Below are 66,513 nucleotides of genomic sequence, written 5' to 3'. Positions count from 1 at the left end.
CAGGGAAGAGGGCAGCTGAGAGCAGAGAGCATTGGTTTGAAATACACCACTCACTTTGTGGCACAAAAGTGGCACAGAGAGCTCTCTGGAATCCCTGGTACCCCTCATTGTGTGGCACAGAGAGCTCTCTGGAATCCCTGGTACCCCTCATTCTGTGGCACAGAGAGCTCTCTGGGATGCCCTGGTACCCCTCATTTTGTGGCACAGAGAGCTCTCTGGAATCCCTGGTACCCAGCCGTGTGCCCCCAGCCTGAGCCAGCTCAGCAGGCTCCACTCACCTGGGTGAATGGGGCTGAGCTTCCAGCCCAGGTGACAGGGCAGGGACCGAGGGAGGGACAGCTTGAGCATCTCCCCCTGTGCTGCAGGACACACTGAGGGTCAAGTCTGAGAGTTCTCCCTCCACTTCTGGCTGCTCCACTCAGAGCAGCTCAAATTCATCTTGTCCCCCACAAAGTGAGTTGTGGCCAGGTACATTTCACTGCTACAGAGCCTCTGTGCTGCGAGTCATGGCTTGACTTCAGTGCATTCTTCAGCCTCACTCCTCCTCACACAACTCTGTTCCCTCCTCTCCAGGCAGCTGCTGCCCTTGTGCAACCGCAGGGCTGAATTTCAGTGCAATGACTGCACACAGGACAGGATGATGAGGAACAGCCAGGAGGGCGCAATCCTAAATCCCTGTCCCCACAGCCAGCCGTGGATGCTTTGGAGAATCAGCCTCGCGTTGGGATGCTGAGTGGGATGTGGGACTCTGCCACCACCCAGTGATCAGAGGAAAGAAGAGAGAGCAGCCTGCTCATGGCAGCACTTGTACAAGCCCAGACTGCAGCCCGGCACCCCTGATTTGTATTCTGCCTCTCGATCTGCAGCAGCTGTGCCCTGCTGCCCCTGCCAGCCCCACCAGGGCCGTTCATCGCTGCCTGAGCCCCAGAGGCTGCGCTGCCCTGCTCTGCTCGCAGATAACCACGGACTGCAATTAACACTCTGTGCTAATGAGGAGCAGCGCCAGAATGCACAATGGCAGAGCTACAGGCCAGCAATTACAGACACAATCTTCCCTCTTCCTTGTCCTTGCTGTTTTCTCCACTGCTCCACACTTGCTGAGAGCCTGACACAGCAAGCAGAGCTCTGAAGATGATGAGCAGAGTAATAAAAAATCTCTTTGAAGCACCATGAGCCCTGATCATCCCTTCATGTTTCTGCAGCCCTGCTGGCCAGGGCAGCGAGCAGGAGGTCCACTTCAGGTGGTCTGAGCTGCTAAAAGTAGTGTCATTAAAAAACCCCAACTTAATCATGATAATTGAATTAAAGGAATATTGTGGAATATTTCCTGCTTGTTCTCAAGAGGGCTTGTGCTCGTTAAAACCTTTTGAAATCCAGCTGCTGCAAATAGCAACTCATGTGCTTTCCCAATTGCTCACCTTTCTTGCTCAATACCCAGTATCTATTTAGGAACTGTTTTTCAAAACACCCTGCACTTTGCACAATTAATTTGGGGAAGTCTGTGGTGTGTCCCAATGCTCAAAAAATGCTGTGACAAGCTGAGGAGACCACATGTATAAAGTCAACCTATAGAAACAAATAAGCACATTTTTGTACATGCAATCTCTGGCAGGATTGTGAAGAGTTGTAAAACAATGCCATAATATTCTTAAATGCCAGATGTCACATGAAATATTATTCAGAATCACTTCTCTCTCCTTCCCAACCTGCCTGCAAACAAGTGGGATCAGCACAGCCTGGCCGTGGGTGCTGGGAGCAGCATCAGCTGTGAGTGGTGCATTATTAACAACTGGAATTATTAATTCTGTTTCAGAAAGCTCTTCTGTGCCTCTACATGCAGTCGTTTGCAGAATTATTTAGAAAATTAATCTTGCACCTGATCCTTCCCTTTTTTAATGAACCGTGTTGTGCTGTCAGACAAGGCTGATGGACAGCATAAAGCAAGGGAAGGGAAAAGGGAAAATAGCAGCTGCAAAGGGAAATAGCACCTGAAATGACAGGCAGAGCCTTTCCCACAAAGCACCTCACTCACAGAGTTAAAGCAGAGCAGAACAAGGGGAGATTGAAAGAGAAATTGCACCGTGGGAGGGGTGGCAGTGTGGTGGGACCTGGGTCCCTGTGGGGAGGGTAAACGTTCCAGTTCCTCACCTACTGCCAAAACCTTTACCTACCAGGAAGATGCTGATGGTACCTGGCTACAGTTTGGTCCCCTGCTCTATTCCCAGCTGTGCTGGCTCTGTTTTTCCAGCCACAGCTCCAGGAGCACCTTTCTGCTCATGGGGCATTGTTGCTTTTTGTCTCCTTCAACATCTGCTTAGAAAGTAGGAAAACTCCTCTTTGCAGTGACCAGAGACACCCCTGGGCTCCAGTGGAGCTGTGTAACCTCTGGAACCCTTGGCATCCTCACTCCATGCTCAGATCTGCATCTCATTCCTATTTTTGCTGCTCTTCTCTTTTCCCAAGCAAATTATTGAGGAATCCTCCACCCACCAAGCACCAACCCAGCCATCATCACATAATACTGCCTGCAAAAGTTTTAATGCAGGGATTTTTGTGTGGTTGACATTTCCAAGCTTCACAGCACCTTGTAGGCCCTGGAAAAGAAAGGAAAGAGGTGGGAATGATTTCATGCTTCCCTGCCCTGCTAGGAGGATGTTTCTCAGCCTCCACAGGGAGGATGTGTGTGAAGCAAAGGGGTAAGAGGAGTTTCTGTGGCCACTGGTTTTGGGATGAGTTTGTTGTGCAGCCTAAAAGGAGATCTGGCTTCTACATCCCCCAAATTCTTTCTTCACCATGCAGGAAATTCCCTGGCTGACCATCACCCTCTGGAGGGGTTGGATCTGAGCCGTGACCCTGCTGTGCTGAGGCATGAACAGCCAGGGGGATGGCAGCAAACACCCTTCAGAAGGATGACCCAGCACCTGCACATCTTGTTTTGCTACAGCTCCTGTGTTATTCAGTCCTTTGAATTCCACTGAAAGTGATTAATGTTCCTTGTCCTCACCTTCTCCCTCCAGCACACTGCACTCTGGCTAAGCACAGGTCAGAGCCAGCAGGACATGATTACTCATTGGAGAGGGAAGAACTTTCAATTCTTCTTTTTCCCTTTTTTTTTTTTTTTTTTTTTTTGTTCCAGGATGGTCTGAACTCAGATCACAGCAGCTGTGACATCCATGGCAGCTCTGCAGTGTTTGGAGTCACCCAGGGCAGCTTTCACAAGCAGAGCCCTCTCATCATCACAGTCAGACAAAAGAGAATCCTGTTACTTACAGCCACAGCAAACTCCCTCTCTTCAGGCCAGAAGCCTCAGCAAAGCCCAGGGTGGCTGATGAGATGGATTTATTTGCTAAAACCCTGTTTGCTGCAAGCCAGACCAATAAAGAGACCTGCTGGAGGTCTCAGCTCTCCAGACCCAGGAGGGCTCTGTTTCCTTTGCCCTGTACTATCTTTACGCAAATCTGACTCCAAATGATTTTTCTAGAGGTCAAACTAGCTTCAGCAACATGGATTTGGAAGACAGTAGATAACAGAAAGCTGTTACAGAAACACCCTGAGCATCACTGCAGCTTTGCCTGCAGTGAGCTGATGCTTCCTAAATGCTTCACCTTCCCCCTGTCACTGTCCCTTTTCACTCCTCTTCCCCGTGCCTTTGTAGTTGGATGCCTGGCACACTCTGTTAGTCTCTGCTGCCTTGCAATGAACATCAAAAGAATGAAAAGATGATGAATTGGAGATCAGGACCCAGAGCAATCACTAATAGAAGGGAATACATTAGGCACACCACAGCTCAATAGGAAATACATTCTCCATCTGCCTTTGCTACAGATCCAAGGGCAGGCTTGGCATTGTCTCAGGCAGACAGAGATGGGGTTGAGACATGGGGTTTTTTATGAGAAAAGCCAGGAGTTAGGGAAAATCCCTGTACAGATGAAGGTCTTTCTGAACTAGAGTGATCTGGAGAATGTGGGGCAGGCTTTGGAAGGCAATGGGCAGGCAGGGGCAGCAGAATCCCTCTGGCAGCAAATTCAAACCAGGGAGCTGAGCAGAATCCAGCCTTCAAAAACGGAGAAGTGGCCACAGCGGCTGACAGGGGTGAGACAGGGAACTTGGCAGAGGTGGCAGGGGCTGGAAGGACAGAGGGATGGGTTACCCTCTCCCCAGGAAGGGCACCTTTCCCTGGAGAAAATGCACTTGATAACTGACACTTCAGTGCTGGACCTTCAACCTTGAGAGAGCTTTTGGAGACACAAACACTTGAAATTCCTGCCTGAAAAGGCAGCATCTCCAGAGAGAAAACAGAGATGGTGAAGGAGTGCTGCCTGGGCAGATGCTGGTGCATCATTTCACAGGAGCCACTGGAGAGGGGGAGAATAACAACAAGCTTCAGACCCTCTTGGCTAAACACTGTCCCTCTAACACTGCCCAGCACCTGGGGACACCATTTTTCATTTTCACAGATGCCAAATGCCCAAATAAACAAGATAAAGTCAGCTAGACTGCTGATTCTCCTAATCTCAGACACAGAGATTTGTCTGTCCTCTACTCTCCAGAGAAATGTGTTTCCTTCTATTCCATGTTGTTTGTACAACCACATATGCTTGGAGAAGAAGAGTCATACAGGGAAGACAAGCTTTTGCTTAAATCCCTCAAATACTGTGCCTGAAGGACCCTCCAGCTTGTAAGACACCTGATGGGAGCCTCTGGGGAAAGCTTCTGCTTTCAACTGCCTGGGCATGACTCAGAAGAAACTCTTTTGGTCCAGTTAAGTTGGGCAGAGACAAGAGGAAAGTTGTCTATGTTTGTGTGTGGAAGGGGTCTGGTGAACCCAGGGCTCCATCATCCTCCCTGATGCACACAAAGAATTAATGGATTTGCATCTTTGTAAGGGGAAAGAGAACTGGGCCCACGTTGAGCAGCGATAATGAATTAAACTGAATTAAATTTTGATACATATTAGAGATATGTTAGTTACTATATAAAGTAATATGCTTAATTAGCCCAGGAAGTGTGTTAAATATTACATGAGGTTACCAATGAGTTCCTGCAGGAAGCGAGCCAGCTGACATTTGTAGTTCTTCTCACATGAGAACCTGGTGATAGCTCTGGAGATATCCATGGACTCCACAAATGGGCTTAAACCCTCCCCATCTCATTTGTAAGTGACCTGAAGTTTTGTGAAGTCTGATGGAGTGCAAAGGAGCCCACTGTGCCACAGCTTGCACCACGGCCCAGAGAAACCCAGCTCATTTCTCTACGGCTGCTCTGCTTCCCATCTGCCTGGGAACAGAAGTGGCTTTGATTAGAAATGTTTTAGTCCTTCCCAAATCTCATTTTCTCACTCCTAACCCACACTGCTTGCAGCCATTAAGAGAATTAGAAACAAAGGCCAGCCTTGCCTCTTAAACCACTGCCTGATGGAGTAGCAAATTTAATGGATACCTTCTCAACAGAGCTCTAACATTCACTCCTCCATGTGGCAAAATGCTTCCAGCATGGTTGGTAGCAGCTGCACACGGATTTCACATCTTCATATTCAGAGCCTGCTGTCTCTCTCTGCAAACATCTATCAGTCTGAGCAGCAGCTGCCAACTCAGTCCAGGCTGACAGATGTAGGATGAGTTCTGGTTCCATTCCCCACCGTGCTCTGAAATTCTCATTTTGAAATACAGCACCGAATTGGCCTTGACAAGAGTCAGGTGTTAACTCTGATCAGACACTTGCTTCATTACTAATGGCATTACTCATCCTGCTCTGCTTTGTCTTCCTCCCCCAAACTCAGCATTTCCCTGCTCACAAAAGTGCTGTTGGATTGAACAAGGAGTGAAATGTGACTTTTTGTGGTGACAAGGTGATTTGTAATCTTAAGGATCTCGTTCCCAAGAAGCCAGAAGCACTCATGGCAGTTTGAGACAGGTCCAACTATGAAAAGTCTCTCTGTAGTAAAGGATGCATTTTTTAACACTTTGGGAGTTTGGATTTGCAGGTTGGAGCTGGGAATGGAGAGAAAGAACACAGGAAGGAGAGGAAAGAAGGAAGGAAATGAAAAAAGCGAAAAGGTTCATGACATGTTTTGAGTGCAGATGAACACACACTGTGCCCAGATGGGGACAATTCCCCTCCAGAATCTGTGATCCTGGGACATGGTGGCTTTGTGCCATTTAGAGCTCTCAGCAGGTGTTGCTTTGGGAGTGGAGATGTTAGCTTCTCTCACCTCTCTGAAAGCTGGCTCACAGGTTATTTCTTAGCATTTTCAAGAATTATTCTGGTCATCATGGTCTTTGTTTGACATCAAACTCACTCAATTTTGTCCCCTGCAGTATGGTAAGGAAGGGACCTCCTGCCAGCAGCACAAGCTGTTCTGACACCTGGCTGAGCTGGATGCAGCACATCCAGTGACTGATTTCATCATTCCCAGCCAGGTCTGCATTGCCATGCTGGTGTTCAGCCCTAATAGCTCCCCAAGCCTTGACAGACAAGTTGTTGTTGGGTTTGTTTTTAAGAGAAATATATATCAAAGAGTAGCATTTCACTGCAAAGGCATCTCCAGCATGAGAAACGCTCCCCTGGTGTTTTCTGTGTCCTACTCATTGGTGCTATGTGTGAAATATTTATACTGAGGGTTTGTGCTGTGTCTTGGGGGTCTGGCAAAGCAGGGGCTGAAGGGCTCCTTGAAGATTTTGCCCTCAGCCAATTTGGAATCTCTTTTCTCTGCCACACTGCCCTTCTCTTCACCCAAGTGTGCTGGTAACTTGTGAGGGGATCTTTAAAACGGGAATTTTCCAAACAGAATAAACATGTCCCATGATGAAAGGCAGAAGAAAAGGAAATAAAACAAAGGTTTCATAGTCACAGATACTTGTGTGAGTGCCAGAGGACTTTCAACCCTCATCAGACGTGAACACAAAGAGATTTTTTAATAATCTGTTTCTTTAAAGTTTGTTTCAGAGACAAACTGGCTCCATGGGACAGAAGTAAACAATGAGAAAACTACAACTTGTGCATATCCTCCTAGGTTTATAGAGAGCTATCTGTGGGCACGATGGTGCAGACAAGAGATGGCTTTTTGGCTGTGAGGGCAGTCTGGAGGGCAGCTGGAACAGCTGGAGGGGTTATGGAGGGTTCATTGCTGGAGATGTTCAAACCCCAACCAGAGAGAGCCCTGGGCAACCTGCTGTACCTGACCCTGCTTAGGCAGAGGAGTTGGCCTGGAAAAGCTCAATAGATCCCTTCCAGCCTGAACCACCCTGTGATCTGCCACCCCCAGCTGCTGCTGCTGCTCAGGCACAGCCTCAGAACAAACAGAAATGAGGCTCAGGAGAGCCTGGGGCTGAGCTATGGCTCTGACCATCCAGAAAGGTTCCACTGCAGATCACAGGGATTGAGTCAGGAGCTCTCCCTGCCCATGGCCTGATGCAGGGTGCTCAGAACACCCTGTGTGAAATTATATAAGCACTTATGAGCACATGGGGTACCTACCCATGGCATGTGTGCTGTGTGAGCCAGCTCCAAACGTGAGCTGTCAGACCTTCTGCTTGCATGTCTGAGTGTGCTCTGCTTGAACTACAGTTGTGTGATTTCCTTTCCTGAAGTGTATTAGAAATACTCTTGTCCTGTCTGCTGAAGCAAGAGAGAAACATCAGGATCAGGAAACCTGTAATCTGAGCCCTATCACCTCTCATTTATCCAGCAATCCTAGAAATTTACTCTGGATAAAAAAATAACTGTGATTTGTCCACATTGTATTGTATCACTTCATAAATTATCTTAGGTACAAAGTAGGGGGTTTGGTGGTGAAAATTCTGAATAAATGGCTGGCAGCTAACAAACAGCAAACTGTTCCTGGGGATGGGAGCTGCACAGCACACACCCCATCGTTTGGAATTTGTAAGCATTTCAATGAACATTTCAATGAACACTAATGCTTGACTGAGTGGCTGGAGATTACAAAAAACACCAGATCACAAACAGCCACATAGTGAAAGCCGTTTGTGTGTTCATTAAACATCACGGGTGTCAAAAAATCAAAAAAAACCAAAACAACTCTTTCTCCATCACATCTGTGCTGATCAGCACAAAATTCACATCCTGTCTTGCTGGGCTGTGGTGCAATCCGGGCCTGGGCAGGGTGGATGGGAGGGTGGTTAGGTCTGATCCCCCTCGGGCAGGGCTGAAGGAGCACCAAGCGCCTCCAGGGTTAGGTGTGATCCCCTTGGGCAGTGCTGGAGCAGCACCAAGCACCCCCAGGGGTAGCTCTGACCCCCTCGGGCAGCACCCAGCACCCCCAGGATTAGCTCTCACCCTCCTCAGGCAGTGCTGGAGCAGCACCAAGCCCATCCAGGGTTGGCTGTGACCCCCTCGGGCAGCACCCAGCATCTCCAGCCGGGAGTTCTGGCCGCCGCATCCCCAGCGCTGCCGCCCGCGGCTCCACGAGCGCACAGTGACATCCTCCGTCGGGATGCGGCAGCAGCCGAGCCTCGGCCGTCCGTGGAACACCGGCCTGGGGACACTCGTGTGTCGCCGAGGAGGGAGGGGGACACAAGTGCCGGCAGCTGCGGGCTCGCTGCGCGCACAGCTGGAAGGGCAAGCCCGGCTCGGAGCGCGGAGCCAGCGCGGTGTCCCGGGGCTGGCACAGGACAGGGTGAGGCTGGCTCCTGCCGAGGCCACCCTTCGTTGGTGCCACAAGGGCCACACCCTGCGGGAAAAGCGCTCTCAGTGCCCTCAGTGCTCGGCTGTGCCGGCTGCAAGCGATTCCCAGCGATTGCAGAGCTCTCCCAGCAGGATCCGCCGCCAGCGGCTGTGGCTGCGTGTTTCGAGAGGAATTCGGTGAGGCTGTAGTAGTTCCTGAGGTGAAAATAGCTTTTGGAGCAATCAGAAGGTGGCAGATCCCCTGGGCCTTAACTACAGGCTCGTTTCTGGGTTTGCACCGTTTTCTTGCTTTGCTTATGTTCTCTGAGTTTCTCGAATTCCCCTGACAGAAGGGTGCCTGCTCAGGGTCTGCAGCCTGAACCCTTCGCTGTGTTTGCAGCTGCTGCTCTGCACATCCCCGTGCTGTTCTCCAGAGGTGGTGACAGCAGAACTGATCCTGCCCCTGTGGCAATACCTCTGGGGATGTTTTCTGTCCGGCCACCTGCAGCAGGCACCAAGGACAGGGCTTGTGCAGTGGTAACCCCATCCTTCAGAATCACCAGTTGAAACAAATCCTCAGACAGAAGTTATTCTCTTTAGCTGTGAAGGGTGAACAAGTGGTGGAAGAAGGAAGAATTACCTTCCTGGAGCTGGGGCCCCAAGGACTCCTTGGTTTGGAGACCAAGAATTCAGTTTTTCTTACACAGCTTTACCTCTTCCTCCTGCTGCCCATGAGGAGCAGGGGCAAGATCATTCCCCTCTGTGTTCCACCTGCCCAGGGAGCCCTCCTGGCTGATTAAAAGGCAAATGAAGTTCTGACCTCACTTCTGTTCATTAAGGCACAGATCCCGCTGGAGCAATAAACTCATGGTGGACGCTTTGGAGAGATGCAGGAATGTTGCTGTGCAGCATGCAAAGATGCTCTGGGAGAATACAAGAATGCTTCCGAGTTGAGAGGGGAAAGAGGAATTTAGAGATGTTCTAGGGGGTGGCAAGGATTCTTTGAGTTAATGCAGTGATGCTCCAGGGTTGAGAAGGGAAGGGAAATGGGAGAAGATGCTCTGGGGGAGATCAGGGATGCTCCGGGGTAATGCAAGGATGCTACCAGGTTGAGAGGGGAATGTGTGGATTCTCAGGAATGCCCTGGAGGAATGAAGGGCTGCTCTGGGCAGTACAAAGATGCTCCCGGGCTGAGAAGCTAGGTGGGATTGTGCAGATGCTCGGGGCTGCTCTCGCGGCACGCAGAGACGCTTGGGCGGATTTAGGGATGCTCTGGGGGTTTCGGGGCTGCTCGGGGGGCACCGGGGGTGCCGGGGGCCGGAGCGAGAGGCGGGAGCGGGCGGGGCGGGGAGGGGCAGCAGCCCCGCGGCGGCGGCGCGGCGGGAGCGGAGCGGGCATGGAGAGCGCCGGGGCTCTGAACGGCTCCGCCGCCGCCGCCGGGCGCTTCGCGGCCGCGGGCACGGCAGCGCTGGGCGCGCTCATGGCCCTGCTCATCGCCGTCACCGTGGCGGGCAACGCGCTCGTCATGCTGGCCTTCGTGGCGGACTCCAGCCTGCGCACCCAGAACAACTTCTTCCTCCTCAACCTGGCCATCTCGGATTTCCTCGTAGGTAAAGTGCCGCCGGCACCGGCACCGGCACGGTCTGGCAGCAACTCGGGCTGCCCGGCTGCTCCTCCGGGCTCCGCTCCTGCCCCCGACACTCTCCCGCAGTCCTGGTCCCCTCCCGCTGTCCCGGTCCCCTCACACAGTTCCGATCCCCTCCCGCTGTCCCGCTCCCGTCCCGCTGTCCCGGTCCCGCACAGGGAAGGAGCCCCCGGCACCCGCGGGTCCCCCCGGGCAGAGCCCGGCTCTCACCGGGACCGACCCCTCCGCTTGCAGGCGCTTTCTGCATCCCCCTGTACGTGCCCTATGTGCTGACGGGGAGATGGATCTTCGGGAGAAGCCTCTGCAAACTCTGGCTGGTGGTTGATTACTTGCTGTGCACCTCTTCGGTCTTCAACATCGTCCTAATTAGCTACGACAGATTCCTCTCGGTGACAAGAGCGGTGAGTCCTGTCATGGCAGCTGAGAGGGGCATAATTCTCCTCCTGCTTTATTCTCCTGATTGTCTGCAATAGTTAAAAGTTCTTTGAATCCTCCAGAAATTATGAATTTTTCAGCCTGGAAGGCAATAACCATCCACAAATGCATAATTCAGCTGTGATTTCAGATTAGTATTCCTGGCATAATTAAATCACTGAAGGCTCAGTCCCCGTTGTGCAGGTGTTCCCTTCCCAGGTGACGGGGTAGTCATGTACAAGCAAGCCAGGTAAGCAGACTGTAAACTAACTTGCAAGGGCTTATTATCCCCAGGACAAACAAGTGGATTGCAGTCAGACTCGCAGTTTGAGGCAGTAAATAGCACTGCCAGCTGTGGCAGGGAATGTGGAGAGGTCTCTGAGAGTGTGGGAGATCAAAATGTTTGGCCTTTTGCAGGAGGTAATGAGCAGTTCCCAGGCAGATCTGACCCACTGCTGTTTGCTCGTTCCCTGATTGCAAATACAACACCGATTTAGCTCAGGAGTTGGTCAAGTCCCCCTCCTTGGGACTGACAGGGAGGAGCTGGGACAGCTCAGTAAGTGGTGGGTGCAGACAGCTGCCAGCTCCAACCAAACCAGTACATTTCCACTTAGCAGACACCATATTTTGGAGCTGTAAAATGAGTGTTCTAAATCTTCCCTGTAAGAGTGTGATTTATCTAGCAATTGCTCCTGTTGCCTATGGCATATCAATTTGTTGCACTGCTGGGGGATTGCCTAGCAACTTTACCAGGAATGCTAATAGTCCATTTGTGAGGAGCCTCAGCCAGCTGGGGTGTGGGACTGTGTGTAAGACAAGGCTTTCCTCTTGCAGGTCGCCTACAGAGCCCAGCAAGGCAACACCAGGCAAGCGGTGCTGAAGATGGTGATGGTGTGGGTGTTGGCGTTCCTGCTGTACGGACCTGCCATTATCAGCTGGGAGTACATATCAGGCCAGAGCATCATCCCCAGTGGGGAATGCTATGCTGAGTTCTTCTACAACTGGTATTTCCTCATGACAGCCTCCACGCTGGAGTTTTTCACCCCTTTCATCAGCGTGATGTTTTTCAACCTGAGCATTTACCTGAACATCCAGAAGCGCACCAAAATGCGCCTGGATGTTCTCCACGAAGTGCACAACCAGTCCTTCGCTGAGGAGATGGAAAGGAGCCCAGAGGCAAAGCTGTCTTTGAAATGCTGTAAGTGGGAGCAGAAGGAGTCAGCTGAAACCCTCGACCTCTCTAAGAGCAAAGCTCAAGCAGCAGCCTCCACTTCCAGCCTGGATGCCAAAGACCTGCTGGAAACGAGCTCGGAGAGCTCCAGGAAACCCAAGTGTTGCGACAAAAAGAGCTGCAAAACTTCAGCCTCCACTCTGTCCTCAGAGAAACGGGTGAAGATCGTGTCCCAGAGCACAACCCAACACTTCAGGCTCTCCAGAGACAAGAAAGTGGCCAAATCACTGGCAATCATTGTGGGCATTTTTGGGGTTTGCTGGGCACCGTACACCCTCCTGATGATCATCCGCGCTGGCTGCCACGGCCAGTGCATCTCCGAGTTCTGGTATGAGACTTCTTTCTGGCTGCTGTGGATCAACTCAGCTGTCAACCCTGTCCTGTACCCTCTCTGCCACTCCAGCTTCAGAAGGGCTTTTATTAAACTCCTTTGCCCCAAGAAGCTGAAGGTTCAGCCTCACTATGCCCTTCAGAACTACTGAGGGTGAAGCCAGCCCAGTGTGAGGATGAGACAAGCCTTGGTTTACTTCTGCTGTACTGGTGTGGGACTGGAGCTTGTTTCCTTGGAAGAACCCAGGAGCAGTGGTGTGGGGCAGGTGAGGAAGGCAGGAGAGAGCCCACTGTAAACTTATTTTAGTTCATCAACAACAAAATCCCACCGCAGAGATGGATAAAGGGGTTTATTGATATTAACCACGGGTAGTGAAATCTGTGTCTGCCACTTGCAGGTGCCACAAAAGAGCTCTGCTGCCACCTAGTCAGCCTGAGCAGCACCAGCATTTTGCTCCAATAAACTGAAAACTGAAAAGAAAAAGCTAATAAAAATAAATATCTGGCTTAAACTACTGTGCTGAACTACAGCTTGGCTGTTGGCTGACCTGATCTTCCTCATAAATGGGAGAGATTTTTCCTCACACCTATTACACATAGATGATGATGATACAGAAAGAAAAGAACAAACCTCAGAAGGAAAACATCTCATTTCTATTTTTGTTACAGCAGCTGCAGCCATAATCTGGATCCCTGTTTCATGGGGTGCAAGAAGGGACAGATCTCTGCCCTAAGGAGTTTACAGCGCCAGCTTCTCCACAGGCTCCATCCTGACAACCCAAAGACATCCTCAAATCTCTCCTGCAGGATCTTAAAGATACTCTTCTGGCACTGTGTTAGGGAATGACAAGCTCAGATAGATGCAAATCTTGTGTTGTTTTTGTTATGTTCCTTTTTAAAATGTTCCTTTCAGACCTCTTAAATTTTTCAAGTTTCAGAAACCTTGCATTCTTTCTTTTAAAATACCTCACTTCATTGGAGACCTGGCTTAAGCTGATTCAGTCAACACAAGCATAATTCTTTTACTGTTTAATTTAAAATTATTTTTTAGAGCTGTCAGCTAATTAAACAGAGCACAACATTCAAGAGACCAGGGCTCTAGCCTTGGTCCTACCAAAAAATCCTGGTCATTTTACCTCTGCTTCTCATCTCATGCTTCATCACAGCTGCCCATTTGTTCTGCAGCCTCTTTGGGCACAGAGGCAGTATGACCAAAAAGCAGATTAATTCCACTGCTGGCACTGCTCAGAGATGTAGTAACACAAATAAGTAATTAGTTGCCATGGCAAATGCTCGTATTTAACAGTATTGCACAGGGGAGCTCAAGATCCTAAGTCTGAAAACTCCATTTACAAATAGAAACCCAAATGTGGTAAAGCAGAACCCCAAAGCTTATGATGTTGTGATCACCAATGACATTTTGCTGCTGCGAGCAAACTGCTTTTGGCTGCTGCTAAAAGTAAAAAGAAAATGCCATCAGACTGTATCTCAGTGATATTTGTCAAGTAGATCAGTATTGTCACCTGAAGTCAGGTTTTAAATGATGTCTTGTCTTGTGTGTGTGATATTTCAGACTTGTGACATGTTCTGTCAGGCTGTTATATATGGGTTAAAACTCACCCCTCAAAGTATGTGTGCTGTGAATTGACAGGATAAATGTTGAGCCTGCTCGTACCTTTCCCTGTGTCTGCTCCCTTCTGAAAACTTCAATAAAGTATTTTTATAAGAAGCTTACTGCATATTTTATGGTGAAAAAGGTGTTGTCAGAAATGATGAAATCCAACTGGAAGCAGAACATCCATGGGTTTACCTGAGGAGGCAGATATACACGTCACAGATAAACCAGCTCCTGGAACAGCTGAGTGTCTCTTACCTCTGTGAGCAGGTTCCTGAGAGCCCCCTGAGGGTCTGGTGAGTGCACATCCCTCAGTTCTCTCCAGCTTCTGGTCTTTTCCAGAGCGTGTTACACGCAGCTGGGATCTGGAGAGGTTCCATCAGCAATAACTCTTCCTATAACTCACAAACCTCACTGGTTTAGTTAAAAATGACAAAGCCATAACGTGCCCAAGGCACCAGTTTCCAGCTGTAGTTCTCTTCAGTTGTTCAACAGGAGAGGTGGAACTACTAGATTGTTCATTCTGATTAAAAAAGGTGCCTGGTGTGACACCTTCCTTTCCCAGAGGGAAGGAAAGAATATATTTCCTTTTGCACAGTATTTTCATGGTCTCTGACCTCCATGTGGGCAGAATTAGCTATACTTGGCTGAAGGTAATTTTATTCATTGTTGGATTTTGCAGGGAAGATACTTATATTCCTTCCTGAAATAAGAGCTCTTGCTTTGCCAGATAAAAAGGAAAAATAACTATTTATGCTTGGACATGAGGTCACACCTGAGCCTGGTTTTCCTACTGAAAATTTTGGGAGATGCTCTGAAGTTTCAGAGTAGCTGATGACTAATTCAAATATGCTTAAAAGAGTATTTGAATTCTGCTGATTGTCAGTGTTCAGAATAGAAATGTCTATATGCATTTGGAAGAGGCAGTGACTGGGGAGCTTCTAGGCATAAGCCAGTATGAATTATGAAAATGCAGAACCACTGGATGAGGCAGGGGTGCTTGTCATCCAGCCCAGCAAAACACCTGTGTATCATTTATTTTTACAGGCTAAAAATTTGCCTCTTTCCTATTGTCTTGGCATAAGCTAAGCAGGCAGGACCTGTTTACAACAGCCATGAAGGAGGACTTGCTGTAATAATTAATATGATTCAAATATTTGGGGAAGCACATAGGCTTCATCTCCACAGAGAAAAGAAACCTGGCTAATTCCAGGGAGAAGCATCCAATTTATGCAGGGAGTGTTGGTAAACAGCATTCAGGCAGCTGCAAGTCATGCCAGGGAGCTTTTTGGATAAGAGACTTCCCACAGGAGCAGAGTGGAGGTGATGCCAGTTCCCTCTCTTGATACAAATCTCCACTCCATTAACTCGAGGACATAAAGGCTGCCCTAAGGAGGTCTGTGGTCTTTTCCTCTGCAGCAGCATCTGCATATCAATAAACTATCAAAAAACATTTTTTATTTTAGCACAGCTACTTTCTTTCTGTCCCTCTAAATGCTTCCTCCCTAATCACCAGTAATGAGAGATCTCTTTGCACAGACAGAGGAACTCTGCTCCACAGCCTCTCCTCCAGCCCCTCCTCAATTACCATCCCTTATTTTTTCTCTCCAACCTGCAGTTACAGAAATTGCTCCATTGTTCCACAGACATCACTGAAGCTTCATTAGCTCAAGTAGGAGGCTGGAGAAGAAGAGAGAATGCAAGGATCTTTTGTTGAAAAACACCTGTCTGTGATAATTAATGAGATTTGCTGGGAGAGAAGGGCTTTGAAAGTAGCAAGATGTGATTATATTTTGATTTGAAAGAATGCTAATGGTTTGTAAATGACCATTCATTTTCACAGCAGAACTAGGATGGAAAGACCAGGGGTTAATATCCTTGCCAGGAAGAACTTGAACAATGTGATTTCTGTGAGAGGGGATTGATTTTTCACAACCCCATCTGTGGAGCAGTGACACCAGCACAACTTTGCAGTACAGATCTGGTCCTAAAAGAGACCTCCTGCACTCTGCAGAGCTTGTTCTGCAAATAGATGAGGCACAGTAAGGAGTGTTATCTTTCCTTCTGAAGTGAGAATTGCAGACAAGAATAAAAACTCTGAGAGCTGCCCTGGATGAGTGCCACAAAAGAGAAAAGCTCTCAATTTCTGACGCCACAAAGCCAGCCTTTCAAGCAAGATTGCACAGATGTTCCTGTGGACAGTAGGGAACTCACAGCACTTTTCTGTTCCCTTAACCTTTAAGCCTCCTCCTTTCCTCCTTAAAACAATTTTCTCCCAATATAGTTGCATTTGCAGGATTAAGGAATTATGGGGGTTTAAAACAGCAATTAGGAGTTCTGCAGGGTGAAAGGTCTTACCTATAATCCAGCACCACCATTTATTGAGATTTAAAACTATTGTTGGTGTTTACTTCAACAAACCCACCACTGCCTGAGGGAGGAACACTTGTGAGCACCTCAAAGGCAAGAAAAGCCAGCTCTGTCCCTGCACCTCCTGTTGCAAGCTCAGAATGTCAATGACTCCTTCAATCAGCACCATTTTTATTGCTAAGGATGCACAAGCATTACTTATTTACAGGCCCCACACTTTTACTCCATCATTTGCAATGTGCTTGCACAGTCTGGGTGCAAAAGGGAGCTAACACTTAATCCAAGTACCAAACATCATAGGTAGAGCTATGTGTGCACTTCTGTGGGGGAAGAACAAGACTATTTTTCCATTTTTAAAATGCTATTACCTGATTTTTATTTTTTTAATGATTCAGAGGCACTAAGCAAGAGCTTTGGTTGGGTTGTAAAGGCTTCATGGCAAAACTGGACTCACAGCTTAAACATCTGTTCTTTTAAACACAAAAATGTGTTCTTTTAAACACCAAAATGTGTCTGTGGTGTGACACCGACTTTGGAATTATTTTTAACACAATATCCTAGGATTTAGCAGCACAATTAACACTGAAGGAAAGCTGATTGCAAAGTAGTTAATAATCTCATTCAAGAACTCTCTGAGCATTCACAAACAACAACCTCTCTACCAGGAGGGCAACAAGAGTTCTGGCAAATTTTTTAGCTGTTAACTCACAGCTCACACACGACTTTAGCCTTTAGAAGCTGTTTATTGAAGAACAAACAATAATGGGGGCTGCATATATACCCTTGAACACAAGGCTGCAAGTACACCCTGCAGTGTCCATGAATTGAAAACAGTTTGACAAACCAATCACCCTCCATTATGAAAATAATTTATACCTTAGATTCTGAGAAGCACAAATTTAATAGACCACTATGGTTAAAACACCATTTAATACCTCTGATACAGCTTGTATTTAAAATATACAGGGATAAAATAATATGTGTAATACTTTTATGAAGCCTATGGTCAGTGCTCTGGGAAAATATAGAGCTTTCATCAAGGGCTGTTCATCAAATGACAGGTTCCTTTTGGAGCTGTATCAAAATTTTTAAATTCAAGAGTAAGGAAAAGACTGCAGTCAAATGTGACTGTCATTGGAAGAATACAGCACCAGGGCAATATGAAACCTCTGCAGAGGACCAAAATGCCCAACACACCCCTCCTGAAGCTCTCACTGGGAAGAGCTCATGCAGAGAGAAGCCTGCAGAAGAATTCGTCTTTATTTAAGAGAGATAAGAGCTGAAACACCTTAGAAATTCCCCCTCACAAGTCCCACGTGTTCCTGTCCTCTACTACAAAGTGACAATCTCAAAAATGAGATAATCCCTGCGAACACAGGGATTATACTGATTTCCCTTGAAAAAACCCAGAAATTCACCTTTCCTTCACTCACCTCCTGAGAGATGCTCCAGCAGTACTGAACAAATGACTGAAAGCTGGGGAAATCAGGAATTTAAGGTCATTACCATTGACTCATGTTAATAACCATGCTTTCACCTCAACAATTACTTCACTGAGAACCAGCACTGTGCACCACTTCAGAAAAGTGCCTTCCAGTCACCACTTGTAAATAGGAAATATTTGTAATCAATATTAATCACTCCCAACTGTGGCATAACAAGTTATCAAATCAGAATTGCCTCCTTCACAACAAAAGAACACAGAACATAAATTTTAGTCAGCCTAAATGCCATTTTTACAACAGACTCTGAAGAGCTATCTGTGTGCTGACAGAATCCACCAAATTCCCTTTGAAAAAGCAGGTCTATTAACTGAAAGACCAGAATAGGCATAGCATTTTCTGAGAAAATCTGAACAAGTTCTTTCTTTATTCAAGCACATTTGTGGCCCTCTGCAATTATTTTCTCGATTAATGTATGAGCACTTAGGCTTTCCTGGCATGAAAGAGGGAATATAGCTATTTTTCAGCCTGAGTATTAACTAAAAGCAAATCTTCTACTGTGCACCCATTCATCAAGTGCCCTGGTTAGCTAAATGTGATATCAGTTTTATTTCAGGCTAAATACATTAGGAAAATAACTTCTGTAGCACTAATTTAATTTAGTCTTAACATACAATTCTAGAACTGTTCTGTTGATCAGCTTCAGAAGCCACTTCAAGCCATTGAATAACAATTACAAAAATCACTATCTTTAGAACATTTAATTAGTGATAATTATATCAATTAGCAGCACCAGTTAGTAAATTCTACATGTTTCACATGGCAATTGTTGTTATCCATCTACAGATTAAGTTTTATCTACTGTGAAAGAATTTCTGAATGCTTTAAAAAACAAATAGGAGTTGTGTGAGTGAGCTCTCCTAAAGCTCCTGAGCACTGCCATGGATTGCAGTTCCATGAAGAGGGTAAAGTGGATACTGGAGGATTATTTCCCAAATTCCATGTCATCTGTTTTGCCACAGAATTTCTGTGTGACTGTGCAAGTTGCTAGGGTCCAAATCCTGACAGATATTTTAATTCAAAATGCTTAAAATTCAGTGGAATACAGGCTTTTCCAAGCCTGGCTAAGATTGGACCTCAGCCTTTCATGATTCAGTTTCTACCACTGAAATCAGTTTAAAAAATCACTCAGAAACATAAGGTACAGTAACTGGGAAAAAAAAAATTAAAACCCATGAAATTTTCATCCATCAAAACCATTTTCCTAATGGCCATAAATTAGTTAATGAAGCTGGAAAATTTTGGTTGATTTAGAAACAGAGCTGTGTTAGCTTGCCAAAATAAAATACATTTTTTCAGCCTATAGATAGAAGGGGCACAAGCACAGCTAATATGGCACCCAACCCATGGCACAGCGGGGCAAGCTTCAAACCCACAACCCCTGGCTCTGGAGTTTTTAATGTCATCAGATTTGGGGTTTTTTAGATAGACCTCAGCATCCCAGTAATTGCCCGTTTGCACCACTGCTTTAAACTTCCTTTACACGTCTGCTGTGGGGGTGGGTAAGTGAAGAGAAGAAACATTTTGTAAAGCCATGCAGTAAGAAAATGTCGATTTGTTAGGAAAATTAATCTACAAACACCAGAGGTTTATGTCCAAAAAGGAGACAGAGGAGCCCTTTCTGGCTTTATTCGAATAAAGGCAGAGGCCATGGGGCATTCCCCTGGGATCTCTCAGATTTTTGGAGGACACAGCCTCCCTTTTTATCCCAATTTCCCGGCTGCATTTCCATTCTCTCTTTCCCCATTGGCTGAGGTACCTCAGAGGTTCAGACTTCCCAATACACCTGATACCAAAGATTTCCCTCTAATGTACAACTCTCCCTTTTAATTGCTAATTCTTACTGAATTTGGGCGGTTTTCTTCCCCATTGTTTCTTTCATCTTTCAACGTCTAATTTCGTCTATCAGCAAACCTAAATCTCCAGCCTGCCTCACCCAGGCCACATGGCTTCCCTCTCCTCCTCAGACCTCCTCACCAACCAGAACCAAAGAGAATTCCCCTGGGAGTGCTCTGCTTTTAACCCCCTGTGTTCTGAGGTGCATCCATGCCTTCTGTGGCCACGCCAGGTGCCAATATTCAAATCTGACCACTCATTGGTTTGACTACAACTTCCCAAAAAACTCACTTCCTTGTCAAACCAGGACATTGTGATAAATGTGAGTCCTGTCTGGACAAAGCACTCTGGCTGCCCAAACTCATCGTCCTGATTTATAAGAGAGGAAAACAACAGGAAATGAAGAGCCACAAACCAGTATGATTTCATGAATAAGATAATCAAAATAGGGATACTTCATCTGTAATATCACAGATGTCTTCTTGACAACCAGTGTTTTAGCAATTACATTGCCTCATGCAAATATTTTTTGTCATAAGCATTTTCCACTTTTAGGGGGAGATTAATTTATCTGGATTTAGAGAGGGAATAGTAACTTCTGACAGCGGCTGATTAGTGTGTGCACAAAGGAAGCACTGGGTGGGGATTCACAAGTCTTTGGGAAATAATGATCTTCCAGTCTCAAAGGTAATTAAGCACCAAGAACCCAAATGCCAAGATTCAAATGAGAAATCTTTAAACCATGACGAAGCTTTTCCATATGCAAAAATTGATCCCAAACCATCAGATGCTTTCTAAAATATTGACTGTTACCAGCACATTAATTGCCTATCGATTTCTCAAGTTACAAAGACAGAAAGGCCCCACGTAGGATTTGGATAACAAAAGATAATTTGTTCAGCAGTTCATTTTCAGCTTTTCAATCAGTCTTAATATGTCTGGATCTAAAGTGTATTTCTAAACCTGCACTTTAAAAGATGATTGTGTCTGTATAAAACATTTTCAGCATACGTGAATAGCACAAGGATGTTTTGTGTCTTGTACTCATCATGACATAAAACAACAGCATCTGAGTTTGCTGCAGTGCCACAGCCAGGTTAAAAGCCCACCAAACTGAGCCCAGGTCACCACTGCATTATGCCACTCACTCCAATTACATTAATTGAATGTTACCAGAATAAAATGGATTGTAAGAAAGTAACCAACCACAGCCTTAATGAAATGGAACGTGCAGACACGAGTGAGTTATTAAAGCATAATCATATGGATTTGTAGTATGATTGGTCTTCTCACTCATCAGTCAGGAAATGTCTATAAAATACACAAATACACGTCCTCACCTTGATGGCAGAATATAGCAACATGCAAAGAAGAGAGCTGAGTAAGGAATGCACAGTTCAAGGAGTCAGGGCTATATTTTATACACACAAGGGCAGAGAAAAAAAACCCCAAACCCTATGGATGACAAATCAGATGCTGTTAAAGCCTCCTTGGACAATTCTATTTCAATCAGAAAAGAGGAGATGAAAAATTACTCTCAGTGGGGAAACGAAGGACAAACATAATCTCAACATTAAAACAAGGTTGATGAAAATCTCCCTGCCTTTGTCCTTCCACCAGCTAGGTTTTATGACTCAGAAAAATGGGCACACACCACATGATTAATTTCAGAACTGCTCAGAGAAAAATCAAGAGTGCAGCCTGAAGGGAGCTTTGTTCTGTTATCAAGAGTTGCAAAATCATCTTTTATCATTATTGGCATACAAATTTAACCTCCCCTCCAAATAATAATACTCCCCTCCAAGCAATAACTGCAGTCTTTCCAGACTTCTGCAGTGCAGAAAGTCTGGAAAATTTAATCCCTACTTAAAAAAAACCAGAAAAATTTGTTGCTGGGGAATGGCACTAGGACCTGCAGCATGGAAGACTAGCAGAAAACAGAATTGTTCTTCAAAGTCCAGGCACACACTGACCTTGGGATGAAGTTTAGCAGTGTCAGGGGGTTGTTTTAAGTCTCACCAAAGTCACAACAGTGCACTGCCAGTGCAGGTGTTGGACAGTGAGCCCCATTAACAGGAGCCCATGGAGGACAGGACAGAAAAGCAGTTGGATGGTGGATCCATGTCCAGCAGCCTGTACAAACTATGACCATGTGCACCCCACGTGCACGAGCATCTCTGGGTCACAGTCACTCCTGTCAGTCTTTAATTTGAATTAATGAACAGGTAACAGGTTGTTCAGCATGTTCAAGTCAAGAGTACTTATTCACTTACCACAAGTCTCCTATGATGACTCTTAATAAGGACACAGACAATAATGGAAGATCCTTCCATAATGTAAAAAAAAAAAAAAAAAATTAGGAAAGTGCTTTAGGAAACAGTAAGTAAAGTAGATTGCAAAACATCTCATGCTTAAACACACAGATTCAAGGCTTTAGTTAATGTACTGCAATAAGACCTCAGTATCCACATGTTTAAAAGTGCAGTCCTTTCTAATGCTTGCTTTTACATTAGCATTTGATTTTCTTTTTCCAGGCAATTGATACCACTTACATTTTCCAAGGACTTACAAAGCGGAAAATAAATAAAGTAAAATAAATATAACCCCCCTACAATTAGCACTGAAATAATGTTGTAATTGTGTACTGAAAAAATACAAAGGAGTACTAGAATTGTAAAGTGCTAAACAAAATTATGGTTCAGGCTTCTCCAGGAAATAGAATTGACTGCACTTCAATTCACATTGAATTCCCATGGCTTATTGTCAGAATGAGAAATAAAATCTACCATATCTCTCTCCTCTGGCCAGCTTAAGGAGCAAAGTCACCATCAAAGGGTTCAGAAGAAAGCAAAAGGAAATAATGCAGAAGAAATCCACCAAAACCTAAATCAAAACAAGCTCACCCACCCCAGCCCCTGCCAAAAAGAAAGTGGAAAGACATCCTATAGTACACAGCAGTTTACTAAAACAATTCACCATTCAACTAATGATTTTTTTTCCCTGTTTTTATAGGCAAAATACATTTTCTTTGCAAATACTTTATTTTCAGCAGAACTAGAAGTTCCTCCTCAGTCCTGTGCTCCACTGGAATGGGACCCAAGAAATCTTCGTGTTAACTGTGAAGGAGCACCCTGCAGAAACGTGATTTAAGTGGTTAAAGACTACAGGAAGTCCAAGCTTCTTCAAAGAGCTGCTCCAACAACAAAGCTGGAGGTTTTTGGCACTTTTCAGGGAGTACCTGAGGCTGCAAAGCCTCTTTGAAGCCTGTTAGGAACACGGCTTGGGAGCTTGGTGCTGTCACCTCGGCAGAACAAAGAGCCCAGAGCGGGATCAATGGCACATTCCGGGAGGGGTCAGGAAACCTCACACAGCAGTAACAGCGCTGCTCTCCCTGCAGGGACTGGGACACCCGAGCGCTGAAGGAAGGCTGGGAGCTCCTCAAGTGTCACAGACATCTTTCCATTAAAATCCTTTCGTTAGGATTTTTCCTGTTGAAGCTGAGAAGTTTCAGCAACAAAGTGTAGACAATGGTTGTCTGCTGCTGTGGAGTGCAACAGGTGGATCCGTGCTTGGTCTCGGGTGGATGTTTGGATTTACTGACCACTGGGTCTCACTCTCTGCTGAGACACAGACCTTTGTTATTCTTTCTTTTCTAATCTTAGCTCAGCTAGCCTTCTGAGAACTTTTCCTTCTATTCTTTTTAGTATAGTCATAATGTAATATATATGATAAAATAATAAATCAAGCCTTCTGAACATGAGGTCAACATTCTTGCATCTCTCTTCATCCTGCAACCCTTGTGACCACTGTCACACTCAAGCACTGAGGCTTTTGGAGCAGCCCTGGGCATTCTCAAACACAGCCAGAAAGAGTGAAAAGCCTCTGTGGGTATTAAATAATCTGCTAAGAAGCTGCACCAGCTTTGATGTTCAGGCAACCTTCCCCTGGTTTTATTAAAAGTGGTTGAAAAGCATGTAGCAATAGCAGGAAGAGCAGCAGTGAAGCCTAAAAATGCTGCACAAATTCAAACAGAAGAACAGAACTGAATATTAACTTCTATTTAATTCAACTCAGTAAATCCCAGGGATGAAGCAAAACACAGGAGAGACTTTAGGATTTAATATTAGTTTTGAATTTTTCCTGATCCTATTTACACCAACATCACTGCTTATAATGCAGAGATTACTCCCCACACCTGACCACAAGTAGAAATACTCAGAATGTGAATTTAGGAGAGGTAACTACTGGGTTGGCCATAATTCATTAATCAATTCAGCCTTCCAAGCTGACCTGTACTTTTTCAGAATTAAAACCCTGCTTTTAAGGATGTTCCATGCAGAAGCATCAGACTGCCAGGGATGAAATCAAAAATGTGCAGAGAAATAAGCAGAGAGAATTATCACCTTCACTGTGGTGTATTACAAAAAGTGGTTAGAGGCTACAGCTTAGTGTTTTTCATACCCACTCAGTAATTTCCTCTATTTCTGACAGTGTTGTGTTTCAGCACCCCACAAGCCTCTTCAGGTCCCTTATGAAAAAGTTTAATTATATGTTTTGATGAATTTTGACTTTCCATTATTAAGATAATAATCTTTTACAGAAAATATGACCAGAGTATACAGAAGCAGCTCTTCTTTCAGTATGAGGAGAGGGCAAAGATCACTGTTCTAATTAAGATTCCTGAATTCCTAAAGTTTAAGAACACAGTCCATAAAATGATATAGTTGAAAAAAAAAGGGGACACACACACACAAAGAACTAAACATTTATTTTATTTGATGTATCTAATCCTAGGATTTCTCAGAACATTGCCTGAGATTCCTAAATGGAAGAACTCAGATGTGAGTCTCAAATGGTTGGTTCCTGGCCAGTTTATTCAGCTACTTAGCTGCTGCCAGAATTTAAATACAGTAAATTATTTATATTAATGAGAAAATAATTTCAGTCATTAATTGCAGTTCTTCCATGCTCCTCCTCCCTAAAATTATTGAGCTGTGCCTCCCTCTGAGGAGAAAAATCCACACCCAACCACAACAGGAGAAAAGCTTTAAGAAATTTGTCATAATATAAAAAGAGACAAACATGAGGCCACCAGATTTTATTTTAGAACTTTGATTTGTGAAAATTGAGACTTCAGTACACTTTGTAAAATAAGCCAACATCTCCTGCAGATCCTGAATTTCAGTAATTTTTACTAGACAGCAATCTCTTCATTCCATGGTATGCCAAACAAGAGCCAGGCTTCCAGTTCAACACCCACCATGATTACAATTTTCAAGCTTTGTTGTAAAACTCCAGAGACACCTCAAAGGTGAACAAACAAACAAAACAATCTTTCCAAAGCAGCAGTCCAGAACAAATCCCCATGCTGTGCCCTTCCATATTAACAACAAAAACAACCCACAGGAAGCCCCAGTCACAGAGAGGCACTCAAATAAAATTGCTATTTTAACTTTGTTCTCCTTCCAGCACAGTTCACAGCACTTGTGGCTTCTACCACTTGACTGGGCTTTGTCCTTGTGAGTGTTCTGTCTTCACATAAGTGTCATAGAGTTCTCTCAGATGCAACAGCAGCTCCTCCAAGTTCTCTCCTGTCAGAGCAGACACTGCAATGACCCTCTCAGCTACCTGCTCCCTGAGGAGCGCCAGATTGATCCTGGACTGAGCAAGGTCAACCTTATTCCCAACCACAACACAAGGCCTCTCAGACAAGCCTTTTTCATATGCTTCCAGTTCATATTTCAAGTCCTGCAGCTGGCTCCAGGGCTGGGGCACAGAGAGGTCCAGCACGAACAGGAGGAAGCGGCAGCGCTCGATGTGCTTCAGGAAGGCCATGCCCAGCCCACGGTTCTGGTGAGCACCTCTGATTAGGCCAGGAATGTCAGCAACTGCAAGGGAAATTTCACAGTGAATCCAGCAGATCCAATAAAAAACCCTCAAAATCCCCCCCCAGTCTTTCACTGGCCAGTGACAGTACTTTTAGAATTATATCTCAGTGCCTCAATATTAAAGCACAACTCACGCTAAGTTGTATTTTAAAACACCTCAATTTAGATTATTCCATTGCACACAAAATACAGACTGACAGTTTGGCACTAAAGGTACCTACAAGTGAAAGTGAAATGGGCTTTCAGCAGAGTTTTCTTTGAAGTTCTTTAGAACTAGCAAGAACACCACAGAACTCCTGAATCTATTTCTGCAGCATTTTAAACCATTTACAAAGGTGACACAAATTGCCATCAAGGTACACACAACACACTTCAAACTCTTACCTGCCACTTGTTCATAGTCTTGATAGTGGACAATGCCAACGTGGGGGTTTAGGGTTGTGAATGGGTAGGCAGCCACAGCTGGCTTTGCCCGGGAGATGGCTCTCAAAAGTGAGGATTTGCCAGCATTGGGAAAGCCCACCTGGAATACAAACACACAAATTTCTCAGTCTTTAACAAATCTGCAAAATTCTACTAGACCAGACAGTTATTCTGCAGTTGTTGGACTACATCAAGAACATTTTGCAGCAAAGCATAACTTTCACAGGTTTGCCAGCTGGTGTTAGAATATTTCCATACTCAAATACAAAAATAGCTTCAGCTCAAAGTTGAGCATTTTTCATTTCAGAGGATGATAAACCTGTCACTAACAAAGTCAAATGTTTAAGATCTGCAAAAAGAGAAATACAAGGAAGAAACAGATTATTTGAATTTTATAATTTAGGAGAAAAAAATTCCAAACCAAGAAAATATACCAATTTAAAAGAATTCTCTATACTGTAGTGTTCATCTGCAGAACCAGCAGACAAAGCTGCTGTACATCATCAGCAACCACTGATGAATCTTGTTTCTCTATGTGTGGTATGGATTTTAGCAGAAGTAGGACAACACCAAGTAGCATGAGAGTGACAGCTCTGTGAATGACTTTGGACACCCTTCTACCAAGTAACAGCAAGAAAGCATCGAGCTGTGTCTCCAAACAAGCAAGCCAGGGGCCAAGAAAATGTTCTCTCACATTATTTCTTCAGTCACTCAAGTGGAAGCTGAACCAAGAGAAACTCACCAGCCCTGCATGAGCTGTTGTCTTGAGCTCCAGATGAAGGACCCTCTCCTGACCTGGCTCTCCTGGAGTGAATAATTTCGGAGCGCGGTTTTCGTTGGACAGAAAGAAGCGATTCCCTCTCCCTCCAGCTCCTCCGTGAGCTGCAATGTACTCCTCTCCATGCTGGGTGAGGTCAGCCACAACTTCACCATCCTCCTTCACCAAAGTACCAACAGGGACCTCAAAGGGAAGAGGTGCAAGCATTACACTGAAGCTCAAAGCCTGCAGCAGATCCTCCAGCAGCTGATTTCAGATTTGCTGAAAATCACTCCTGCATATTCTCATGGTGAGGAGCCCAGAAAGAGAATTGTCTTTCATGAAACTCACTTTCTGAACTCAAACAGCACCGTCAGACATTCACCCTCCATCACACAGGAGATTTGCACACAGTAAGGTTCTCCAGACTGAAAACCAGCCATGTACCAAGCTACCACACAGCACTTACTTTAACATACAGGTGTGCACCATTAGCTCCATAGCAGTTTTTGCTTCCTCCTCTCTCTCCGTGAAAGCCCTGATAGAAGCGGAACACTGAAGCAAGTGATTTCATCTGCTGGTCAGCTGAAAAGCAAAATACACACATTTTGAACACATTGCTTTAGTAAAACAGGCACAGAAAAGACAATTCATGACTGTTCTTTCCCTTTTTGAATATTGCATGAGTGCACACCCTATTTACTATTTCTTGTCCCTATTTTTTGTTTACTGTCTCAACAATAACATGTCAGGGAAGACTAACATCAATCTAAGGCGTGATGAAGTTTAACTGTCTGTACTTAGCTGATTAGGTTTATTAATGTGGTCATCCCAAACCAAAATTAATTTGCTAGATTAGATTTTACAGCAGAGTGGTGGCAGAAGCAGCTTTATTCATCTTAAGAGGAAAATTTAATCAGATCTTAACATAACACAGTCAGGCAACACTCACTAAAGTATCTGCAAAATACCTCAATTTTCAAAATTCTTTCTAAGGCTCTCAGTGTCATTTATGTCCTCCTTATCACAGCTCAGGACAAAACTTCAAAAGCGAAGATATCTCATAGAGAAATAACCATTTTAACCTTTTTGCCATTTACCATCCGTGCAGCGCTGTTTTTGCTGGGGTGGGGTGTTCAACAAGAAGACAACAACACAAAACAGAACAGATTCAGTGAGGTTTACCTTTAAAAATGACATGGCCCCCATCACCTCCATTCCCACCATCAGGACCTCCAAACACTTTTCTGGGCTCACTGTGGAAGGACTGGCCCCCGTCTCCTCCTTGTCCTCCAACCACGCGCACCTTCCGCTGATCCACGAAATAACGTGTCTGCAACAAGGGTGGGGGTTGCTACCGTTAAATACAATTTATCAGACTCAGCTTCCAAGAAGTTTTAGTTATTAGCCAGACCTGCTATTTTTAGCCATGATGAATTTCATTCAACAGTAAAAAAAACCAGAACTCTGAACCAGAACTCTGCTGGCATTCACAGATCAACTAACTGCAGGGTATTGAGTGCAATAATAAAGAAAATCAGATCTCATCTTTCAAGTGTTTTTAAGAACTATTTAAAAAGCAAATGCCTAAGGCTATGCTATGCTGATATAACTTCATCTATCTCCAGAAAAGAGGCTGAAATTCCCAAGGGAAAATATTAGGGAAGTACATTCATCGACAGGTGGAATTGTTTACAGAGAGGGATGAAAAGAGAAAGCATGACTGTGATCATGGTAACTTTCTAATTTTCTCAGTTACTAAGGGACTCCATAATGAGAATGGCCTTTAAGGGTCACTTTAAATAAACGGACAAAGAGTATGTGAGGGAGAAAAAGTCTTATTAATGTTATGATACCAAAGATAAGCAACTGAAAAAAAACCTCCTCTCACCTGAACTTTTGATAAGCAAATTTATACTACTACTAAAAAGCCTCTTTTAGAAAGTATTTGGCACCACCACACGGCGAAAGATTAAACTATGGCTTTTAATGGGGAGTGATTTATGGTTCATTAGAAAATAAGATTTTTCAGAGATGTGTAAATATAAAAATAAGATGAAGAATAAGTTCTAGGACCCTGAAGTTTCTCTGACATAAAGTGATGCTTGTTTGGCAGCTGACTACACCGCAAGACTAAAAAACCAGTGAGAAACAAAACAATATTTTAGATTTAAAGCTAAAACACCCTTTTAGACCTTTAGCTTTAAAAACCTTTTTACTTTCTAGACTTATGGATACTTCCCGCCCAAGGAGGCCAAAGGGGAAGAGAACCGCTACTACGATCACTGTGAGCACCGCGAATATCGCGGGGCAGACTCATTTCCTCACTATTCTGGAAGTCAATTGTATTTTAGCCAGCATTTCCTCACTCCAGCAGGGCCAGCGGCGGGAGGCACCCCGAACCCGCGGAGAGCCCAGCACTCACCAGCTGCCGCTCGGAAATGGCTCTCTTCTGCCGCAGCCGCCTGTCCTTGGCGCACCGGGGACAGCCCGTGGAGAAAGCGGGCGGGCTGAGCAGCACCAGGAGCGGCTTCCAGGGGCTGCGGCCGCTCCCCCCGGCCCCGCAGCGCCTGAGGGAGGTGCCCAGCCCGGCCCCACACAGCACCGCCATGGAGGGACAGGCACGGCCCCGGCTCCGCCTCGGCCTCCCGGGCGCAGCCGCTGCGGCGAAGCCACGCCCCGGCAGCCCCGACCCGCCTCAGCCCGGCCCAGCCCGGCCTCAGGCCCGCCCCAGCCCGGCCTCAGGCCCGCCTCAGCCCGTGTGTCCCGAGAACGGCGCCCGTGAGTGCTGAGGGAGACAGGGAGGCACAGAATCCAGAATGGATTGGTTTAGAAGGGACTTTAAAGATCATGTCGTTCCCCCTTCCACTATCCCAGCTTGCACCAAACCCCGTCCAGCCTGGCCCTGAGCGCTTCCAGGGCTGGAGCAGCCACAGCTTCTCTGGGCACGCTCCCGCCCCTCGCAGTACCGAGCATCCTCCTCATACCGCATCTAACCCTGCCCTCATACCCCATCTAACCCTGCCCTCATACCCCATCTAACCCTGCCCTCATACCCCATCTAACCCTGCCCTCAAACCCCATCTAACCTTGCCCTCTGCCAGCTTGAAGCCATTTCCCCTTGTCTTGTCACTCCAGCCCGTTATAAATAGTCTCTTTCCGTCTTTCTCACAGCTCCCTTCAGGCATGGGAAGGCTGCAATGAAGGCACCCCGAAGTTCCCCTAAGCAGGCTGAACAATCGCGATTCTCTCAGCCTTTCCTCATGGCAGAGCTGCTCCATCCCTCTGATCAGTCTGGGCCCTCTCCAGCAGGTCCGTGCCCTTATGGAGGAGCAGAATTCTCCCTCCTTGCTGCCCACGCGGGGATCAGCCCAGCACCCGGGGATTCCTGTGCTGGGGCATGGCCAGCTCTCCCCATCAGCATGCCAAGGAAAGGGTAACCTGTGCTACCCATTCCGTCTGCCACAAGGAAAGTACCACCAAATCCACTTTCAGATAATATTTAAACTAAACCATTTTCAAGCATTCTGTATTACAAAACAGAAAATGATACAATTCATGGAAGAAGTCAAAATGCTGGCATCACTTTGTTTCCACATTGATACATAAAAATGGATGACACATTAAATAAACGTTTTGTTATTAACAATTAGAAATATTAACACCAAAAATCATGTATAAATTAGGAAATAAATGTACAAACTATTTTCAAAGTGCTCTTTCAAATACATTATATACACAACATTCACGAAGTTCTTAATGTAAGACATTTCAGATTGATGTAATGTTGCTGTTTCAGTTTAAGTGTTGTTCATATTCTCTCAAAACCATTTCAGCACTTTCAAAAACCACATAAAAGGCGTATTCCCAAATTGGCAAAGAGCAATATTGCATTCTTCTGGCTACCTGTAATAGTAATTATTATAAAGAAAACAATCTTACTTCCTTTCTGTTCCTTGCTATTTGAGAGTATTTATTTGTATGAAAACACCAGCAGGAAAGATGAGAGAAATGAGGACTGACTGAAAAAAAAAAGTCTTCTATTTTACCAGTAGTTGAAATTATTAACATAGGAAGGACAGTGCTTGGACAACATTTAACAGTAAACTTCCCAGTTGTCCAGTTAAAGATTTTCTTCAAAGGAAAAAAAAAGTATTGAATTGAGAGATGTGTTTTCCTTGTGGTCTTTGTTTTTCAAAATATAAAGTACTTGAAATCTCATAAATAACACCAGTCAGACAAAGAAAAGGAGAAAATCCTACACAGTGCATTTACTTTTGTAAATTTGCAGTTAATCTCATATCAAAAAATGTTTGTGGGCTACACAGCCACCCCAGCTTTTTGCTTCAGAGAAATCTGGACACAGTATTTTGTTTAACACTTATATAAGCACTTTAAAAGTGCCCTTTTTTCACCCCCCCAAGACTTTATAAGAACATATAAAACTGAATAGAAGAGACTTACATTGTTCATACTGATTTTTACATACCACTAATTTTTCTCTCTAAATTCTCCCTCTATAGGTATTCTTTCAGTGGTTGACCCCATTAATAGCTCCTCTCTCTATATGCATAATAGTGTCTCACAATTAAAGCTGAATTTAATTGCTTGTCTGCAATAAAAATGCTTTTTTTTTCTTTTACCTCTGAACTATTTTTCTGTCAAGCTACAATAAGAAAATAAAAGTGATGATGAGCTGTGAGAACAACAGACCACCAAATTTGACAATATTTATGGTTATAATGCTTGCTGGGGAATCTGAGCAAGGGCAGCACAAGAATCAGAATAAAGAAGGATGCCAGCCACCTGCTTGCAAAATTTGGCACAAAAATGTATATGCAAGTTATAAAATTTGGAGTAGGATATTCAAGGTGGGACTTCTGCCAGGTGTTTTTCTCAGCTAAGCACGATATGAAGCAATATTGATGTCGAGCAGGCTGACAGTGCAGGTCTCAGAGCTCCCTTCTGGTTTTCTTCCCATGACAGAAATACCTTTGTTTACATGGACGTATAAAAGGTGCCTCTATTTATTAACATTTCTATGATCATAGGTTTGGATCCTCTTTCTGTACCAACACAACAGAAATGTGGACTTATGCAGATTATTGAATTATAGGATTTGGGTGGGTAGGCAGGTATTATAGAAGTTGCAGCTATTTTTTGTCATACAGCATAGAACTGACATTTTATAAGGAATGTATCCATCCCCTTGTTCTGTAGAAGTAAACTGAAGAGCCATGGATTTTGGAGGCTGGCAGGTAATCTTCAATGCATCCAGTTAAAAAAAGATCAATAACTTACCACAGGGAACTTCCCTGGACTGAGATGTGACTGATGGGCTTTGCATTGGGCCAGACTGCAGAACAACCTGGCTGTTTTCCAGAACGGGGCACAACTGTGATCTAATGATCCTAAAGCTATTCAGAAACATCAAGAATGGGACAAGAGAGGGTAAAATGGAAAACTTCTGTGTTGTATCAACATACAGTACTATACACAGCACCAAATATCAAACCATTAAAGCATTGTCTTGTTACCAGTAGTGCACTGCTTCATATCCAGCATGAAATGAACACTGTTCACATACAGACGCTGCTTTGTGCTAAGGGGTAACCAACATATTACAATTAATCAAAACTGCCTGTACATCCAGTTCAAAAGATTGAGATACTATTGAAAGGAATCTGACACAGCACTGTGTTCTTTTATTGCTGGTAATTTCCATATTGTCCCTGTAAAAAAAAAAAAAGAAGAAATAGAAATGTTGAAGGATAATATATTGGAGGCTTACTGCAAGTTAGGCAATTTCTTTTGGTCTGTGAATTTTACAAGACCTAGTGAAGTATCACCCTTATACCTGCACCAAATTACCAGACAGATTTATAGACAGAGCTAACAGCCAGATCTGCTTTTTCAGGGCAGAGATTTAGACAATTTACCTGCTCATAGCCATAAGGCCTCTGTTGCTGAGCGGATGGGCCTGTTTGGGAAGCTCTGTAACTTCCATATTGCTGCCCCTGTCCCTGTTGGTAGCTGGAATACTGTGAAGAGGCTCCTTGTGCAGGACCTGAGAAGACAGTAAAATCCATTACAGGCAGTAAAATCCATTACAGGCTTGATTTGCTGGAGTTTTTAAGAGCTAACACAATCTAAAACATGATGCTAACAAAGTAAGCTCTGTGAGTAAGAACTGTGAGTAAATTCTGCCCAGACCTCCCCTCTAGGTTTACACTAGGAGGTGTTAATACTAATAATGATGTAGTTGCAGCAGTGTAAACTTCAGATTTTAAACTTTGCTCAAAAAATGTCATAATACTTCTAAGTGAAGCCTCTTTGAAATCTGTATAGGCACAGCTCAGTTATGATCTCTGTGCAAACTACCTGGCCTTTATTTTAGTAACAACTGCATGTTTAAATTCCTCTCTAATCTGGCTGTGCCACCACAAGCAACAGAGGAGTGATTCTCTGGACTGCTGATGTTCTTTGTCATGTCAGTTCAGAAGGACTAGGTGTGTAGGAGGCCTGGGAACCCAGGCAGTGACCTCCTGATGATGTTTAACACAAAGTCAACATGAAGAAAATGTGTATTTTCTAACTTCTATCAAAAGAGAGAGGGATTCAGGGTGGAATGCAGTGCTATACTTATGTTACTGCCCAGAATCCCTTTACTACATCTTTGGCTAATTTTGGTACATTGTTAATCCAAGGTTAATCAAGGAAATAGTTTACAGCCTATTTTAGCTTAGGAATGGAGGCATCAGGGTGAAACACTGCAAACACTTGACTGAAAGTTCTCTTACCATATCCTTGCTGCTGTCCTGGGTAACTCTGTTGATTTGGGTATTGCTGCTGGGAATATGTTTGCTGTTGTGCAGCTCCCTGTTGGTATCCTGCCTGCTGCTGGCTGTACTGAGAATTTCCTGGAGAGGGAAATATTGGAATTGTTTGGTCAGAGATGAGGCAGGTATTTCAGTGCACATGTGGATGATGAGGAAAACAAAGGTGTAAGGAGCCTTGGTCTAGAACTCATACACAAATAGTTTTCTTAGAAACAGATGATTGGATTTTGCCAAGCAAGATGTTTATTTCTCCAGTGATCTTTAATTCTTTTGAATTGGAGAGTTACTTATTTATACACATCACTAAACAAAGAAACAAACAACCTGTTCCCTGAAGTAATTTTTTTATCCCAGAAGGGCTTCAGAAGAAAAAGGAACAAGGATAAGCCTGCCAGGGTAAATAGCTGCTTTCTCAAGAAGCCCTCTCATTTTATTTTCTTTTAGATAATGATGTTTATTCACATATCCCAGAAAGACCACTTATCTAGTTGTTACTGGTATTTTTTTTAAATACCTATGAAGGGAATTCCATTTGCTGTATCCTGAAACAACAAAACGAACAGAGGCTCTACAGAAGACATTGTTTCTCCTAAATGCCACCTTGCTTCATCATAATTCAGCTAATAGTACCAGTTAATTTAGAGTTCAGATTTCTCAGTAATATATTGAATTTACTGTTAAGATTTTGCTGTGTTTTCCTACCTCCTTCATAGTAGTGTTGTGTAGAGTCATCAAATGACCGGTCGTAGCTCTGTTCAGTGTAGGATGACTGCTGATAGGCATAATCACCATGCCCTGCAAGGAGTCACAAGGATTTGTCAGATACCTTCTTATGGCACCATAGACACGGTGTTGAATGTATATTTAATATATTTTATGAAGCTGCTTATGCACCAAGATGAGGCTAAGAGCAAATACAGACCCCACAGGGAGAATATCGAATACAAGGCAAGGAAAATCACAATGGATAGAACTCTTGTGTTTACTAATCCAAACTGGGCTTTTATAAACTGGAGCAGTTTATATAGCAGGGTGCACTGATGTGCATGTTTTGTACCAGGCTCCCATCCCCTGGGATTCTCATTTTCCAGCACAGAAACTGGAAATGAAGCACAGCATGTTTGCCATGCCCTTGGACGTGGCAGTCGTGGTGCTCTGCACTTGAGCAGTATCACAGTGAGCCCAGCTCAGAGGAATTACCATCTGGATAGTATTGCTGATTCATAGGTTCTGATGAGCCTTGGCCATGACTGTACTGCTCACTGTAATATTCCTCCTGACCCATGTACTGCTGCGAGGAACCTGCAAGGCACAAGACAAGGCAGACTCAGCCTGTGCACTCCTAAGGGATGCGTTTCTCTTATCTAATATTTTCTTCTTAAGAAAACAAAGTTTATATCTGGAAAAGCAAACAATTGAGAGCAGTTATAAAGATGTTTTTCTCACTAGGAAAAGGAAATAAATTTGTATTCTCAGACAAAGATGGCTGAAATTGAAATCACAAAACAGTAACACATCCTACAATCACTTCTGCAGCAACACTGAAAATAAGGGTTGCATTTCATCTACTAATCTGAGTTATTAGAAAGAAAGCACAGGAATGGATGCCATGCTCAAGAGCACAGTCAGAATTAAATATATTTTCATTAATACATTAATTTGTTTCTTAGCAAAATTCAGTTTATTTTCGAATCAGTCTAGCAGCTTTATTACCTCTTAGAACTTTATCCAGAGATGTCTTAGAGCATGGTAGTTATCCTCTGGTGTTTTCCTTTCCTTGGCCTAATTTTTCATTCTAATTGCTGGCAAACTGTATCTTCTTTCCAGAAATGTGTTCCTTGCTAACTGTGCCATGTTAGGGCTGATCCAGCACCATGAGAAAGAATTGAATAGATTTCCAGTGCCTCGAATGAGCTGTATATCAAATTGTTTATATTTTCTTTAAAGATTTATGATCCCTTTTAGACAGAATTATTTTTCTAAACACCCAAAATAATCAAACAGATGAATCCTGAAAACAGATTCAAGTTCATCTCATTGTCATGATACTCTCACCATTCAGGATTTCCTGTGCTCCTGGGTGGGATTCTCTGTTTGTAACCGTGACAGACTCAGTGTCATCAGAGTAATGAGAGTTCTGTCAATAATCTGATTGCAGTTTTACCTTGCTGTGAAGCTCTGTAAGGGCCCATGGGTCGCTGCCCCATCATGCTGTTGCCTTGGTTGCTCTGGCTCATCATGGCAATGGAGGATTGTCCCTGGTAGTGCTGGCTCCCTCCTTGTGCTGAGTTGTAATGTGACGTTGCTGCTTGCTGGTGCATCATGGAGACTGCAATGGACATGGAAAAGATTGTTTTGCAAAGATGAACATGGGGCAGTTCTCTCCTAGTCTCTTTAGAAGCAAGCTAAAACCTTCAGCTAACATGCATCCTGATAATTCTGTGAATTTTCCACAGGGGGAGATGTTTTCCTACTGGATTTATTTACTCTTCTGCACTGGAATCCAGAAGGGCTCTTATTACATGGTCAGTTCTTGCCATTTGCTTCAGCAGATATTTAAAAATACACCCAGCCCTTCATTATTATTAGCTTACTTAAAAGAATGTAAACCTTATTGCAGTAGGGTTAAAGGAAGAAACAAAAAATGATGTTTGTTCCTGTCTACCTCCTGACTATTTAATTGCTGCATTTCTTTTCTAATGTATTATTTCTTCTGCTTCCTTCTTCTCATACACCTGATGATTATAGAGTTTAGGTAAACTGATATACTAGGATTTATTTGATTCCTAAATGTCATACTGCTGTAAAGAATTCTAAAGCATCAGATATCCCATTCAATATGATTCAACTAGCAAACTTTTTTTTGAGTTGTCTGCTAGTCTCTTAATGCCCTGCAAACAATGTGAAGTACCATTAAAAATAACAAAATGGGCTAGTAATGTACAAACAGTAAATGTGTTACACCCTGGCAGGTTCTTTGTGCCTGGGCCAAGGTGCTGCTCAGATCCCTCCCATGGCTGTGGGATTTGCTGCCAGGGCTATCAGACAATGCTGCTGCACCTCTACCTGACCCTCTTTTCCCCAGCTCAGCCCTAACCATGGTGAGTCAGCCAAAGTTAAAGCAAGTGTGAAACTGCTCTGAATTACCCTGGCCCCTGACACCTGGAAATTCAGAGATGTCTGAAAGCTCTCTGTCCCTCAGGTATGTTTGCAGCTGCCTACAGGAAATATTTACAGAACAAAGTGATGTGTGGCAAACCCTGTGAGGTCAGAGGGAAGCCAGGGTGGGGCAGGAGCAGGCAGAGGGGTTACCTGGGTTGGACTGCATGTTGATGTTCGTCCGAGAGACGTAATTGCCGATGGAGCCCTGGCCCTGCATGGGCACGTTCTGAGAGGCAGGCACTGTGTGGCTGTAGCCAGGGCCAGTCCCGTGGCTGCTCACTGTCATGCTCAGAGAGGTCGTGGGCATGGTGTTCTGGCCTGACTGCTGCATAGACACGTGGTTAGGACCTGCAGAAATCAGAGAGAGCAACAGGGAAATCTCAGCTGTTATTGGCAAAGCACAGTGAGCATGAGGCTCTCCTGAAATACCTTATGATAAGGCAAAACAAAAAAACAAAATCTTCATTATTAGCACTCCCTGTTATGTACAGACAAATAAAAACTGCTGCACAGTTAGAGCAAACCTCCTCTTCCTGGCAGCCAAATCCAGGCTGTACAGGATTGCAGATGGGAAGAACAAAACCAGCAGCAATGCCCTACAATCACTTCCTTGCAGGCAGCAGAATTAAAAAATGCCAGTAATTTCAGGTTCTTCAGAAAATACATGGAGTCTGGGAACATCCCAGCCTTTGGAAATTTGCCCTTTCCTTCCTCTTGTCCTGCAGTTGATTCCTTTTCCCCCTGCACACAGGCAGTGACAATGGGAAGGCACAGCAGTGCCTGACAGACACTCTGCACATTGCTGCATCCACTTTTCCTATATAGTGGATATAACTATATATAACTAGTATATATAACTGGTATATATAACTATCTATAACTATATATTTCCTCTATAACCAGCTCACCTTCTTAGCTGGGGCTTCTGAAGTTCTCTGCTCAGAGAACCAGCCTATCTCTCCCTTTCCTGAAGTTTGACTAAAAGTACCTCAGGAAGAGGAAGATGAATTTTCCAATTCACCATTACAATCCCAGTTGTTCCTCCCTTTCCAACATCAGGATGTAATCATCAGACTGCTCCAGATACATCCTGGATTTGTATCATCCTGCTTTTCTGGCAATGTGCTTATTTTTCAGAATTCTGTTGCAGTTGGGTGGTAATATTGGGGGAAATGGGGTTCTTATTTGTTGTTTATTGGTGGAAATAGTTTTATGAATGAGTTTTACGAAGTTGTTTTCACTTGTATATTGTTACTATCCGAGCTGTGATGGTGCATATTGTTGTCTATCTAAATTCAGCCCTGTTGTTGTCAATCTCAATTAATTTAGGTAGAATGCAGAATCCTTAGAAGAGGCAGAATTATGTTGCAATGTTTAAATAATGATATTTTAATTCAGGGTTATTAAGTGTATCTGCAGTCTCTGAAAAACATCTAACTCATTTAGTACAAACCTCATTAATTAACCTTAATGGTTTTCATAGACATCAAAATTAGAACATTTGCTGTAAATGATGATATTTTCCTCTGATGAAGAGATGCAAGCAGCAGTTTCAACAAGAGATAAAGAGAGCCAGCTCTCCGGAAATCAGTGGAGATGGCTCAAAATGCTGCTAGAGAAAATTATCTCTGTGTTTTGCTCTGGTTTGTTTAAGTTGTAAAGCTGATCCTGGTGCAACACAAGGCCACACAGTGTGTGAATGGAGATAGAGTTGCCTTGAGTGAGAGGTGGAGTGAAGCAAGTGTTGGTAAACCTTCCCTTATTTGCATGGGAAAAATTAGAGATTCTTGGCCCTCTTTAAAATAAGAAAAATAAAGGTTGGCTAATTTGTGATTGTAAGGGAAAATATGTGGATGAGTCCAGTTCTCATGGCTTCCAGTCTGGTTCCTGCAATCAGCAGTAAATTACTCCAGAGATCTGGAGGAGGCTGAGGAGCAAATCAGAAAACCAACAACAGTAGCACTGAAAATTTCTATTCTTAATAACACAAAACAATGTTTTGACTGAGTTAATATATTACTCATACTCAGTATTAAATCTTTCAAAACAAAGGCCCTGAAAAATGTAGTAAGTTCACTTTGCAGGTCCCTTATCCAATCGTGTAAAAGGTACAATAGGCTTGACCACAAAGGGATTTTCAAAAACTCAGAAGTAATTTCATGGCTTGTGTCTGCTCTTGAGTTCCCCTGCCAAGGTCTGTGATTTTACAATCAGATATTTCTATTTATAGAAACTGGTTTTGCTCTCTGTTACTCTGGGAGACACCCACAGAAACAACTGACTGAATAACTATGATCTACAACACAAACAGATTATTCATAATATAAAATATACATATTAAAAATTGTTTTTTCATTAGCTTGGTTGCATGAACAAAACCAAACAAATTATATTATCCTATTAATATGAAATGCCTGTGCAAATTCTTTCACTGTGTAGTACAACCTTCTGTAGAGGACAAAGACTGGTGCAACACCAAATGATTTGTAAGGAGAAATGTACCCTGGAAGGTCTTTGCAGTCTGGAGGCTTGGTTGTGTGGTTAGTCATGCAAGCAATTCCATTTTACCACTTCCATGACAAAAACACTGCAACATATCATTTTTCTTACTAAAAACTTGGATTCATTTTCACTCGGTGATTTTCATCAATTAAAAAAAATTTAAAAATCTTTAATTTCCTCTGCAGAAACACAAAGCACTCTGCAGAAACCAACCTCACCCCCTGCCTGTAGCCATTTTGTGGTGATTCCAGCACGAGCCTGAAATCCCCACACGCCTGAAAGGTGAGTTAGGAGAGGTCTTTCCCAGCTCTCCAAGTATATTCCGCATTAATGATTTTGTTGCCAGGCAACAGCGAAGCAGCACAAAGGGGCCCGGGGCTCACCATTGCTGATCTGACTCGGCATGAGGGAGGAGGGAGGCAGGCCGCTGCCGATGGCATCGCTGAGGTTGCTCTGCGAGTGGAGGGATTGGTTGGACGCGCTCTGACTCATCCCTCCCGGGCCCAAGTTGATGTTCTGCGTTGGTGGCTGCGAAACAAACAAGGAGGAAAAAAAAGCAAATTTTTTTTTTTTTTTTGGTTAGGTTTTGAATTAGAAAAATAGCAGCCCCCTAAATTAGCCTGGCTATGACTAAAAACTGCCTGGGTTAAATGCGTGTTTGCTTCGATTTTTTTGGGTAAATCTTTCTCGGTTTGACTCCTCTGTGTGAATGACATTGAGCGTGACGGAGCAGCTGACAGGCAGCAGCACAGTGAAATTACTGTGTTTGTCACAGAGTGTGGCTCCTGTGCTCGTTCCCCTGCACTCGCATGGATTTCCAAACACAACCACTGCGGGGAATGCATTAGCAAAGACAACACAGGAGCGTGGTGACAGATTGACCTTTGCCAAGCTATGCTGCAGCTTGTGTTGTGTGTGGTACTTCCCAAACCAATCCACTGGGCAAGAATAACAACATGTGTAAAGACAAACCGATGCCCGAGTGTTGAATTAGATTTTTGAAGCAAATCAGCAGCATTTTTTTCCCCTCAAGTAAAGAATAGAGTAAGAACAGGTAAGAATATTGAATCTGGAACAAATGGAGCTGTTCAGATCTGCACAACTGCATCATAACCCTTGAGTTATGGGACAGAGATTAACACAAATGTCTCATAAAACATAATTTAAATGCAGTAGAAGTAACTTTTGATTGGTGGTCTACTTGGCCACTTCAAAACTTTCAGCTGGAAAAATACTAAAAAAACAGTTCATTTATAGTGATCAGTGACAGAATCAAAGAACATTTCCCTCTGGCATAGCTGATGTATCTGAGGGAAATAACTATGACATTAGTTATACTAATAACTAATTATTAGTTACAGTAATTGTACTGGTACTTACAGCAGGAAGCAAGGACTGCATATTCTGGTTAGAGTCTGCTATTGTTGCCAAGTAAACCAGGTTTCTGTGCAAGATTTGTTGGTATCTACAGAACAAGGAGTAAAGCTCATTTGGAAAGGGTTAACAATACACAAAATTTCAAGTCTATCTCTCTTTTTTCCTATTTACAAATGGTTAATTAAATTACCTTAACCCATTTTTAATCTGTCCTAATAAATAGCAGTAGCAATGACCTGTGTCTGTGCTGTCATGTTTCCCATCAAGGATCAATGTGCTCAACACGTCTTTTATAAAAGGATAAACTCCAAAAGGATAAACTTGGGGGAAGAGAGAGACAAAATGCACCCTCCTTTGAAAGCACTTTGAACTGTGCAGCTGGGACTCCATCTTTGAGCACTGATACCCAGTCAGCTGCTCCAACAATCAGACACTTCTCCCTTCTCTGTCTAACAAGGGCTCTGATAGAAATGAAATTCCACAACTCCAAAGCCCAAAACCTGTTTTCCCTGCCAGCAAGCTGAGAAGAACATGATTTTTTTCAAGAGTGCTCTAACTGGAGTGTTTACTCAAGTAAGCACCAGCAGAACCATTTCTGCTTCTTCACAGTTCTCCATGAACTGGAAAAGCTCCTAGAAAGGAACAGGAGTGTTTCCAAGAGCAAACCAGCAGCTGTGCCACTGAGCAAAGGCAAGAGTCAGCCCTCAGGAAACATTTCTAACAAACTCCCCACTCTGTAATACTCACTGAGTACATTCTGCAGTTTTCCCCTTGCTCTGATAATCCATAATACATTGTATTAGGTGGTGATTTTCATCTAGCATCTGCATAAAAGAAATAGGACCACAACATGTTACTATGAGAATTGTATAAAAGTCCTGTAATTTGTGATTCTCCACCCTCCTTGGATGTTTTGTGCAGTTTTGTTGCTTTGGCTGTTGTAAATTACCTACATGTGACTTTATTGAGCCACAAGGTTGATTCACTTATCAACAGTCATCTTTGAAGTGTTACTTGAAATACCCATAGAGAAGAATTCATGCACTTAGCTTGTTCCTTAAATGGCAGATAAATTCTGATGCTGAACAAGGAAAGCACTTTCACTGTGAGTTATCTCTGCCTCATCCCAAAGTATCACCCAGCTCTTTCCAAAATGTCAGGTAATACTAACATACCTACTTTTAAGTAGGAAACAAACTTTCAAACAATTAAACTTACTCCTTTTCCTGCACAGGACTAGAGCATGCTGACAGCTGGACCTGATGAAGTACAAAATTTGCATCACTGCAGCTACTGAAACCATGTTTAAGAGAATTATATCCCAATATGTCCTGACTTTTATTTAATGAGCTCATAATATGATTAAAAGCTTAAAATACCCTTTGATTTGTTCTGAAATTTCAGATACATTAGTTTGCCTCCTTCCCCCAGATTTCTTGTGAATGCAGCACACTTTCTCCAGGTGAATGAATAAAAAAAATGACACCAGCATGTAGAAATTTAGATTTGCCTCTGGCATAACAGAGCTTGTAGGTACCACTGCTATCCAGTGCTTGCAAGATTGAGCTTTTGAACCACTGTGTCATCAGGGCAGGAGAGCTCTTGAGGAAAGAACCATTTCTGCCTCAGAACTGAATTTCACTGCCCTGGAAATGCTCTTTGATGAACTATTTTAGAGGAGCACCAGCACTATTCTATTGTTCTGACTTCCTCCGTGTGAAATCTATTTTAGGAATATTTGATACTGGGATAAGAACAGCTTTGAAAGGCTATTAAAATTGAGTTAATAAATAAAAATAAGCTGCTTATGTAATATGAATGCAAATAAGAAAAATATTTTTCATTGAAATTTGGATGTGTTCTCAAAAGCTCACTTTAATGAGGACTTTTGGAGTTTAGCTTGTCTCCTGCTCTCTCTGCTCCATTTCCATTCTTGACTACAAATCCCATCCTGTGCCTGCAAGTCTCCTCCTCAGCATTGCTGTTTGTCAGAGAGAAGATCACTGCCAGCAGCCCAACACTGATGGATGGTCCCAAAGACACCTGTCAGCAGATGCACCTGAGATGGGAAATGGTTCCACTCACTATTTTAAAAGAAAGAACATTTTGAAGCTTCCATGAAGTTTATGAATATGCGAAAAGGAAAGGGCTTGAAAATCGAACAGAAGACACTTTATCTGCCCTTTGTCTGTGGGTGTGGGTTTAATTACAAACAACTCAATTATGAAATCATTCCAACTGATTTGGAGGTTAGAGGAAAACTTATTCACCGAGTCCGAAATATTTCAGTATTTCCAACAACTGGTTCACAACACCACGTGCTGCGAGAGCTCCACAAGATGGGATGTTTCCAAACAGCCTCCTGAGATGCAAGTCATCTCTCTGGGCTCTCTGACGGCAGTCTGTCCTGCCCTCAGCTCTGCTCTGCTGCCACCGAGGGGGTTTTTGTCCCCTGGAAGTCCCAAAGTGGCAGCAGAGCACGGCTGGGCTGCCCAGCCCTGGTGACAGGGTCATTGCTGCGCTGGCAGTGGCACCTCTGCCCTGGTCACTGTCAGCAAAGGGACCTCACGGAGCTCACACCTGGCTGCCACCACACCTGAGCGGCCAAAATGACAGCAAAATGCACCTGACAAGCAGCAGTGACAGCAAAACATCACATTCTGTATTGACACTTCCAGCCTGGCTGCTCCTGACCGTCACCTTCTGCAGCAGAAGCGTGGCAGGGTCTGCTTGTGCTGCCAGTCCTGGGAAATCGCAAACAATAACTTCTCTGAGCTGGCCTCCACATGAGACCCATGTGGGCATCTCCTCTCCAGAGGAAATCTTTCAAAACCTTTGTTTGTCATTAAACATCAATAAACACATCACAATAATAATAGTTTATGAAAAATACCAGTGGCTGGTGCTCCCTCTATCTTCTGAGAGATTAAAATTCTGCATCCAGATACAAAAGAAAACCCTTGCAAATTCAGTATTTTATTTCAATTTATTTTTTGAGGTTGGATTCTTTGGGGGCCAGAAGCTGACATACCATCATAAATTAATCGCATATTTGCAGATTTTATTGCCGTTTCCCAATGTATGCTTGGCAGCGTTTCCCCTTGGCGAGCAGCAGGGATAACGTGCCATCCCGATTTTATTCCCTACGTCCTTCTCTCGCTCTCTTTGCAGCGATCTGAACACCTTTGCTTTGTTCCACCTCCTCCTCCTCCTCCTCCTTCCCCCACCTCTCTCTCTCCAGCTGTCCATCTCTGCAGCCCTCGCAAATTCACGAGTTTTCCTGATCGCCCTAGAAATCAGCCTCCAGCTGCAGGAGCATGGGCAGAATAAATGTCTAAAATTGTCTGTATAAAAGCATGCTCTTTTACCTTCTGGATAGTTTGCTGGGTGACCTCCCCTTTGCCTCTTGGGCGAGCAGAAGCAAAGGCAACCGACATGGTGGGGGATTTTTATGTGTCTATAATATATCGGTTCCAGGCTCTAATAATATTGTTATTATCTGGCTGCTATTGCCGTGCGAGGATTCTCCGCAGTGCACGGCCAGGGGGGCGCCCGCAGATGGTACGATCTGCGCCCCGCGAACACCCGCGGGCGCCGCGCCCCGCGCCGCCGGGCACCGCCCCCGCCGCGCCCCCCCGAGCCCCCGCGGCGGCGGGACGGGAGCGGCGGCGCCGGTTCGGGGAGGGAACGGGATCAGAGGCGCCGCCGCCTCCCCGCCGCCCGCACATGGTGCGGTCCCGGCCGCCCGGCTCCCGCCGCCTCGGCCGCGCCGCCCGCTGCGCCAACTGCGTACGCCAACTGCGTACGCCAAGTGCGCCAGCGCGGGGAGCGGCGCGGGGCCGCTACGCCAAGTGCGCTGCGGGCGGACAGCGGGGGACAGGGAGCGGCGACATGGGGACAGGGATGGAGCGACTCTGCTGCGAGGGAAGGCTGGGGAATCGCGGCTGTTCGGCCTGGCCTCGGGGTGACCCCATGGTGGCTCTCCAGTACCTCTAGGGGACTCACAGCAAGGATGGGGCAAGGCTGTTTATAGGAGAGTGGAGTGACAGGACAAGGGGAATGGGTTCACATTGGAAAAGAGAAGGTTTGGGTTAGATATTAGGAGAATCTTCCCTGCGAGGGCGGCGAGGCCCTGGCACTGAGTGCCCAGAGAAGCTGCGGTTGCCTTATGCCTAGAAATGTCCAATGGAAGGGTCTGGGAGCAACCCGGGATAATGGAAGGTGTCCCCATGTCACGGGCTGATTTTTGGGGTCACTTCCACCCAAACCCCTCTGGATTCCCTGCGCGGTGCGTGCGCCAGTTGCGGGGCGTGCCGGGCGCTGCGCAGCGTGCGCACAGTGCGTACGCCAAGTGCGCAGCGCAGAGCGCAGCGGCCCCGCCCCCGGCCCGCCCGGATGACGGTGCGGGTTCTGCCGGAGCCATGAGCTACGACCGCGCCATCACCGTCTTCTCCCCGGACGGGCACCTCTTCCAGGTGGAGTACGCGCAGGAGGCGGTCAAGAAAGGCTCCACCGCGGTGAGTCGGCGGCCGCGGGGCCGGCGGGGCTGTGGCGGCGGGGCTGGGCCCGTGGCGGGGCTGGGCCGCGCTGCGCGCCCGGCCTGGCGGGCCCGGAGGCCGCGGGAGCCGCTGCGGGGACATTCCCGGGGGGATCCACGGCCCGTGGGGCTGCCCAGAGCCCCGAGCTGCCTGCGGGGCTCCGGCGGCGTGGCAGGCCCGGAGGGATCCTCTCCTGGTCCCTCCGTGCTGCAGATTGTGATATTCTGATATTCTGTGTTTGGGCACGAGGCAGAGTCCCGGGCATTGGCAACGCGTCGGTAAAAGCCCTTAGGAGTGCATTGCTTCTCCCGGCTTCCAGCTGTCCCAAGCTCAATGAAAGTTTTAATTCATTTAGGGGAGGAGGAAAAAGTGTTAAATTGCAAATACCGTTGTATTAGTGATTGTAATAAGTTCTAGCAATAATAAGTTTTCATTTTAAAAAGTCATAATTCTGTTAATAGTTGTAGTATGTTTTAATTGTCATTTACCAAAAAGAGAATGTACTATCTTTGGGGTGGGAATGAACATAACAAGATCTAGTGCCAAAGAGATTCCTCGTTTTTTTCAGAAATTAAAAATACTGTGAAAGTGGAGACAGCATGCAATATAACCACCCATCTTGTCTCTTGTTGAGTTTAATGTTTTTGGCAACATTTGGAACATGCTGATTCCCATGCCCCTGTAAGTGGGGGTGAAAGGGAAGGGTCAAGGGTTTTTTTTTCCTCCCTGATGTTGGAAAAGCTGTATTCAAGGTATGAATTAGGAATTAAAGCAGTTACAGACAGAACATTTTGGCAGCTGTGGGTGTTACTTGGCCTGATCTTCAATGCCTTGGGCTCTGGGTTGAGCAGTGCCACTGGACTGGTGGGTGTTGGTGGCTGTGGAAACACTGATGGTGCTGTTGGAGAAAAGAGTTTGTAAGAGGAGCTGAGTCTGTCTCTTGGGAGCCACAGGGATTTGGGTTGTTGTAAACTGATGATGAAACTGCACCCTGAAATGCATTGCAATTTTTGTTACATCAGTCCTGCCTCCGGGTTGAGTGGGAAATAAAATCCTGACTTCAAGCTGAGGTAATGGTTACAGTGTGGGGGTTTGTGCTTGGTTACTGCTCACTTGAGCAAAGTCTGCAGCTGTCAGGATTTTTGGACCTGGGTTAACTTTTTTACTTCTTCTTTTCATGCCTGGAAGGTTGGAGTAAGAGGGAAGGACATTGTTGTCCTTGGTGTGGAGAAGAAGTCAGTGGCCAAGCTGCAGGATGAGAGAACTGTCAGGAAGATCTGTGCCCTGGATGACAATGTCTGCATGGCTTTTGCAGGTACATGGTGCCTTCAGGGCTTTTGGGGCACCTTTGGGCATGTTTGTGGAATCTGGGAACACAAAATATGGGGTGTGACTGTCTGAGAACTGTGGGAGGCACAGTATTTCCACAGTAGCTTATTTTTTTTTTAATATGGAGAAATAGAGTGTCAGTGTCAATAATATTTTTAAGGGGAGATCTGATTTAACTGACTAAAACAACAGGGTTTAGGTTGAGTGTGCAGGAATGAGAGGCTCAGTTCTTTCTCCCGCCTTGCTCCCTTAGCCAGGCTCTGGGATATGTGCAGGGGTGCTCACAAACTTGAGGAAATTTCTCTAATAAAAATAAGGCTGTAAGTGAAAAATGGCAGCATTAGCTAAAAAGTAAAATAAATATTAAATTTCTTTGAAATCTTTTTTTTAAAGAGCCACACTTTTGTCAGCTAACATCATGCTGCTGTAGCCTCATTAACTAGATGAGGTTTGCTGGGCAGATGAAACTGGACTGCAGGAGGAATAATGTGTGTGAGAATAAGCACTGCAAATTTGCTGGGATATGGAATGCTGTCAGTAATAGTCCCATTACCTGGTTCAGAATTATGTGTCACTTAACTCACAAACATGGCAGCTGTAAACTGAATCCTTTAGTTATTTTTGTGCATTAACCACCTTCTGCTGCCTTACAAACGCTCTTGCTCAGCAAACCTCAGAGTTTGAGCTCTGCTTTGATTTTCCCTTGCTGTTGACACTGACCCTGTGCCTTTTAGGGCCAGATTGGTGTTCTGAGGTGTTTTCATGACTCTGAGGCCACTGTGTCGTTTCAGGGCTGACAGCTGATGCCAGGATAGTCATAAACAGAGCTCGGGTGGAGTGCCAGAGCCACAGGCTCACTGTGGAGGACCCTGTCACCGTGGAGTACATCACACGCTACATTGCCAGCCTCAAACAGGTACCTGGGGCTGCCACAGCTGCTGGGCATGTGTCCTCACCTGGCAGAGGTGTTCTATGTGCTCCTCTGTTAGCCTGTTAGCATTGTGTACATTAGGTGTGGGACTGGAGTGTCACATGTGTAACATGAACCACAGGTTGTGTAGCATGGAATATCTGACACTTCCTCAAGCTGTGCAAATGTCTGTGCTCTGGCCTCTCTCCACTTACCTGCTAAAAAACACACTGTAGGTTTTTATTGGGAATGGAAAAGAACAACTGAGTGCTGTTTGATTTGAGTTTTTTTCCCCCAAGATAAAGCAATTAGTGCTTGCAAGGCCTGCACATTTCCATGTGCCATGTCATGAGGAGCACCCTGCTCATCTCACTCCCACAGCACTGGGCCTGGCTCACTGTCTGTTCTTATGGCTCCTGCAAAGCCATTGCAGGGATGGGTAAGAGGGGAGCAAAGTGGTGCAATATTTAATATGTTTTGTGTTTGATAATCATGAATTTAGGATGAATTGCAGCGTCAAAATATGCCCAGCTGCATTCTGTGAGAAAATTACTCATTTGCCAGTGTATTATTCAGTGATTTTCAGCCACCAGTAAGAATTAGAGAAAATTTAATTTACTTATGCACAGATGTGTTGGAGCAGTGGTGATGGTAATAATGTGATTGTTGTAATAATCACTGGTCTGTCAGAGCAAGGCACCACTTCCAGAGTTTCACTTTGTTGCTTTATCCAATCTCACATTTGTGTCTGTCTCTCTGGCACATTGACCGTTTCTCTCACCCTGTTGCAAACACACTGGCCCAGCTCCTGCTGTGGGTGTCAGCCCTCCTGGCCCTGGTGTGTGACATGGCAGTGACTTTGCTGGCAGTGTCCCAGGAGGGCTGTGACACAGCTCCAGTGTAACCTGCTCACAGCAGGAGCTGCCATGATTTCTTTCCTGTGGAATCAGTGCCAATCATTGGTGAAAACTCTTCAGGTGTCCTCCTGGGATTTTTTGGCACACTGGGGCTTGCAGACCTGGCTCTGGCTGCCTCAGCAGGTGGGGAGGTGCTTCTGGAAGCTGTAACCAGGTGTAGGAACAGGCTTGGACAGCACCACCTCTCACCTGCCTGCCTCAGGGGCTCCATGGGATACAGAGTCCTGACTAATGGAGAGAGCCAGCTAAAAGCATTTCTGGTGGCTGTGACTGCTCCAGAGTGTGCTTTGCAGCCTGGGAGCGTGTTCAGAAGTGCCTGAGATGTGTCCTTTGTGCTCAGAGGTACACGCAGAGCAACGGCCGCAGGCCCTTCGGGATCTCCGCCCTCATCGTGGGCTTCGACTTCGATGGGACCCCCCGGCTGTACCAGACCGACCCCTCGGGCACCTACCATGCCTGGAAGGTGAGTGAATGGGGGCAGGCCCTGCTGGAAACGGAACATTTGTGAGTTCATGGCTCCTTTACAGTGGGATTGGGGTAGAGGAGATCTCTGGCCAGATGGTGCTGTCTCACAGCTGCAAAAGTCCTTAATGATCAAATGTAGAGAGTGGCCATCTGCAGTTCAGCTTTCCTTGGGAAGCCTTGTCCTGCTTTCAAAGAAAACCCAAAACCAACCCACCTGTGCCAGATAACTGTCCTTGTGTGTGACAGATTATGCAAGTGTACAACTTTGTGTTTCTTTCTTACTCTGCAAATGAAATCTTTTCTAAACTCCCATTCATTTTCTTTTTCCCCTAATGTTTCCAGGCTAATGCCATTGGCAGAGGAGCCAAATCTGTGCGTGAGTTCCTGGAGAAGAACTACACTGATGAGGCCATTGAAACGGATGATCTGACTATTAAACTTGTCATCAAGGCTCTTCTCGAGGTGAGGCTGCCTCACATCTCTTCTGTGGCTTTTCACTGTCCAGATTCGCTTCTCAGATGTGAATATGGGAAAATATTTGTGGATGTCCCAAGGAAGTACTGCAAAGGATCTGTGAGAGCTGTTTACTGTAGGCTGTGGGTGTTGGATTGAATTCAAGGTTCAGAATATTTAGGGTAACAATTTCCATAGTTTACACAGAATTTACCAGCAGCTCTGGGGAGGAATACAGACTTCACTTCTGGGTGTTAACAGAAATGCACCAGAGATGTGCTAAAGCACATGCTGAATATTTTAGTTTTTAATTGAAGTTTGAGATACAGAAAATAGCACAGGTCAGGTGGTGGGGCTGAGGTGTTCTCCATCTGCCCAGGGCACTGGCACACTGTGAAGTCCCTTTTGAGAGTTAGTGCTGCTGGTGTTGAGAGCCAAGGAGTGAAATACACCCCATCCATATCTATTCTCCCTCTAAGGAGACCTGAGGGGGGTTTGTTGGAGTGAATTCCTGGCCAGGCTCCTAAAGGTTCCCTGTGCCTCACACAGGTGGTGCAGTCTGGTGGGAAGAACATCGAGCTGGCAGTCATGAGACGGGAGCAGCCGCTGAAGGTGAGGCTGTTGTTTGCTTCTCTCCCCTTGAGCCTGTCTCTGATACTGTCCTTGTTGATCTGCCTGCTCTTAATCTCACATTTTGCACTGACAAATACTTCAGTTTATTCTTAGTGGCCAAGGAATGTTGTTGTGTCTGCAGCAGGTACCTGCTTTCAGATAAACAGCAGTTCTTCCCATGGCAGAACTGGAATCACTTCCATGAATGTCTCTTAAGTTTATTGGTATCCTGAGGGTCACCCATGTTTCTGTTTTAGATCCTAAACCCTGAAGAAATTGAGAAGTATGTGGCTGAAATTGAAAAGGAAAAGGAAGAAAATGAAAAGAAAAAACAGAAGAAAACATCATGATGAATGAAATGCACCTGCTTAGCTGCTTCTTTTTAATTCGAGTGATGGGTTATTCTGTATAGACATGTAGGCATTCCAGTTACTCATACTGTGCTCTCTTGAGATCTACAATAAACCTACTGATTTTTTTTTAAAGCTGTTATTTAAAAAAAACCTGTCTGTTCCTTGGATTTTAATTACCCAGGATGATCTTGGTTGGCTACAGAACAGCAGCAGTGACCCATTAAAGGACAGAGACTTTGCTTGCATTTTTTTCCCTGGACACTTCACTTTGTTTAATGCTTCTTTTCTGCACTCTCTCAGCTCTCAGAATGTCCCTTTTTTTTACCTTAAGCAGCTGTCTTGGGGGTTGTATTATGGTCTCAACATAACTAATTTGGAGTTGGGGTTTTTATTCCCTAATGGGCACCTTCAAGGAGAAAAGGCTGGGTCTGCCTTGCAGCAGCATGTGTGTGTTTTACTGCTAAAGGACAGGACTGAGGGGGTTGTATTTTGGGGGTCAGCATGAGAATGTGCTGCTGCAGGCACATGCTCAGGGCAGAGGTGCATGGCCTGGTGCTTCCAAGTCTGGTTCAGAGTAAAGCATTGCTGGTGTGGTTCCCAGGGGGGATTTATGCACCAGGAGCTAAACCATAACTATAGCAAGTGCTACATACAGAGTTGTAGCTTTCTCCTCTGGTAATTTGCCCTCACATGCTTCCTCTCCTCCTCTCACCCTGTGGTTTGAGATGTTTCCTCATCTCAGAGGAGCCTCAGGCCCTTCTCCACCTGAGCTCACACTCCCAAGTCTCAGTACTTGAAGCAATAGGAAGATGTGCTCCTTTATTGTAAAAGTTTCCCCCTTTGTACCCACCAAGTGGGTAGAACCAAACTGCCCTGGGAAGTTTGGTTCAAGACTCTTCAGTCTTGCACACGCAGAGGGTGTGACAGGGTCAGAGCAGGACTGGGCTGGCAGCAGGCCCAGCAAGGGCTGAATGTGGCCCAGGAGCCTGCAAGGGGCAGCTCTGTACTCAAGCTCCTGCTCAGGGCACTGAGGGACTCCAGGGGTGCTCCAGCAGCAGATCTCAGTGCTGGGCTCTCACACACCCCAGAGCTGTTTACAGAGAAATGCTGCCCAGCAAAGTGTGGGCAGAGGATCCCACAGGAGCCAAGGCCAGGGAAGCAGCAGTGCTGTTGCTCAGGGACACATCAGACCACAAGAGCCGGAGGAAGCAGGGTCCTGCAACACCAGGGTAATTTATCAGCACTTAGGCTGGAACACTGAAATAGAAAAAGCTGCACTTGGTTCCCTGCTCAAGTCACTACAATTGTTCCCACACTGGGAATTTTCCATGGGGAAGCTGGCAGGGCTGCAGCTGAGCCCCCAGTGCTCCTGAGGAAGAAGGGCTCACAGGTAACAATTGCTGGGGCTGAGGCACAGCCACCAATCCCCTCTGCTCCTGGACAGCAGGAGCCAGGCCAGCAGCAGCTTCACACCAACCTCAGCAGTGTCCAGGATGAGCTTATGCCTGGGATCTGAAGCTTTGCTGTGGAAACAAGGGAATTGATCCCACTCAACTGAAAAGGCACAGCTACATGTGAATAATGGTGATTACACAGGAGCAGTGAGGATTTCTCCTCCCATCCTCTGCCAGGGCAGTGCAATTCCATCTCCACACTTAGAGCCACAGTGGCTGCTTTGCCAGCAGCAGAATCAGAGGCAGAGCAGCTCTGAGTGAGGCATTTCAGCACAGCCCAGCTCAGAGGCGGAGCCAGGGCCTGCAGCAGCAGCAGCACTGGCTCCTGGGAACCCCAGGGCCTCCCTCTGCAAGGCTGGAGTAACACAGCCCTCATTAGGCTGAGTCCCAGCAGGGGAACCAGGGCAGTGCCTGGATTTGGGTGTTTCAGCCTTTTTCCAATACTGTGTAACGCTGCCAGGTTTGCCACAGCTCTGCAGCCAGGTTTCTGCAGCTTGGATGGGAGCCCTGCAAGGACAGGTGCCAGAGGAGGTGTAGGGAGTGATGTTATGGAGCTATGTACAGAACACAGGTGGAGGGAAACATTAAACATTTACATGTTTATTATAATTACAATTTACATTACTCCAAAGAGCAGCCCCACTGCTATGTTCTAATTCTCAGCAATAAAGTCCTACAAAAATAAATCCAAGCTTTTACAGTAACCTAGGTCAATGCATAACTAAAAAAACTTGAGCTATGTAAGGGGTTCAGTCATCAAGGTGCTTTTTCAACAAAATTCCCTACCAACCAAAAACGGGACACATGCCTATAGCAATTTAACCCACTTATTTCATGCAAACAAAGGTAACCCCTCCCTCCCAGCCCTCTCCCCACATACAGATTTTTAAAAACAAAAGAAAAACAACTAAACTATTTACAGTATGGGGGTATAGAGGAAAGAAATTAAACATGCCCATCTGTTAAGCTTCATTATATGGTCTCCCATCCCTAGTTGAATGAAAACATTCCAAAGAGTTCCACCACAGTCTACAGAGTACAGAGAACTGTTTGCATTTGGTGCTGCCTCCAGTGAGGTACAAACCGAGGCAAACAAGTCAGAGCTTCAGGTCTCCTTCCCAGACAGTCACTACTGCCAAAAACTCTGCACATGAGTGGGGACAGCCACTGCTCCCCTCCCACATGGTGTCCCCACGCTCCAGGCAGGAGCTCCAAGCCCCAGGCATTCCCAGCACCCTGCAGCTCAAGGCAGAGCCACGGTCCTGTGGTACCTCCAGCCCAGCAGCAGCCCACAAACAGCTGTACAGTCAAACACTACTACATGATCAACACTCCAGTATTCCCAAGTGACAATATACACAACTCCTCTGCACCAGGAATCCATTTCTCCAGATACCAAGTGCTACTTCACACCTGCTGCCAAGATCCGTGAGACCAGCAGCACCAAAGGATCCATTTGGTTACTCAAAACAAACAAATTAGAGCTGGTTTATTTCAAGTGAGCTTTGGTTCCGTGTTAAAACAGCATGATTTCTCTTCTCCAGGGTTCAGAAAAGGAGTCTGACTTTGAGCTTAGACTATAGCAGCCTTGAGAGACCCAGAAAGAAGAACCGTGTAAGTTAGTCTGCACTTGAAAAACACAAACAAAAAGAAAAGACACCCTGAAGAAGGTACCCCTGAACACATTCCCTCTTCCAAAAAATATTCCAGCAGACAGTGGCTGGTCCAAAGTAAGTCCAAAATATAAGCAGTAGTACATGAAATTCTGTCGCTTGAGCAGAGACAGTAAACAATATGAACCATTTTCCCACGTTAGTGCAGCAGTTGGTTGTTTTCTTTTTATATACAGTTTCATTCTCTCAGGAGAGATGTTTGAACCTATTCAGAAAAAAGGTAGAATTAGATTTGATATTATGGGGTTCTTCTCCCACGAAGAGAAATAGCAAAGCTCACACCCCTGTATCAGTTGAAATGCTTCGTTACAAACCAAAAGCTGCTTGCTTGAGCTGAGCTTTTTCACAGACAGGTGAGACCAAGAAATCAACATGTTAAACCACCCCTATCTCCCTCTACCCTTCAGAAATATTAATCAGATCCAGCAAGGAACAATTCTTGATATATCCATGAGACTGGAGGGCAAAACAGACTGCACAGACAGTTCAGGCAAGGAGTAAGAGACAAACCTGGCTCAGAGAGAGAATTTACTCTTGCTAGAGCACTTGCCTTTGAAGTTACACTCTGCCAGTACCAGCTCTGTGAGTGGTTTGGTTTCTCCTTGCTGCTCCACTCCCCCTTCCACCTCGGAATCCACCTCGGAAGCTGCGGCCGCGCAGGAAGCGCCCGGACACTCCGAAGGTCTCAGTGTTGAGCTTCCTCTCCTCAGCCCACGTGGTGCGCCTGGAACTGAGCAAGGCCGAGTTCAGCTCCAGCACAAACATGAAAGAACCACCAGCCCACTCAGAGAGGAAGCCTCAAAGCCCTGATTTTGCTGAGCTGCACTGCAACAGGCACCAGCTGCAGTACCTGCTCTAAGCCATCCCCTCTGCAGCCACAGAGCCAAGGAACCCCTCATGCTGACACCAAAGGGATGTCTCATTTCTCCAGGCACTTGATGGCATCAGTGGTGGCACTGAAAGCTGAAGCTTTTCCTTCATATTCCCAACATTTAACCTAATGCATTTCCACAGCCAGAGCTGACCTCTCTGCCCCACCTCCAGGCTCAGCTCACTGTCTGCCAGCTGCACCTTCAGTACAGCATGACCCTGATGCCTCCTCTCCCACAAGCCAGATAAGGAACTTGTTTAAAATCAATGGGTTCAAAGTCAGTACTGAGAAACAGAAATAGAAACTCCTCTATCATAGTTTAGGCAAGTGTATCATATCAGCTGAAATGCTTTTTGTTTGATCCCACTGCATGAAGCTTGGTTCACATCTCTTGTGAGCCACCAAATGCATGGCAATATTCCCTGTCTTAAGTCTATTCTAAAATTTTTAAGTAATTCAATCATGTCACATAGATTATGTCTGAAATTTTATGCCTAAAATTCCATTTAAAAATCAAGCTTTTAAAGAACACTCACCTAGATTTCAGTTCTGACGAAATGTTGTCAAAGAAAGACTTGGATTTATCATAATAGCAGTTGGGCCCCAGCAGGTCCTCCTCTGCGTTACCATCATTGTTTTGGGTTGCCACTCCAGGGTCCCCTTTTTCTTCCCCCGTCTCTGCTTTGTCATCTGAGGATAATGAAATGTATTACACCTCCTTGAGGCACACACTGCAGAGCCATCTGTTCTCTTGCTCCCTCAAACAAGATTTGAGAGGTAATCATGCAGTTTCTCAAAACCAGTTTGTCTATGCAGTGTTTACTACTAGCTCAGCAAGTCATATTTAATGAAGGCACAAACCTTTAAAGTTTAGTTTCTTCTTGAATTCTTTATCAAGCTCCTCTCTGTTGAATTGTGCATTTGCACTTTCAAAGTCAAAGTCACCTTCAAACTTTATTGTATTTTCCTTCACAGTAGTTGGTCTGTTTTGTCCTCTAGAACGGTTTCTGGTTCTCCTGTTTCCTGAAAGCAGGAGAGTTTAAACACTTGGTAACGCACAGGGAGGTTACATGGCTTGCTCAAGACCAGAGGAAACCAGGGATAGAACTCAGGAGTTTCTGGCTTCCAGTCCTGTGGTTAGGCCACACCTCTTTGAAAGCAACTTCTGATTTTGGCTGTAGAAGACACATTACAGCAACACTTTAACTTTCTGAGCAGCATTCCTGGATGTCAGTCTTACCACTAAGAGTGCACCCAACTTTCCTTCCAGTGTGCAGAGGAAGTCAGAACAAGCACTACAGCAAGAAAAGCTGAGGGAGGTGGGGAAAATTATCTGTCTGCTCCTCACCTGCAAACACAGCACTGTAATTAGCCTAAAACCCATCTTGATGGCAAAGAGGAGGCCTCAGAAAATCCAGCAAAAGACTAATCTACCCACGAAGGGAGCTTGTACTCTGTCTAGTTTCTGGTTTCCAACTGAGATGCTATCCACTCCTTTTTGAAAAAGCTATAACCCATTCTACACACTAATTTGAAGACCTGAGAGTCTGAAGTGTTGTTTCCTGACCTTTCTTATTTTATTTGGGCAGAAACCTCTTTGAATGCCACTTTCTTCTGCCCATGCTTATACTGCCACTTTGAAATCACATTTCTGCTCTATGGAGATGAGCGTTCCATAGCTGCTCTCTGTTACAAAAGCTCTGAAAGTCTCAAACAGGCTGCCTCTCCCAGTAAATACACTTGAGGTTTCAGAGAAATCCAGTTGCTGCTGCCAAGTCACAGCATTGATTTTTATGACATACCTGCAACTTTCTAGAAAAGGCGCTAGAACTCTGTCCCTGGAATGTTCTGAACTTCTGCGACTCCAGAAGCTGTTTTGTTAGGGAAACATCTCTGGATGCCCAAAGCTTTCTCCCAGTCTTCTGTCAGTTAATCCTTCACTGAAGTTAACACCACTTGCCTTCACAGGCTGTTGAGACTGTTTAGCATCAGCTTAACCTACCCGATCTTCTCCTTTGAGGTCTTCTGTTTTCATCATTCACCTGTCCTTGGGTTTGCACAGGTGCTGCCTGAACTGTATCTACTGAACAAGAAGGATAAACTTTAAAGGAGCACAGGAGCAATCCCCAGGCAGCTGAGGGTTGCAGTGCCCTTGGGAGGCTGCTCCAGCCCAGCTCAGGGCTGCAGCAGGGTGTACGTACCGCTGCCTTTGCTGCTGGCCGGCGGGACCTGGCGGGCGCTGCGCGCGATCCCCGCAGTCGCCTTCCCTGGGGGCAGCTTTTGGGAGTTCATGCTGTCAACGGGGCCAGTCTGGACAGCCTGCTCTACCATGGGGCTTTTGCGGACTGGGTGGACAGAAGGAAAGCCAGCACCTGGAAAAAATCCCAATGACTAAGTGCCTCTCAGAAAATGAGCCAACACCATTCAAACCCTGCCCGCTTCTAGGGAGAAACCATTTGGTCAGGAATGACTCAAAGCCTTGAGTGTGCATCTTTACAGGCTAAGTTTAAGTGGCACCAGGTAAGGCACCACTGCCATGCAAGTCATGGCTCTCACATCCAGAGCCTCAGTTTCAGGAAATATACCCAAATATTTCTTAAACCAAATATTAAACAACCAAGCCAAGTCAGTCTCTCAGACAGTTTATACCAAAAACTAATTTCTACATTATGCAGATTTTACTTTACATGATAACTTTAAATCTGAAACAAAAATTCACCATTTTGAAACTGTTCAACAAAGTTACCCCACTTTGTCAAAAAGGTTTTGCAGCAAAAGCTTAAGCACCTCAGCTATATCCCCTTTTGTAAGCCGCTTTTAGAAGTCCTTCAACTTCATTGCTTATTGTTAGAGCTTTCAGACAAAGAAAACCTGAAACCAGACCAGGATCTCAAAGTTACCCTTTTAAATTCCTTCTTGGTCAAGGCCAAAGTGTTACCAAGACTTCTGTTGCTCTTCCATCCAGGCTTATTTATTCACACTACAAAACATGTAAATACTTTTCATGGTTTGGTATACCTTACACCAATTATATTAAAAAGTGACAGTCTTCAGTACTCAGAAGAAACACTGCATTCTAGGTTTAATTAGAAGATTTGGAGTACTACAGGTTCATGTAGTTATGCATAAGAACTGCTTGGAAGCAAACTTTAACTGAATATATTAAAAGAGCAAGAAAAGTGAAAAGCTGAAGAGTTCACACAAACCAAGCCACTGACACTTCTGGGTCACCCAAGTCCAACATGAGATATACCCAGTAGGTCACATCATGCAGGTTCCCAGTTAATGTATACCTGGAAAACTTGCAAGGAAGACAGACATATCCTAAGGATTACTGGGTAGGACAAAGCTGATGTGCAAGTTTAACATGAGAAAGTTTCAAAGTTTAGCCAGAGTATTGAGAAACTACAGATAGATGGCCAAAAGCAAAGACTAAGTAAAAAGCTTCATGCCAACACAAGCATACATGCTTAAGCTAAAACCAGATGAAACCAATTTTCATGTTTAAATGCAGGCTGCACCTGGTCACCCTGCTCTGAGGAAGGTCAGTCTGGTACCTCAACCTTCTCTAAAGGTTTTACACACAGAAGCAAGCACCCAGAACCATGTTATCTCTGCTACTCAGGAATCACTAGCTGTTAATCATGCTTTACTAACTGGGAGTCTGGACAAGGCACAATGCCCCAGCATGCATGAAATCTACCCTGATGTTTTCCTCTATTATAGAAAATAAAACCAAATTTCTGATCAGCCTAAGTCTCCAACCACAAGGCCACCCACAACTGAAGCAGTGTGCTTCTTTTTCCAGCAAAGGCTGACCAACTCCTCACCCAAACCCTATGGTGACACATGTTCCTGGACAGGATGCAGCACATCAGCATCTCTAAACTTCATCCTTCTCCTGATACTTACACAAGAGATCCACTGTCCTGGACTTTTCCTTTCTCCTGTCTCTCTAATTGATACTTCTAGGACAGGAGCAATCACACTTCACATAATGAAAGGCAAAAAAAAAGCTGAGAACAAACTAGTTCTACTGGCATTACCCATATAAGCACTATCATTCTAGGAGGGGTTAACAAGAACAGTGTTTGCAAGTGCCATGCAGTTCTTCCAAATATTTGGAGTCCTCAAACTGCTGTTACCCTTGGAAGAGAGCTGATGGGGCTCTGAAGACATGTCAGGCTCTGAAACAGGTTGTGGAGACGGAGAAGAACTAGGGCTGGAAGCAGCTGCTGATGCTGGAGGGCTTACCAATTTCTCTAAAGAGATAGAGGGAAGAAGAGAGAGCAGAGATACATGGATAAGATACAAGGTAGTGAAACATCTGAAGGACTTGGAAAGAGATACAAGATTCTCTAGAACAGCATTAGAGCAGCTTATTTACAGTCCTCTCTGGAAATACAAGTTCTTTTTACATGTGGTGTGAGGTGGGTTAGGTTAGAAATTAACTGGCCTCAACTGTCAGGTATTCCCATTAATTTCAGAAAGAAACTTCAGCTATTTAGTTTGTTTCTTTCACATGAGTGTGAGCACATGCAAGTGAAACATGGGCCTCCTTGCAGTAGAACCATTGCACAAAGCTGTGAGCTGCTTATTCCCTGCTCCTTGCAGCCTGACACTTGGCAAGGAGTTTGGTGTTAGTTACTGTTATTTGCTTTCACAGCAGCTGCACACAAGACCATCCCTCTATTCTAGCAAGTAAAGTTTGTACTTACCTAAACCTAAGGAAGCTGCATACTGCTGGCTAAGCAAAGAGCTGGCAGCAAGCTGGCTGTAAGGTGGCATACCTCTAAACGGGCTGTAAGGCACATGTGGCTGAAAGGATGATGTAGAGGCAGAGCCCAGTGAAGACTGCAACAAGACAAAGTACATTTCCATTTACAGTGTCCAGTAGCCAACTCGCCTTGGCAGTGATTCTTTACTTCATGTACAGCATTACTAAAGCTTGAGTAAATTCTGAGAAGGGTTAGTTTACCTCTTTATGATTTTCTGCATTCTCAGCTAGCTCTGGCTTTTGTTGACTGAAGTCTTAATGCTGCTGCTACTTTAAACATTACAACAAAATTCAGGATGCTTTAAATAATCTGAAGATTCCTGGAGACACTGACTTGCCTTTATTTCTCTGTGTTTTTACCAAAATGCAGTCCTTCAAGACCAATCTCAGCTTTTTACCAACAATTGAGGCTAACTTACTTGGACAATGGCAGGATCTTGTGGCAGAGTATGCTGAGCTTTTGGAGGTTCACAGACAGTGATGTCTTTGATGTCACTTCCTCGGAATATAATGTACTCATAGATTTCTTCTCTGGGAGGAGCCGGTCTGTCTGTGGGCCGGTCCTCGGTCCCGAAGGATCGCACTGGAGCGTGGAAACGGTGACATTAGTGCAGAACTGCAGCACTCTGCTAGCTCACTCACACCCATGCAATCAAAAAGTATTCCTTCAACACTTGCCATTTGTAACAACAACAACAGCTACTTCCAGAACCCTCAATCTCCTTCTCACACACATCTGCTCCCTCAAATGCCAACTTTTTCAGCAGCCTGTGTAAACAGTTTTGTTTACATCAAGCTGTGAAGGTAAAGACCATAGACCAGCTGGAGTGAAGAATCCTACTCCAAACCCAAGGACTTCCCCAGAGTGCTGCACTCTCCTTCCCTCCCCAGCAGCTGTCCCATGCAGGCATTCAGCTCCAGACAACTGCAGCAGACACAGGGGAGGCCCCTGAAGCAGCAGGGGGAAATCATAGAAGGCTTTACAGCTCAAATCTGCACCTTTGGTTTCATATATTTATTATTCATACATTTTTATCAATGATAAAAAACTTCCTATTAAAATTCCCTCTCTACTCCAATGTCACTGTTTTTATGATTAATGTGACTACAAAGCAAACCACCAGTGATAAATCTAAGTGCTTAGGGAGGCTTTACTGAGTGCCAGCTACCAGAATACTTGGACAGACACTAACCAGCAATGTCACACATCAGAGTAAGGAAAAAAAAAAAAGACTTCAGCTGACTGTGGCAACTGCTAGGTAGAAGCATAAATTAATTTGAGCCATTAGGAAAGAAGAGGTCAGACTGGATTATTGGCACAGGAAAACAGATAGCACAGTTACATCACTGTGGCACTGACAGGTAAAAGCTTGAAATTTCAGCCACAAGTTACAGAAACTCCAAAGTTCATTGGGTGGCTGCTTTCTGCCTTTGAGAGGCACTCCCAGCTCAGATGAGTACCAGCACATATTGGCTTGATGCACATTTTCTGCCAATGGAAGAATTCTGTATTGGACTCCCTCAATTGCTTCTAAGAGGTTATCACAGAAACACTAAAACACCTCCACCAGGACAAGCCACTCTTCCTGTCACACAGATGGGGGCACCACATCCTCCCAGGAAAAAGAGCACCAAAAGTGGATGCAGCAAAAGTGGAACATCCTCAGCACACCATGCTGCTCCTAACTTCCAAGGAGTGTTGGCAGGTGTAGCAGGGATACTCAAGAGTGCTGTTCCAGGTGTATGCAGGGGGCTCACCTCACACCAGGCAGCACTAGTGCCACAAATGGCCTGCACCCTGTTAACACACAGGGGAGCTCCCAAGGAGCAGGTGAATGCCACAATGTCCCTGTCACACTGCTCAGCACCTCAGCTTGCACCTAACACCAAGGGCACTGTACATCTTCACTGGCACAAGGACAAGCTGTCACTCACTGCCTTTCAATGGCCATCTTCCATGAGTTCCTAGGGTAAATAACCTCTCCAAGTTATTTTAGATCTCCAGCTGCTGTTTGATCATATTACAGCTGTAACCCAGTCAACCAGAAGCAGATTATAAACTGAAAGCAGTGCTTGTAGCCTTTTGGACATGAACGGTACCACTGATCTCTCTGTTCAAAATTAGATTATTACAGCTCATGGCAAGATGCACTAAAGGTATCCAGGGCTCCTGCAGGATTCCACAGCTAGCTTGGAAAGCACCATGACCAGCCCATCAACTTCCACATAGACAAACACAGGACCTGCAAAGCCCCACAGTTGGTCCCAAGGTTTCTAACAAGGAAGGTGGAAAGCCAAGTCCTTGTTGTAGACAAAACAGGGCTGGAGGAGTTGAGCTTGCCTGTCCCTGCACCTCAGGTGTTTAACTGTTTGTGGCACAGCACAAAGTGCAGCTAAAGTTCCTGTGGAGGTGGGAAGGGCTGTCCACCATGAGGTTACTGACAATTGCTTACAGATGAACAGAAAATCAATCCCACAGCACTGCAGCTCCTGGGTGACAACACAGTTCCTACTCGTGTAGGGCTGCTGAGCTTAAGCTCTGAAGGGGCAGGAAGCACAGCAAGACTGACTGGAAAGCAGAGCTTACATGGATATTTTTGGTTCAAAAACTCCAATTTCTTCAGACTTCTACTTAAGGGGGAGCATGTTCCTGACAGGACAGCAGTGGGTTTAAACTTCCTTTGTTTGCAATTTAAGTTTAGCCTCCTACAAAACAGAGAACTTGCTTGTAGGGATTAATTAAGCCCATGGAATCTCCAGCATTTAAGATTCTGTGCATGTATTGAGGTTTAACAAATATAAATCAACTGAAGTCAGCCTAGCTTCAAGTGAGAGGCTGAACTAGATTTCTTCCTGAGGTTTCTTTCAACTTAAATTTTTCTTTATGATAGAACTAAAGAGATTGGCACTTGTATTGCACATGGAAGTGTTTAAACAGTGGCATCCAGGGTTTAACAACAATTTACCTGCAGTCTGGACAACTTCAACATCATGTCAGTCATTCATGGCCCTTTTGGAGCCTCAGAGATCAAATGTTTTAAACCACTGACACCACACACCGCCTTGATACTGCCTCAACTAACTTCAACATTGTTGCTACATTTGTAATTCTGACACTAATTCTGCTTTGCTATAAAGTCTCTAAATTTGAAAACCCCCTCTGAGCTACAATGAAAAGCAAGGTTTGCGATGTAAAGTTTATGGAACAGCTCTTTAGTAGGGAAAAAAACGTATTCCCCACCTACTGCAACAAACACTTCTTAGGCATTCCAGTTGATCAAAACTGAACACTGAGAAACCAATAAATTCGAGAACTGCCAGAAACCTTATCCAGAGCATATACTGACTCACATCATAAAGCACTTTAATCACACATGCCTTTGAAACACACCAGCTCTGAAGAAGCAAGTGCAATGGGTAAGGCAGGACTGTGCAAGGAACCATTTCTACTCGCTGCTGGGTCAAGGTGAAGACCTTCCTGCACCTACAGGAAAGGAACTGCATCCTTCCAGCAACCTCTCCAGTACTTTGAGCCAAGCGCTAACACAAACAGCTCCATTTGTGCATTTAAATAAATGGCTACATTCCTAGAGAAAAAGTGAATTTGAGAAAACTCGCATTTTTAACTTCAGAAAACACTCTAATGGGTGTTAAATAATGTCCAGCATCATATAAACATCATTATGCTGGGTAAACACTGGGGCACAGGCTGCCTTGCGGGTAGTTGTGAATCTGGCAAGTCAGTGCCTCCTGCCAGCAAGCAGCCTTTCAAAACAAAAGGTGTTTGTTTTGTGGACAACCCCGATAGCTGGCTGCAGGCAATGAAGAACGTGTGAACTTCTCAAAACAAGGAAGGACAAAACTCAGGGCAAGAAAACGCCGATGCACATTAGCTGAAGTAGCCAAGCTGGACTTGAAAAGCAGCACAGGAGTAAGTTCATGTTTGAGGGACTAAACAAGACAGGACAGGTTGTACTGAGATGAAATACAGGAGTTCCTAGCACAGGTGACAACTGAACCCAAATGACACTGTTTCCAAGATAGTGATCAGTATTTCTACAGGGAAACAACATGCAAAGCCTCACTGAGGAGCAGCAAGGTCGGCGAGCCAGACCCACGTGCAGGTGGCCCCCAGCGCTCTGTGCAGCAGCTCCCACCCTGCTCACCTGAGCAGAGTCCAGTTATCGAGCACGGAAGGAACAAAGACACAACAACAGCAACTGTTTCCCTCAGCGCCGGCCTGGGGCCCTCCTCGAGCCGAGCACCGACACACAGCCGGGCACAGCCGGGCGAGGGGAACCGAACCACGCACAGCGATACCGAGCGTCACCTCCCCGCGTCTGACAATGGCAAGGGGAGCCAGCGCTGCCGGCAGCGCTTCTGCCCGGGAGCTCCCGGGGAGAGCCCAGTGCTGCCCAGCATCCCGGGCCCTGCCCGCCCCTCCGGCGCGGCCCCTGTCAGTGCTGACTCACGGAGAGCAGCAGCGCTCCGGACCCGGGGCTCCAGCCCCGCCGCAGCCCCGCGGGGCGGGCGGGCCCCGGGCGCGCTCATTGTTCGCGGCACGGCGGCCCCCGCCGCGTCCCCTCAGCCAGCGCCGGCCTAGGCCCGCCCGCGCCCCCCACAGGGCCCCGCCTCACCCTTGGCCAGCGCCACGGTGGAGTTCTCGGTGTCGATGGTATAGAGGATGCCCTCATAGCGGATCTGCGCCTTGGAGATCAGGCTGATCTTGCTGCCGATGTAGGGGGTCCCCGAGCTCATGGCGGCGGCAGAGCCGGGGGAGGGGAAAGGGGGGGGGTCCCAGAGCCGCGCGGAGCCGCCGCGCCGCCCACGCGCACTGCGGAGCCGGGACCCCGCCGCGCACGCCTTATATAGGGCGGAGGGAGACGGGCCGGGGGGAGGCGGCGGGGGGCGTGATGCGATACCGCGCATGCGCCGCGCGCTATTGACCAGACGGGAGAGACGGGGTCAGACGGGGAGGGGCGGAGGGGGAACACCCGGGGCCCGCGTCACGTGACCAGCGCGGGCGAGGGTGCCACGTGCGCCGCGGGGCGGGGCGGGGCCAGGAGGGGCGGGGCGGGAGCGCGCGCGCACTTGGCTTCCCGCGCTGTCGCGGCTGAGGGGAGCGCGCGGGGAGGGGCGGGGGGTGGCTGAGGGCTTTCAGTGTCCCCCCTTGTGGCACTGAGGGCGGCTCTGTGACACTGAGGCCGTGCCACTGCCCCTTGTGTGGTACTGCCTCTCAACCGGGTGTCATTGCCCCTTTCCGCTGTCCTAGAGCTGCTGTCACAGCGCAGCTCGGGGAGAAGGAGACCATCGCCTTCCCCTCACGGAACAACCATGGCCGCCTCTGCCCAAGCCCCTTCTCCCTCCAGCAGAGCCGCGGGTGCCCGGCGGGCCCTGCCCTGTGCGGGTCGCCCCGCGCCTTTGTTCTGTGACCCGGCCCGGCTCGGCTCGCCCCGGCGCGGTCACCCCGTGCCAGGCTGCAGCTGGAGGATGGGGCTGCTCCGTGCGGCGTCCCTCGGGAGCTCTCCGGCTCCCCGGCCATCTGCGGGTCAATGAGAGACAAGCGGCAACATCTGGCAGCCATGGCCACGGAGGGGAGATCACTCAGCAGCCGGAGGCTGAGGGGATCAGGCAGGGCAGTTGCGTTTCGGGCAGCGGGTCAGAGTGCACGGATCTCGCTAATTTGTGTGACTCGATAAGATTCAAAGGCAGCAGCCGGGGACAATGCAGCGGGAGCCATTGTCTGAGAGCAGGGAGGTTCGCTGGAGCCGCGGGCGCCCATGCCTTGGTTCCATCAGCGATACAACAGCGACACGCGAGAACGCACCCACAGGTTCATCCCCGCGTCCTTGCCCACCATGGCTCGCAGGGCTGTTCTCCCAAGCTGTCTGCCCTGTGACCTTATGTATTTTATATATGTGCTACTCTTCATGCTGTCTATACAGCCTGAGGAGCAGATCTCCCCTGCCTGAACAGGGCAGATGCTTCCTTTCCACTCTTGCAGTCTTCTCCTTGTTAAATTGTTCTAGCATAGAGTTCCTAAAAAATACAAAGTAAAAAAATAATACATATTAATTGGAAAAGCAGTGATTTTGAATAAGAAACTCGGCCCTTAAAGTCAACCTTTTTAGATTTTGAGCTCAGCCTTAAGTATAACTTAGAGAGGGAAAGCAGAGATTCCTTTTTTGCTGCAGTAAACAGTGCCCTTTAGTGGGCAAATTGATGGTTAGAAACTTCCCTAATGAAAAAACACCTCTAGTTCCTCTGTATGAGGAGTGTCTAGTTTTGACTGTAGAAAAGATTAAATGGAGATATAATAGGGAAAGAAATAATAGAAAAAAAAAATAGAAAAACTGTTACTGTTTGGGACAGCCACAAAAAAAATATTTATAATGAAAAACTTATGTCAATAGTGCAGCCAAAGGTAAAGAAACAGAACTCCCTCTTTTGGTCATCATCTTCCATCTCCACAGTATGTTTAAACTGACAATTCTTATTTCCATTCTTAAAATTTTCTTTTGTAGTAGTAAATGGGTCTCCAGGTTTTGCAGCTCAGTTTATTGTTTTCTTTATGCAAACCAAAATGTCACTGGTTCATAAACACCTGTAACTTCCAGTACTTTGTTCCTTCTTCAACACAAGGTATTATTATGATTGTTTTATTCCTTCACTTTTTTTTTTCCTTTTTGAATTAGAGAAGAAAGAGACAGTCACACGTACCAACAGAGTGATGTGGATCCTCCAGGAAGGCTAATTAAAGCAGTGTGGAAAATGAAAACTACACCAAGCTGGCATGACCTGTACACTGGTAAAGAGAGATATGCAAACATACAGAATTTTAGTTATAATCACCATGGCCATAAATCAGCCTGCTTCTGGAAGATACTCTTATTGTAATGAATTTCCTCAATATCTTGTGTTTGACAACAGTCAGAGATAACAAGCCATCAGCAAGAAGAAATATGACACCTGACATTTTAAGTGGCCTGTTAGTATTATTTATTCTGCTAAAAAATACAGTTCCTCATCCACTAAGTGTTGAAAGGAGGAAGCAAAGAGCATCTCTCACTGTGTAAATTCATGACAAGTGTGCTGTTCCAGGCATCCCTCATATGAAGAGGGAACATTTGGCTCTGTATGAAGATGCTGACTGCAGTTCATCATGGCTGTAGGAAGAAATTTGGCAGAGAGGCACCTCCTGATCACAGCAGACACAGGAGTCACACAACAGCCACTTGGACTGCAGGTACCTGTGGTCCTTGGAGAGTGCAGGTAGGGTACAGTCACACCATGGAACTGCAAAGCTGATTATTTACAGCAAAACCTGTGTTGGCAGAACTCAGGAGACTCCCGTGGCAGCTGGAAGGCAACTGGAGGCATTTGAGAGGGTAAGCAGCCTTGTATCTAAGCACATTTCATAGCAGGTAAAACAGAAACCTCTGACTTTCTGCAGTGCTGAGAATTTGTGGGGTCTGTGATGGTGAGAGAGAGCTTTTATGGTGGATGATGGCCACATCCCTGGAAATGTGAGCTGAACTGACTCAGGTGAGTTGTGGCAGAGTTTAGCACGGAGCAGCAGTGGGCAGAACCCCTCTAACAAGCTCCAGCTGCTGGAGGAAGGGAGCCAGGCACTGCCTGCTGAAGC

General features: G+C 45.6%; 5 protein-coding genes and 1 long non-coding RNA gene across 9 annotated transcripts; 2 read left to right on the top strand and 4 right to left on the bottom strand.

The window, feature by feature from the left end:
• Positions 1-10,010: 10,010 nt before the first annotated feature.
• Positions 10,011-13,968, top strand: HRH3 (histamine receptor H3). Its single transcript, XM_064729819.1, has 3 exons — positions 10,011-10,235; positions 10,505-10,671; positions 11,519-13,968. The coding sequence occupies exons 1-3, from the start codon at positions 10,022-10,024 to the stop codon at positions 12,395-12,397; spliced, it is 1,260 nt and encodes a 419-aa protein (XP_064585889.1). The 5' UTR covers positions 10,011-10,021; the 3' UTR covers positions 12,398-13,968.
• A 10,683-nt stretch (positions 13,969-24,651) lies between these two features.
• MTG2 (mitochondrial ribosome associated GTPase 2) lies at positions 24,652-29,325 on the bottom strand. Its single transcript, XM_064729867.1, has 6 exons — positions 29,062-29,325; positions 27,822-27,969; positions 27,106-27,221; positions 26,622-26,840; positions 25,841-25,979; positions 24,652-25,456 (listed from the first exon to the last, which is right to left on the bottom strand). Exons 1-6 carry the CDS (start codon positions 29,245-29,247, stop codon positions 25,062-25,064), a joined length of 1,203 nt encoding a protein of 400 aa, XP_064585937.1. The 5' UTR covers positions 29,248-29,325; the 3' UTR covers positions 24,652-25,061.
• An 808-nt stretch (positions 29,326-30,133) lies between these two features.
• On the bottom strand, positions 30,134-44,073 carry SS18L1 (SS18L1 subunit of BAF chromatin remodeling complex). The gene is made up of 11 exons (XM_064730182.1): positions 43,885-44,073; positions 41,264-41,340; positions 40,520-40,604; positions 39,523-39,667; positions 36,788-36,985; positions 35,640-35,804; positions 34,676-34,777; positions 34,178-34,270; positions 33,437-33,556; positions 32,576-32,703; positions 30,134-32,368 (listed from the first exon to the last, which is right to left on the bottom strand). The coding sequence occupies exons 1-11, from the start codon at positions 43,951-43,953 to the stop codon at positions 32,342-32,344; spliced, it is 1,209 nt and encodes a 402-aa protein (XP_064586252.1). The 5' UTR covers positions 43,954-44,073; the 3' UTR covers positions 30,134-32,341.
• A 783-nt stretch (positions 44,074-44,856) lies between these two features.
• On the top strand, positions 44,857-50,338 carry PSMA7 (proteasome 20S subunit alpha 7). Its single transcript, XM_064730139.1, has 7 exons — positions 44,857-45,033; positions 46,243-46,369; positions 47,175-47,299; positions 48,551-48,673; positions 49,018-49,137; positions 49,678-49,740; positions 49,998-50,338. Exons 1-7 carry the CDS (start codon positions 44,938-44,940, stop codon positions 50,088-50,090), a joined length of 747 nt encoding a protein of 248 aa, XP_064586209.1. The 5' UTR covers positions 44,857-44,937; the 3' UTR covers positions 50,091-50,338.
• A 1,793-nt stretch (positions 50,339-52,131) lies between these two features.
• On the bottom strand, positions 52,132-63,811 carry LSM14B (LSM family member 14B). 4 transcript variants are annotated; one of them, XM_064729722.1, is made up of 10 exons: positions 63,506-63,804; positions 59,288-59,451; positions 58,810-58,945; positions 58,237-58,353; positions 56,293-56,463; positions 56,094-56,171; positions 54,953-55,114; positions 54,628-54,781; positions 53,771-53,950; positions 52,132-53,425 (listed from the first exon to the last, which is right to left on the bottom strand). In XM_064729722.1, the coding sequence occupies exons 1-9, from the start codon at positions 63,795-63,797 to the stop codon at positions 53,779-53,781; spliced, it is 1,446 nt and encodes a 481-aa protein (XP_064585792.1). In that variant the 5' UTR covers positions 63,798-63,804; the 3' UTR covers positions 52,132-53,425; positions 53,771-53,778. The 4 variants fall into 4 exon arrangements, with proteins under 4 accessions (XP_064585792.1, XP_064585791.1, XP_064585794.1 ...); XM_064729721.1 differs by having other exon boundaries at positions 56,094-56,174; positions 63,506-63,803; XM_064729724.1 differs by lacking the exon at positions 58,237-58,353 and having other exon boundaries at positions 63,506-63,811.
• Positions 63,812-64,511: 700 nt separating this feature from the next.
• On the bottom strand, positions 64,512-66,253 carry LOC135456088 (uncharacterized). The gene is made up of 3 exons (XR_010442461.1): positions 66,119-66,253; positions 65,589-65,673; positions 64,512-64,907 (listed from the first exon to the last, which is right to left on the bottom strand). It is a non-coding gene; the product is annotated as an uncharacterized LOC135456088 (long non-coding RNA).
• Between the last annotated feature and the right edge of the window lie 260 nt (positions 66,254-66,513).

This window comes from Zonotrichia leucophrys, chromosome 20 (assembly GCF_028769735.1).
Source record: "Zonotrichia leucophrys gambelii isolate GWCS_2022_RI chromosome 20, RI_Zleu_2.0, whole genome shotgun sequence".
NCBI lineage: Eukaryota > Metazoa > Chordata > Aves > Passeriformes > Passerellidae > Zonotrichia > Zonotrichia leucophrys.
This window is presented reverse-complemented; position numbering and strand designations above follow the sequence as displayed.

What these genes read in the sequence shown, in the direction of transcription:
- HRH3 (XM_064729819.1), top strand. Translation starts at nt 10,022, where the DNA reads ATGGAGAGCGCCGGGGCTCTGAACGGCTCCGCCGCCGCCGCCGGGCGC. An exon ending in CATCTCGGATTTCCTCGTAG is followed by an intron (nt 10,236 to 10,504) that starts GTAAAGTGCCGC and finishes CTCCGCTTGCAG; the next exon opens with GCGCTTTCTGCATCCCCCTG. An exon ending in TCCTCTCGGTGACAAGAGCG is followed by an intron (nt 10,672 to 11,518) that starts GTGAGTCCTGTC and finishes TTCCTCTTGCAG; the next exon opens with GTCGCCTACAGAGCCCAGCA.
- MTG2 (XM_064729867.1), bottom strand. Translation starts at nt 29,247, where the DNA reads ATGGCGGTGCTGTGTGGGGCCGGGCTGGGCACCTCCCTCAGGCGCTGC. An exon ending in GGGCCATGTCATTTTTAAAG is followed by an intron (nt 27,222 to 27,821) that starts GTAAACCTCACT and finishes TTTGCTTTTCAG; the next exon opens with CTGACCAGCAGATGAAATCA. An exon ending in AGACTATGAACAAGTGGCAG is followed by an intron (nt 25,457 to 25,840) that starts GTAAGAGTTTGA and finishes TTTCCCTTGCAG; the next exon opens with TTGCTGACATTCCTGGCCTA.
- SS18L1 (XM_064730182.1), bottom strand. Translation starts at nt 43,953, where the DNA reads ATGTCGGTTGCCTTTGCTTCTGCTCGCCCAAGAGGCAAAGGGGAGGTC. An exon ending in AAAACTGCAGAATGTACTCA is followed by an intron (nt 40,605 to 41,263) that starts GTGAGTATTACA and finishes CTTGTTCTGTAG; the next exon opens with ATACCAACAAATCTTGCACA. An exon ending in GGCCTTATGGCTATGAGCAG is followed by an intron (nt 32,369 to 32,575) that starts GTAAATTGTCTA and finishes TTTTTTTTACAG; the next exon opens with GGACAATATGGAAATTACCA.
- PSMA7 (XM_064730139.1), top strand. Translation starts at nt 44,938, where the DNA reads ATGAGCTACGACCGCGCCATCACCGTCTTCTCCCCGGACGGGCACCTC. An exon ending in ACATTGCCAGCCTCAAACAG is followed by an intron (nt 47,300 to 48,550) that starts GTACCTGGGGCT and finishes CTTTGTGCTCAG; the next exon opens with AGGTACACGCAGAGCAACGG. An exon ending in GACGGGAGCAGCCGCTGAAG is followed by an intron (nt 49,741 to 49,997) that starts GTGAGGCTGTTG and finishes TTTCTGTTTTAG; the next exon opens with ATCCTAAACCCTGAAGAAAT.
- LSM14B (XM_064729721.1), bottom strand. Translation starts at nt 63,797, where the DNA reads ATGCGCGGTATCGCATCACGCCCCCCGCCGCCTCCCCCCGGCCCGTCT. An exon ending in CACCGTGGCGCTGGCCAAGG is followed by an intron (nt 59,452 to 63,505) that starts GTGAGGCGGGGC and finishes TCCACGCTCCAG; the next exon opens with TGCGATCCTTCGGGACCGAG. An exon ending in GAAGAAACTAAACTTTAAAG is followed by an intron (nt 54,782 to 54,952) that starts GTTTGTGCCTTC and finishes CATTATCCTCAG; the next exon opens with ATGACAAAGCAGAGACGGGG.